The sequence below is a fragment of the Hesperophylax consimilis genome, chromosome 30, assembly GCF_061612785.1.
Source record: "Hesperophylax consimilis isolate HC1 chromosome 30, BYU_Hcon_1.0, whole genome shotgun sequence".
NCBI lineage: Eukaryota > Metazoa > Arthropoda > Insecta > Trichoptera > Limnephilidae > Hesperophylax > Hesperophylax consimilis.
The window spans coordinates 7,554,782-7,615,729 of record NC_142865.1 but is presented as its reverse complement, the minus strand read 5'-3'; the positions used below and the strand labels follow the sequence as shown (position 1 = coordinate 7,615,729).

The window sequence follows — 60,948 nt, the reverse complement described above, 5'->3', positions numbered from 1 at the left end:
CCTGTTTTTTGTTTCTTGTTGACGTTTCCAAGTACTTTTTTCTGAGTATATTCTTTTCAGCTATCTTTCTTTCACACTCTTCATCAAACCACGGGTTCCTGGGCTGTCTGGGCATGTTTCCGACACTTGATTCCACTGCTCTTACGATTGCTTCTTTTATATCATTCCAATCTTTTTCGAGTGATTCTTGGGAGTTCTGCTCAGTGATCTGATCTGGTAGTCTATTTACAAGGGCGTTGTGATACTGCTCTTTGCCTTCTGGTGTTTTTAGAGCTTCCGTATTGATTTTTGGAATAGTTGGTGATTTTTGTGTCCTGTTGTTTGCAATTCGGCTCCTATAGGTGGCCACCACCATGTAGTGGTCTGAATCACAGTTGGCACCCCTATACGTCCTTACGTTTGTGATGCTCGTTGCCCCCCTTCTTTCTATCAGGACATGATCAATTTGGTTATGGTGTCTACCATCTGGCGACGTCCAGGTCCGTTTGTGTATGTCTTTTCTTGGAAATTGAGTCGAGGCCACGATTAGGTTTCTTGATTCTGCGAAATCAATCACTCGGGTTCCATTATTGTTAGCGTGCTTGTGTAGACTGTTCATTCCTGCAATGTGTTGGAGCAGAGGATCCTGTCCTATCTTGGCGTTAAAGCCTCCAATTACCATCTTAATGTCGTTCGATGGTAATGTGTCGTAGACCTGTTCGAGTTTCTGATAGTATGTATCTTTCATTATGTCCTCTTTATCTTCCGTTTCAGCATGTACGTTGATCAATGTTACGTTGAAAAACTTCGTTTTTATGCGTAAGCTGCACATTCTTTCATTAATGGGTTTAAAGTCTAATATGCATTTTCCCATTTTCCGGTCCACAATGAAGGCCACTCCGAATTTATGATGTCTTTCATTTCCACTATGCAGTATCGTATGCGTTCTTGTGTCAAATGGCTCAGATCCTATCCATCTGGTTTCTTGCACCGCCATTATGTCAATTTTATATTTCGTCATCTCCCTAGTGATCTCTCTTAGGGCTCCACTTCTATACAGCGTCCTTGCGTTCCAGGTAGCTATTTTCAAGTCCTTATTTCGTTTGCTGGGTCTTTTCCTAAGTTCAGTTGTTGTCCGAGGCTCTGTGTTAGGATTCGTAATAGCGTTGCTTTTACAGGGAGAGGTTATTAGCCTCTCGCCCAACCCCCTACCAGGAGGGCCAGGGTTTTTCTGTAGGGGTTTCCATCCCTTAGCTGGGGGGTTCCGGTTTTATGGCGCCGGAGATTCGCCATTCATCCTCTCCTATCTGCTATGGCTGATGGTATTGCCATTGGCCACATTGCCCAGGGCTCGCGGGGCTTAAGAGACCACTCGTGGACGCTAGGAGTAGGACTATTGGTAGTGTTGCTAATGGAGTGCAACAGTGGCGTTACACGGTATTTGATGAGTGACACATTTTTCCCAGCAAAAAATGCGTCTCCGTGACCCTACCAAACTTTGAGCCCCCGCAAAATTAATATTAGTTTCATCTCACACCAGCAAAATAAACGAAAATTATTGAACCAACTCATCTACTGGGCTTACCTTTTTTACTCAAACCAAGACAATTTTTATAAAACTACGTCTGGTGTCTCGATAAGAAAACCTCAGTGATGGCAAAATAGTTTTAAAATTTGTTATTAAATTAATGACTTCCTTATTTATAGCGAAGCAAAGCCATTCTCGTGTTCTGATTGCAGCTTTTTATGTTTTATTTATGTCGTATTAGTAAAGGCATATTCCGACTCGAAACGGAAAACACATTATTGTGTTCTAACTGGATTATCTTTGTTAAAAAGACGTGTTTGCAAAGACATATTCGGCCTCATGGTGGAAAAACCATTCTCGTGTTCTGACTGCAATATTCATGTTTAAAAACGTTGTATTTGCACAGGCACATTCGAACTCACCTAGATGCTACGTATTATGATTCAATCTAGGCAAAATTTTGCTATGGGTTAGCCAACATCTTCAGAGAATGTTTTTTTTTCACTGTAGCAGAACACTTAGCATTGACCCACGGAATACTGGTATTCTGTGCCGCTGGTTGAGAATATAAGTGATAATTTTTTTTTATCAACTTATTTTAATTAATCTATATCGTTATCGTTAAATAATTACGTAATCAGTGTGATGATGACGTCATGAAACAACAGTTTGGTATGTATTAAAGGAAAAAAAACACACTGTGTAATACACCACAAAAAACGGTGTATTACAAATTCTGTTTTTTCATTTAATATATAATGTCACACCCCAAAGTTTTTTTTTTTTTTTTTAATAACCACATATATATTTTTTTACATTCTTACAAGAATATGTATATGCATATATATGTATAAGAGATTTTGATTATATTCGTAGTCCTCCTCACTCGGAGACCCTGTGTTGAGGGGGACTATGTTTTGGAAGTTTTTCAGCGACTTCTATTTTTCTACTTTATTCGACTTCATGTTTTGGGTAAGGATTTCTATAAACTTCTACGACGATGTTTTAAGTATGCTAGTAAGTTCTTTATCCAGTAGTTCCTTAAGCCAAGATTTAATGTCCTTAATGTAGTTTTTTTTTGTTTTAAATTGTTTGATACTAAGTGGGAGTTTGTTATATACCTTTATTGCTAAAAATTCAGAGCTCCATTGTCCAAAGGTAGAGTTACACTTTGGTATATTTAGTATCTCTGTTTGGCTCTGTTTTATGATTATGTAAGGTGTTTGCCTGTTCATCATTTTTGAGGTGATGTACCATAATGTTTTTGTCATTAGATTTTCTGTATATTTGGAACGTCAAATTGTTTGAACAATTGAAACAATTGAACAAAAATTTCTTTTGTTGACGTCCTTATGGGAACTTTTATTATGGTCTTTATGATGCAATTCTCAGTTACCTTCAGTTGTTCAACGTGTTTTGATGCTGCTGAGCCCCATCCTATTATTCCATATTACAATTTAGAGTGGGATAAAGCATAGTATACTCTTTTTAAATCCAGTATTTGCTTTCTTTAAAAAAAATTGCTATGTATTTAATCGTTAACATAATTTAACTTAAACCAAAAGGCAAAACAACTTCATGCCGTTTCGGCGTAGGGGTAGGATGTAAAAAAATGGTACTCGAAAATTACATTTCTGTAAATACAATAATTATTGGCATCATATCTTTTTATTAAATAAGCAGAGGTCCCCTTCTAATTAATTTTCCAACCCCTTTCTCCCTTGCCCCCCACTAAGGTGGAACCCATTCCTTTAGGTCGAACCCTCCCCATGGGAATGCTACAGCTACACTACTGTGTAACAGAGTACGTAACAATATGACAGCCACACAACTCTGTCCTTGCTTCATTTACATTCATACATACTCAGATACTCTTTTATTAGTCAGACACATGACGTGACCCGACTTATTTGATTCTCTTTTTCTCATATATCTTGTCGTCCTCAAGGATTTTTTTACATCAATCTTACACAGGAGGCCAAAAGGAAAATAATTTTCAATAAGACCTAAGTCATCTTTGGGTATGCTACGTGGTGGGTCCTTTTAAGGAGAGGAAGTTCTGAGAAGGAAAAAGGTGTGATGGGTAGGTAGGAATCTATGGATTAGTGTGTCCAGGAGTGACGTTTAAATATATCCCTCCCGCTGCAGCGCTAAATGATGGATTTGTGGTTATTTTCGTGTACAAATAAAAAATCTCTTCAACTCTGATACAGCGTTTATTGATAAATCAAAAATCGATTTTACAGTCGCAATTTACGATACTATGGAATGCGAGCGAATCTGGGTCAAGTTTCCGTAGCGCGATTGTACGTAGCCGGCGGTGACAGAGACTGAATACTGACTGCTCGCTGCGTCGGGCTTATTTATACTGTATGGCCAACGGCGACAGTTGGTAGGTGGAATTGTAACTAAATCGGAGCCATTCGCTCAGTCTGGGTCTTTCGGGAACTTTCGGTCGCGCTGCGTTAACGCATAGGCGATAGGCTCGAACCTTCTGGCGAGTTGTCGTTATGTGCCAGACCGACTTGCGATCGTATTGTCGCAGATAGGCAAGTAGATGCTTGTAGCAGGTAGGTTGCTTTGTTTACAATTTAACTGTAAGTATTAACTCTCAAGTAGCTACCTAAGTAGGTCGAGCTGTCTATTATTAATGAGACATTCTGGATGTTCTCTTGTCGCCACAGATTGTGCATCCTGAACACATCTTTTCCGATGAACCCGAGCACCCCTGCTAAATCACCAAACGCAGCAAACTTCTTGGGGTGATCTATGCGCAGAGCTGTTGGTTATACAATAAAATTCATTCTATTCATGTTCAAATCATCCAAGCGTTCCCGATGACCAGCTATTTTGGGCTACTCGCATTTTTGTAATTTTACATTGATAGGCGATTATATAAATCAAAAGTTGTTCAGGAATAACTTTTCTTCAACTAATTTTGAAGGTAATACATATAAATGTAATATATCACATTGATATAGCGCCCTTGAGGTTGTAACGTCAAAGAATTGTGCAAGTTTGGATTGCCACGGTAGTGCCTGATGATTGTTTTGTTGACGGTTTTTCGGGTGGCTGCCCTGCGAGCGGTTTGACGGGCGAGCAAAAATTACTCGGGTAGGTAGATTGGGGAACAATACGCGGGAGGACGATTCCGCGGTGCGCGTGGCGTTAGGCGAGAAAAAATGGAGATTCAAATTATTAGAAAAAGATCGCGCGGATACCTTGAACTTATCCTTTGGAGACTTTCCGTTTAAATTTACAAAACACATAACCAACGTTTCGACTCCTGTGTGAGATCGGCCTGTGCTTGTTCGAGTGTTGTGGCTTGAAGAGATGAAAATATACAATCAGTTATTTGGATTAAAAAATGGTTTTGTTTGTGAAGCGTAATTCCTTGGAGACTACACTGGATTACCAAGCATGCTGTCGAGGTGACACAAAGATGAATCATCATTGTTCCGTTAAACGTTCAATGGATGCTGTTTAATTGAGGATGGCCTCGCGCACTCCACCAGACGAATCTCTACCCGGCGCAACCTGCTCACCGCTGGCGGACTCTCAAAACACCTTCAGACGTGACAACATGATCAAGGTTCTTCAATGCTTTTACACATTATGTCTTCTTGCCTTAGCCCCATAATAGCCCTGGTGATTGACAAGGGTCCATGCTCATCAGACGCTCATCAGACGCTCATCAGACGCTCATCAGACGCTCATCAAGGTGATTTTGCACAAAAACGGCGCTATACAAGTCATCCAATTATTATTATTATTATTAAAAATAAGATAATACAGGGTTTTCCAATAAGAGGTTTTTTTTTGATATTCAATCGTAAAAGATCAATGGTTTCGTTGCTTGTGTGGCACGTAGCGCCGTCTTGTTGAAATAAAACGTTTTCCGAATCAATACCATCCAATTCCGGCCATGAAAAATCGTACATTATCTCTCGATAGCGCAATTCATTCACCGTAACTGTTGCTCCAGCCTCATTTTCGAAAAAGTAAGGTTCAATGACTCCGCCGGACCATAAACCGCACCAAACAGTCACACGTTCAGGATAGAGAGGCTTTTCAAAAAAAACTTTTGGGTTTTCCGAGCCCCAGATGCGACAATTTTGCTTGTTGACGAAGCCACCGAGGTGGAAATGGGCCTCATCACTCAAGATGATTTGCATTTGATTCACTCAAGTGAATTTTAATAATTTCAATGCGTTGTTGAAGCTTGTATCGTTCCATTTTTATTAATGGCGTAATTTTTAATTGTCAAATGTCAAAAAATGACAGCTTCAAAAGTAACATCTACAGAAATAGCGGGCTATTCAAAATAACACCTCTTATTGGAAAGCCATGTACTAATAAATTTAAACGACGAAACAGAAAAAATGACGGTATGTATTTTAGTCAAACTGTAATTGGTTTGAGACTTAGCTTTTTATTAAAAACTAAAATAATGTTAGTACCTACAGTAATATTAACATAAATTTTAAATTTTTATTAACATCAGTAGGATTTATAGGCCCTGTTAGAAGTTCTACCGAGCCGAACCCTCTGATATGAAAATATCTGGAGTCGGTGAATTATTTTCCCATTTGATCTCTGGTGAGTTGACGTGTTGTTCTTGTATTGTTTTGTATTTATTTTGCTTATATAATGCACTTACATAATGTTGATTGACTAGAATCTAGTTCTATTCTAGTTCTAATTCTAGTTCAGAACACCAGAATTTATTATACCATTCGGATATTCGCTGGCTATCCCGCGGAAAGATTCTAGCTAGAGTTCTTTCTCTTAAAACAGAAATAGAAATATTTTTGACAGATAAAAGACACGAATGTGCTGATCGCTTCAGTGACAACAAATGGATGGCTAAATTGGCATATTTGGGTGATATTTTCCACCACTTGAATCAGTTGAACACAGAAATGCAAGGTCAAAATCGCACTGTAGTAGACATTTATGAAAAAATTACTGTTTTTAAAAACAAAACAAAACAAAACTTTGGCAAAATAAAATTGCTCAATGTCAATTGGCAGCGTTTCCAACATTAAACTTGTTTTTGGAAGATCTTAATCTTAATGGCAACCGTATTTTCGTGGAGACCATGCCTATTTTTTTAGAACATTTGAGAAGACTTGAAAATGAAATGGAAAGATATATTCCACAAAATGTCCATATCGTGAAATACAGTTGGGTAAGAAATCCATTTGAAGTAGATGTAATGGGCGTTGAAAACGATTCAGCTGGATTACAAGAAGAATTGCTCGAAATGCAAGGTGATGCACTTTTAAAAGAGAGATTTGCCAGAACGAGTCTCACAAAATTTTGGGCACAATTATCTGGGAAGCCTGTTCTGAGCAAACCTTTCCCAACTACTTATTTATGTGAAGCAGGATTTTCATGCCTTGCTGTTATGAAGAATAAGTACAGGAATAGGTTGGATCCTCAGCATGACATGCGGTGTGCACTTTCTATAAACATAACTCCACGTATACATGATCTTTGTTCAAAAATACAACACCAGGGTAGTCACTGATTATTTTGCTGTAATTTTTTTAACTGTTTTAATGCTGGTCTGATTTTAATACAGAACATTTAAATAAATTTGTTTATTTCTAATTTTACCAATACATCGTATAAATTTTATAGTATAAAATTACATAACCTGTCAATGGAAAAAAAATAAAAAATTAGATTAGGGTCGCGTACTTCAAATATATTCGTACCTTGGGTCGCCAGCCAAAAAGGTTAAGAACCACTGGACTAGATGATCATTTGTGGAAAAGTGAGTGGAAGGGTTAAGTTTTTCCTTTGGGGAAGATTTAACCCGGACAACTAAATCGGAAGTTAAAAAAAAAACTCTTTCTTAAATATTTTCTTCAGCATTGCACTTTTTCCGGATATCCACGTAAATTTAGAACAAGGTCATACGTGAATTTGCACACATATTTATTTATTTATTTATTGGACAATTTGTATAGCGCCGCTTTTGTGAGATATCACCTCAGGGATCTCATGTCAGTTTCGCACTTCATTTGCCATACATTATTGATATCAATACTCGATTGTGGACTTCTAGCTTCGTTTCATTAGACATTTTTATAAGACCAATGAAAGAATTACAAATACTGATTTCGGTTATGGGTTTGTCTGTGGTGTAACTCTAGTTCAATTAACTCGGATTTTTTTTTTGAATTTATGGATCATTTTCAAAATTGAAACTGGTTGTCAAGATTTTAGAGGAGCAATAAAATACCTACTTATAGTACTTATAACGCAACAATCAACAGAATGAATCAAATTCTGCAATAACCATTGACATTTTCAATGTCATTTATAGACAGTTTACCATAAATCTTCGACCCTTGTCACGAAATAGCAAAAAAAACCCTCTTATTATTTTGTCCGGGGATCCAGTGAAAAGTTAATAAAAAAACGTTTTTACCCTCGCAAGTTATTTAAATTTGCAATCTTCTCAGCGGATAATATATTGGCGTATAAACGTTTTATGGAGAATATTTAAAAAAAATCGTTTTCGACTTCATTTTGTATTTTCTATTTCTGATCTCACTATGTTTTGTGTCCCGCTTTTCATTTGAGATTTAAATGTTATAATATCTTTGTGAGTTTTAAATGAGAGTGAGATTTTGTTGTAAAGTACAATAATATAGGAAGCTTTTTGCTTAAATGTTGTATTAGTAGTTGCTTGTCGTAAATGTTTTTGAGATCTATTGTTTCTAATATACATGGTAGTTGTTTTTCTTGTATTTCACTCTCTTGTCGAAAAACTGAACATATAGTCCATAATAGTAGGAAATAAAAACCAACAAAAATATAATAAACAAAAGAAAAAATGACTGTGTATTTCTTTTATTATTAGTATATTATATCATTAATTTGGCCATGATTCTGCAGAAGTGATGATTTGGTTAATGTCCTCATTCAGCTAAACCATTGATTTATCCTTTCTGCTCGTATCTGATTTTAGGTCTATATCCATTCTCATCTGCTTCATAGGTAACAATCTGAAAAAATATTTGTGATTAGTATAATAAATTAATATTCAAACCCCTTCTGTATTTATTAACGGCGCCAACTGAGACGGACTCTTAGAAAGAAGTAGTTCTATCTCCTTTATTATTGCGGTGACATATATGATTTAAACAGTGTTAGAAATAAAGATCATCACAATTTGTATTTTCATTTAAAAGTTTACAGTAGCATTCTCGAGAGTGGATCTCAGGTATGGGGGCCAGAGGACACTGTCTATGTACTAATGGTCGAGAAGATTCAAAAGAAGTTTTTACGATACCTCTACATGAGAGAGTTTGGTTATTACCCATGGCTGTTTCCAACAGAATTTATCTCGGGAATGCTGGGTGTATGCAGCCTTAGTTCCAGAAGGGATGTTGCATTACTCCTGATGGCGAATAAGCTTATAAACGGTTTAATATCAATACCAGACATTCTGGCTAAAATAAGATTCTATGTCCCGGATAATTTTGCGAGAGGCCGCCAACACAGGCTTTTGATTCTTCCTAGGTGCAAAACTTTCCGATGGTGATGCCCCTGGGAAGAATTACTAGATTAATTAACTGCCTTGCAGGAGATGTGGATATTTTCCACATGTCCTACAATGTATTTAAACCTGAAATATTATTCAAGACTTAACATTGTAAACCTAAATTTGAAACATTTTTTTGTCCCACTTGTAAATGTATTTGTTATTCACTTTTTTGTAATCTTTAATTACCGATATTGCAATGTACTGGTATATGCTGTTTTTGCAAATAAATAAATAGATTATATGAAACATCATTTTTCATTTAAATCACAATCTTCAAGGCTTGCAATTTATTTACTAAAAAATGTTACATAAAACAAAAGGAAGTGAAGTGGCATAACTTTGCCTTATTAAAACTGTTTTTCAGTTTCTTGTAACGTGGTAATTACAGTTTACACGATGAAAACCATCGGTAACCGAGTTAACTTCATATGTGTTTTAATGCTAAAGTCTTGTTTACATTCAATAACAGCGAATTCCTGGACGGTTGAACCATCAAGTCAATAGGACAATGAGCCACCCAATAAAGACGACAATAATTGCAGATTATGTTTATTAAATTCTATACAAAATCAAAATAACACTGACCATAATTGATTTGAAAACTGCCAAATAGCGAGCAGCGACAAATTGGCGTTTGACGTTTGGCGAGTAGTGACATCTAACATTTCAGTTAGAAGCTCTATCCATTCTATTGTACCCGCTGAACCAACTTCTGTCTCTATAAGGTTTTTTTTAAAATTATTTTGAAAATTCGGAATATTCTTTTTCTATTTTTGTAATTTGTGACGAATCATTATATTTTTCGAAATCAGTTGATGTCATGTTAAAAGAAAAATATAATTTTGTCAGTTATAACTGACCATTTCTCGGCGGTTATAGAAAATAACTTCAGTTAAACTATTTTTTTCTTCATTTTTCACTTTTTTTTTTCATCATATTTAGAAAGTTTTCCTCAAGCCACTTTTTGCCGAGAAATTATATTTTTTCATCATATATGAGGGAATTTTGGCGCTTTTATGCAATTTACTTGGAAGTAGCACGCGACCATACGCGACGTATGGCAGTTTAATACTAAAACTGCAAAATTGAATGCAATACTATTGTCTTGCTTTTTGGCTTGCCCCTTTCAGAATTCTACCGCGCTTCTATTTTTAATGTTACGTTATTGGGTAAAGGCCCCCTTAGTAAGCGTTCTAAGATGGTTTGAAAGGGAGATATGTAAATACAAATGTTAGAGGGAGCGCGCTAATACTAAAAAATACGATAACAATCAAGCGAAAATGGTTAAAATATTAAATAAAACACGACTCGTTTGAAATAGAGCAAAAATCTCTCTACAAATGCTTTAGTTGCATTAAAAGATACACTGTGATTTTTTTCATGCCTATAACATATTAAATAACAGAACAAAACGTGATTTTAATAATTTTAGGAGCTTATTTTGCGATGTTTTTCTATCGAGGGAATTTCATATAATTAACGTTTCATCATAACAAATGTATGGATATTATCTTAAAAAATAACATTTTTTGTGTAACTTAAAAACTTAAAGAGTTAGGTTTATAGGACCGTTTTGTTTGTCACTTTTAATGACTTTATAACACTTTGGAAAAGGGCGTTAAGTTGCTACTGTCCTACTGTACCATGCAACCTTCAAATAAGGTGACCGGATAACTCATCAAAATGACAATTCAACACACATATAAAAAGTGTTATAAAGTTATGAAAAGTGAAGAAAAAAAAATTAGGTTAAATAGGTTACATAAGTAACTGTATAACCTAATTTTTTTTCATCACTTTCGTAACTTTATAACACTTTATAGGTGTGTTGCATTGTTATTTTGAAGAGTTATCACGGAACCTTCAAATAAGTGCCAAAAATATATTTGAAAATGTAGAAATATCTTGAATATTAAAACGATAAGGTTGGTGCTTCATCTTGGCAGTGTAGGGGAATATGTTATTTTGAAGGATATTAACCTGTTTTCTGCCGTCGGGAAGAAGGACGAAGTACTCTCCCACTGTTTTCTTTCCTTGCATTGTCTCCCTATGTCCATAGTTGTTTCCTGATTTCTTGTCTTTCACTGTGTACGCGAAGTTGTAGTTGGGTTTCTAAAATTACAAAATTCATCCATATCACGTCCGTTCCATATAATAACACAGGAGGCCACGAGGAAAATAGTTTCCCACAGGGTCCACGTCGTCTTTGGGGATGTTTGGAGGGTATTTTCGAGGTAAGTTAGTGTGAATCTCAGCACCTAAATGAGATACAGAGTCGATTTAATACCACATTAAGTAAATGGTAAAAAAATCCCCGTGGAAGACATAAACCAAATACTTGTTTGTGGTAAAATGAGACTAACTGATTGATTTAATATCCACGGTATAAATATAGCATACACAACAATTACATGTCACAGAATACAAGCATAATCAAACACTAGTGTAGCGATCGACGAGATTCATCTAGAATGTCTCGCTAAAGGTAAACAACACGAGCTACCTGTCTACGGGCTAGCGGACGTCTGGAACTACCTACGACAATACGTTGCGAGTTGGTCTAGCACATTACGCGCATTCGCTAGAAGGTTCTAGCATATTGCCTAGGCATAATTCCAGTGCCATCAAAACTGATACTAATTATATAAACAAAAATAACAATTGACTGTGATCATAAAATGACGACAAAGTATAATATTTAGAAGATATGATATTATAGCCTTTTTGTAACTAGCTTCTGTGCAGTTAAACAGATTTGCTACATCTGCGTACCTATTTATTTATTTATTAAGACGTACACAGTACAATAAGATAAATTTAAGGATATTTTTCGTTATTATATAGTTGTAGTACCTATTACGTATGTATATAAAATATCATTATGTAATTTCACCTGAGATTGTTCTGAAAACTTAACTAATGATTTAAAGTTATAATTAATAAATTTAAATTTAAATTAATGTATGAGTAAGTAATAGTTATAAAAGGAAGAAAGTGTGTGAAGAGAAAAAAATAAATTGAAGTCAAGCAATTGACTGTTAATACATAGAAGTTTTGAAAAATGAAGTGAAAGTATTTTTGAAATATGTCACGCTAAGAAATCTAATAAGTTAGTTTTGTACGTTAGAAAGGAATCATGAAAGATGTCTAAGTCTAGTAATTTTTCGTAGTGGGTGTAAGTTGTAATTGCGCGAGTAATTGTTTGTTGCATTGGTATCGTTGGCTTCAATATGAAAAAGTGTAGTGTGGCCTACTTATTACCAACTTTATGTTGTCTAGGTACAAGCGAGTGTCTGAAATGCTCAGTCCTGGAATTTTTACATTTATACAGGATTTTAGAACGAGTAGCTCTTGTAGGTGTATGTAATTCAATAAGGTAATGCACGAATAGAGAGGTGTACGGAGAATGTACTACTTGGAAGTGGATGGTTAAAGAGGTAGAGGATGCCCTAGAAAGACATGGCACGATGAAGTGAAAGAAATACTTATTTCAATATAATGATATTTCCACCATTAAAATTTGCCCAGTTGTCAGCTTTACTGCCGGTTATGATTTGAGATTTTCACGGCCAAAATTATTATAGTGATTTGTTTTTGGGGTATTATGCCGTGTTGCGTTACCTCCTTCTTTAGCTAACGTTTCGGACAGCATTGCAGAGTCCATCATCAGGGCAGGTGTAGTACTTTGCTGACTGAATTAGGTTTAATATTATAATGTTAATGAATATTCGGTATTCAGAGAATATGTTTCCCCGAATAAATAACAAATATTTACTGAACCGCGCGTCGCACTCATATGCACAGATTATGAAAATACCACCTGGTTTCAACTCAATTACTACAAGAAACAACTATTTACGTCGGAGGAGATGGTAAATATGTATTCACTGAAAATGCAAAAATTATTTAAATAACCTAAACTAGGAACCTAACAACTTATTTAATGCATGCTCCCCTGACGTGAATAGTTTATTGTAGTAATCAAGGACGGGTTATTGACAGAATTTGAAAAATTCATCAAATTTCAAAGTTAATATTCAAGTTTTGTGAAAGGCCTCTTCAAGTTGAGTTAATATCCAAATATTGTGAAATAATCTAACAGAACTTGATTAGGACTTTCACGGAATTTGAATTTTGACTTGGAATTAGATAAATTGTTTAAACTCTATGAAACTACCTGTCCTACGTTGAAACGAATCGTAATTTCCATAATCTGTGCCCATTGTTGTAAATTAGTCAATGTCTGGGCCAATTAAAAATACGACGTTTCGAATACTAATTAACGTACATGTTTTCATACATACATTCTGTTCTTTTGAGTTCTCGTAGAAGGATGGAAGATATTCGTTTGATGGAGGTTCATACAGATACGGTTGAGATTCTGTCGTTGTAGTGGTGGGTGCTCCATAATAGTATGGTTGAGCGCTGGGGGCTCCATTAAATGTTTGTGGGTCACTGAGAGGAGGCAATATATCGATTGATATATCTGCAACACACACTGCTGCTACCAGGACCACGATTAAGACACAAGAGATCTGGAAATAAATTTAAAGCTGTAGTTGTATACCATATATAATACAGAGATTAAAAATGTAGAACAGGTGAAGATAACACGTACATGATAAATAGTAAAATAATATATAGAAATACATATAAGTTATAACAAATAGTAGAATAGTAGTAACTAGGTACATAACAAATTGTGTATATTAGTAGCGGCAGCTACTATAAGGTTCTAGAACATCGATTTTTGGAACGCGCATCACATTGGAACCTATGAGACGAGCGGCGCAATATGCGCCGAACTACTAGACTGGAAAATTTCTTGATTCTATTAGGCGTAAGTGTACCCTATATAAAGCGGCCATGTCGAGGAACCTAGCCAGTCTTAAACAGGTCAGTCTTATAAGAGAGTCAGGCCCATTCAAGTGCCCAACTACAATAGACAACAAGCGGCCGCTTCGCTGCCCCCCTGAACAACGCGCACCGTGTATCCCCCGCACTGCACACCGTGCATTCCCGCTCCCGCATCTATCCCCAGTACCTACTGCGTGTACCCAGCGTCGCAAGCGTGGTTCGAACCCATCATCAGCCAACCAGGTTCACCGTACCTTTTGCTTACTTCACACTGGAGTACCATAAAGACTCATGGTCTTAGACCAGTGATGAAAACTACCTGCAAGTCGGTCTCCACCTATGCGGTATCGAGACACCGAGTTCTTCGCCGTGATCATGGACCACGGATTCATATCCCATCGAGATGTGAGCTATATGCATAAAACATGACGACATCGACATTCAACGTCAGCAACAACTGTGACTACTCTGGCTACTCTATTTAGACTATGTAATTCGACTACCTCAATAAAGCCGCTACCGGGACTTCCAGGACAGAACATCAATAAGATTTAAAACAAAACTAAAGAGAACGATATAAAAATCGACTGCTGTAGAGCCTTGAAATCGAGAAAAATGCACTTATTAGCTAAAAACGTCCATTCAATCATAAAGGACGATCTCCGTGGTTGAATGGTTACGATCCTCAACAGCGAATCCGAAGGTCGCGGGTTCAAAACGAGGCGCGCGCAAGTAAAATTTATTTTATCATTGAAGACAATATTAGCTATTCTCAAACAAAAATTACGGTCGCATCTAAGAATTAAACCCAAAACTTCTGTCATAATTAAATGTATCATACTTCGACTAAGACCAACATTATCTTCATTTTTTAATTAGTTGCTATCTTTACGTATGATCTTGGTGTAATTTCTAGACGCGACCGTATATTTCTGTTTAAAAATTTCGTTTGAGTATCACTAATATTGTCTTCAATGATTAAAATTAATGAGTAAAACCTCAAATTGTATAATCCGCAGGAGTTCCACAAGGTTCCATATTGGGACCTACACTGTATATAATTTATGTAACTATAAAAAAAAACTTTTCTCTTTTGTTAAACATTTTGTCTTCGCAGATGATACAGCATTGATCATTCACACAAAGATCTAAAAATTGCAATTGAACTCATGCAAATTGACTTTAATCAACTTTGTAAACGGTTACATGATGCAGGACTATTAATGAATTCTAAAATAAACAAAGTAATGCATTTAAGATCACCTAATGTCAATTTAATACTAAAATTATTTCTCATAATTTTAATTGTATCCATAAAAATATCCCAACTAATTGTAAATGTGAAAGCTTAGAATTAGTTACGGAATATTACTATCTTGGTGTTAAAGTAAATTTTGTTTTCAAATGTGACAAACATATTAAAAAAACCTGTAAAAGACTCAGATCAATTGTTGGCAGAATGTACACATCAATTTTTTTCCTATCAATTGAAACACTTAAAATAATTTATATGTCAATGGCTGAATCTATTATAAGATATGGATTAACAACATGAGGAAATACTACTGCAACCAATCTGAAACAAGTCCAAGTTGTACAAAACGCTCTGGTAAAATTAATAGTCGTCCCTATTCCAAAAATTAAATAAGGATTAATTTTTGTTTTATTTTGAATTAATACAAAGAAGATTTGCGGCACGTTCCAGAGTGTTAGATACTTTCAGTATTGCCCTGGTGAAAGACCAACATTCAGAATCAAAATATTGCTAGAAATTAATTTAGCCGTGTTTGGTTTCCAGATTTGAATAGCTAAGTACCTCACCATCTTCCATTTCCCCATCTCCTTACCTTCCCCACCACCACCAGCCTCACAAAATACCACAACGGGAGATGCTATAGTCTCACTGTCTCCAGGCGTTTGGGAGCCGTTGGGACTCTTGTGCGATATTCTCATCATTTAAAAAAAAGAGCACTTATTAATTCTCTCATAATCGTACATTGATCGTTACGTGATATACAAATAAACCACTGAATACATAATACACACTAGAAATGCGTTTCATTATGCTACTATCCTAGGTTCGTGCACCATATCGACTTACTTGAGGAAACTTATTCTGTGAGTCTGGAAACTAGGCGGAAAGCAAGTCTAGCTGTTATGTCTTTCAAAATTTGGAACAATTTTATCGATAGCCCATTCCTCTTGGGATGCTATGATTTATATGTACCAGACCACTACAGCCGAAGTCGAAACCATGACCTATTCAGTCGAGGGGGGTGGTGCTGTTGAACGAACTAGCAAAGAATTTGGATGTAAGTGACTGTTCTCTAAATGACCTAAAACAATTATTGAAGGGTCACTTACCTAAATGCTGCTATGATGTAAAATTGTACTGTAACTGGAATGAATTTTCTGTTGTACAATAAAAAAAATATATATTCGGATGGCGATATACGTAGTCAGTAAAGTGTAAGAGAGACAGAGCCAAATGGACTCGAAGCTAGAACCAAAAGGAACTAAATCAGTGGCGACTTTGGTTTTCATTCAAATTTACATGGAAGGCATTTCCAGTGCGTATTGGGTGTCAATTTTGTGGTACGTATACATTTGCGAACGAGCCATGAATTACGGGAAAGGAACGAAACAGCTGCTAGCGGCGTTTTGCGCCATTTGCGGTTGCTTCGTTCCTTTCCCATAAGTGGAGGTTCAACTCAGCAGTTTGGCTCGCGTATTTATACGTATCATTGTCAGATTTTATGTGATTGCATTTACCACCTATATTGGAATGTCTGTCCATCGTTCTACATAGGCAAGACAACTAAAAATTTAAATAATAGAATCACGGAACATTAAGATGTTTAAAAGAGAATAATTTTTCAGAGTTTGCCAATCGTCTTATTTCCAACGATAATACTTTTTATAAGGACACATGGGTTAAAGTTCTTCACCTTTATTACGGTGTTATTATTATAAAGGCAAACAATTAGATAAGTAATTAGATAACTAAGAAGCACTGAAAATCAGAAAATCCCTAAATAATAACTCTGGTATAATGAAGAATCAAATTAATCTATCTTTTAGTCCTATTTAAGATATAATTCCATTTAAGAGGAAGCTACAAGACAAAAATGTGTATATTCTTGGTATTCCTTGTATTGTAGGTAATAGACAGGTTTTTATTTATTTTGTAAATAATTTTATAAGAAAGCAAAAAAGTTAATCAAGTGAAACTGTCACAGATAATCTTAGCTATAATACTGTATGTTTAAAGTTGTTTCCTTTACGCGTTCATACATTTCTATTGAAAAAAAATATTTTTTAGTAGTTTACATTTATATTTTTTATTGACTAATTTTTTTTAATTTTATTTGTATTCTACTCACGCGAAATGATAAGAAAACCTTCAATTTATCTAAAGCATATTTTTTGATATTCATTATGTACACCAATTCGTTATAAAGATTAATCAAAATAGTGATTTAGCATTAAGCTTCGCCTTAACCGCTCTGTTCTTCCCGGAAATCCCGTAAATACCACTTCCACTTTGTTCACCTCTCCCTCAAACACCTACGATTTTTTTTTATATAAATCGATCAATATTTTGTATGGTAGATTAGTTTTTTAATATTCTCCTGTTGAAGGAAGGTTTCTTCCGAAACCGGTAGAGTGTAAATGAAATTAAAGTAGTCAATAACAATATTTGTGTTTTTTTATTGTAAATTGTGACAGGACACAAAGTTAATGTTTTTTTTTCAAATACGGAATAAATTGTAATTTAATAAATTTTGAAGAATATATCCATCAATGTAATATATCAATAAAAAATAAGATAATACTAGTAAATCTAAAGGAAACAATAAAAAGAAAAAGACCAAACAGTTTTTTTATCCGAGACACTTTCTAGGTTACAAACCGATTCTTTAGAAGTTTATTATTATTCAAAAATACAGCTACCAAAAATTGGTTATTATTGTTAATTCTGTATTTCAATAATGAGATTGACACATTTGAAATATGAAATGACATTTAATAATTAGGTCACAATTTCGGAGTGGTAAACATATCAGATTCTGGGTTCGATTCCCAGTTGAGACCGTAAAATTTTTATTTTTATGTTTTATTTTAATAATTAATATTTAATTAAGGCGATGCACTACGTCGTGTAATATTTTAAATTGAGCCGCTATCAATAACAACCCTTACGTAGATGGCGATAAGGTTTAAATTCCCTCTTAACACCATCCGCCTGTTTTGATTTATGCAAAAAAAAAACATGGCCAAAAAGTGCCTTTTATTTTATTTTGTGGATGTTCAGGCATAAATATTTAATTTTTTTTCGATCATTTTATAAATAACTTAATTTTCCACATCATACAATAAAATCATAACAGAAAATGGGTTCGTAAGTAGGAGATTTTGAACTTTAAAGCAGTTTTCATAGGCCTTTACATAATTTTTTTCGGGTCTTATAAAAAGACTTATCTAAAAAATACTCGATAATTTCAAAGGCCAAGATGTATTCTACTCGCAGTATTTAATTAAAGCATCTGAAACATTTCTAGGCGACCAAATTTTCATACCAAAAACAGATAATTTTGCATTACATACATTGCATGGCATCGCCTTAAATAATAAATTGCGCAAATGTTTTATGATAATGTATTTTCTACATAGTAAACAGGGCCTCTGAAGGAGTTTGCTATCGATTTAAAAACAGTAAATTTAATATATTTTTTTGTTGCTAAATTTCGTTCTTGACATTATTGTTTATGGAAAACAACATACAATTTTTATTTCAAAGCGATGTTTACGTAATAATTTTTTTTCTATTATGAAAAAATACGCCAAAATCAAATACTAATAAGTGATTTAACAGCATTTATCGTTCCATATAAAGATTTTATGTAAATTTTCTCTTTTGTTGATTATTGTGTTACGAAATTTGCATAATATTTCTTACCTTCATTTTATCGGTATGTTGAGGTCAAACAGATCTGAAAAGAAACAATATCATTTTAATATTGAAATGTATTAAATTTTTTCGTAGGTGTAACAGATAAATTTTTATTACTGGTGACCTTCGTAATCGATAGGTTAAAAACATCTACATTTCTCTACTTTTTATAAATGTAATATGCACGTTTTATATACATACACCTTTTAGAAGAAATTTTCTAAATGATAGTGAAAACCATATAAAAATCCGTTGCGTAGTTTAGAAGAACTAAGCGCACAAACTAGACAGACGTGAATAGCGACTTCGTTTATCACTATTTACAGATTAGACATGTGTTATCGGTAACCGGATAAATCATCACAATGATAATTCATCACATCTTTAAAAAATTATATAAAGGCATGGAAAGTGATGAAACAAAAACTATTTTATTACTTTATTAACTGGGTTATGTAGGTTAGGTTAGGTTAAGTTAAAAAAAAACCATCGTTTCTAATGACTTTATATCACTTTTTAAAAGTGTGTTGAATTGTCACTGTGTTGAGTTTTTTTTTATTTTTTATTTGGTACATTATTTTTTACAATTTATTTTTTCCAGTAATATAGGCCTCACTGGGTGGCTTGCCCGTGCTGAGGCCTTCATTTTATAATATGAAAATATAATCTACATATTACATTTAAAGAGAAAATAATACATTTAAAAAGAAAATAATACATTTAAAATTAAAAATACGAAATACATAATAAAACATTTAAAATTAAAAAATAATACACTGAAAATAATCTTGTGTGTTTGTGGTGATGTGTGTTTATATTGGTTTTGTGTGTTACGTGTAGGTTTTATTTTTATTTTATGCTATGAAATTTTGGTAATATTGTCTTTTTTGTTCTTTAATCCATTTTGTAATTTTGGGTGTGAATTTATCAGTCTTTTTTAGTTATCATGGAACCGTGTTATCTAACATAAAATTTATCTGTAGGTAAGAACACAACGTTTGCGGCACGCTCAGTATCTCCCTGGTGAAAGATTACCATTGCGAAACGAAACGTTGGTAGAAATAGTTTTAGCCGTGTTTGGGGACTTGAACTGAATAGCCAGATACTTCCCAACCTTCCTCTTTCCTTCTCGTCTCCGTTCTTTCCACACTTCCTTCAGCCTCTCAACGTACACCGATACTGCTGATTCCGTACAGTTGAGACTTAAATTTATATTAGCGTTGGGATGTGTTGGGAAGAGTTAATGAGCCAGTTAACCTCGCAGGCCTCTGGCATATTGTCAGAATTTTGAAGTATTTGCGGTTTGCAATAAAATCCAAGTACCTAAATGGAATATTTTTTAACCTATTCCAAAACTAAAAACTGTTTTTTGAAATGTGATGAAATAAGCTGTCAGATGGTATTATTAGAAATAAATATATACTTTTTAAAATATTAATATTTTGAGTGCAAACATAAATAAAAATTAAAATCAATTACCCTACATTTTTTCTTACTAAAATTACTAATAACGAAATAAAATAAAAACACGTTACTCTTTCATTAATTTGTTGTCGTTTCATATTTAAAGTTTCATTCTATTTTTAAATTGCGGTAGGTACCTTTGATTTCATAATCATGCACATTTTTATCTTCGGTTGCTTACTTTCAGATTTGAATATAAAGTGTGGTGTTTTCTTTTTCTAACACTGTTTAGATCGTATTACTCACAATGACAATAACCTTATCAGTTATTCCCAAAAGCAAACAAATTAGCTTAAGGTGTTAAAAATATTTAATGGTTAATTGCACAGGATGCATTGTATATGGTTCATCAATCACCAGGTAAAGATTATAGATGCTATACAAGAAAGAGAAATAGCAAAAATATAAAGAGAAATAGCAAAAATATAAAGAGAAATAGTAAAAATATAAAGAGAAATGGCAAAAATTTAAAGAGAAATAGCAAAAATATACAGAGAAATAATAAAAATTTAAAGAGAAATAGCAAAAATATAAAGAGAAATAGAAAAAATATAAAGAGAAATAACAAAAATATAAAGAGAAATAATAAAAATATAAAGAGAAATAAAAAAATATAAAGAGAAATAACAAAAATTTAAAGAGAAATAAGAAAAATAAAACGCAAAGCCCGAGTAAAGTTGGCTATCAAGAAACTGAGTGTTTTGTATGGGATGGCAGATTCTGCAGTAGTAACCAGATGCTAACTCTATACAAGTCTCAAGTATGCCCAACAATTGAATTTGGGAGCCACCTCTGGGCTGGAGCCCCACACAATACTAATTGATTCTGTGCAAAGGAGGGCAGTCCGTCTGATTAACAATCCATTGTTAACAGACCGAATGCCATATCTAATGCACAGACGCAATGTGGGCATGCTGAGTCTGTTCTACAGGTATTATTATTAATTAAGCGTGCTTTAAGGAGCCAGCAGCATTGATCCCCGGTGAACTAAATCGACGTACACGAGCGGAACACCCGTTCATAGTTGATGTTGGCTTCTTCTAGTTTTTGTGTATGACAGCTCGTATGTAGAACGAGTTACCGAGATCTGTTTTACTCCTATCTTAACCCACATCACAATGCTGCCCAACCGGGTAGCGACAAAGCTCCCCTGCCTTTACATTGTACACTCACAATCACTCTTGTTAATTTTTTATTTGATAATAATGTACGTTTATAAACAGAGTCCTATTAAAAATAGAGAAAAAATAAAGTATCTTGCCTATAAAAAACTGCTTTAAAGTACAAACTCTCCTACTTACGAACCCATTTTCAGTAATGGTTTTATTGTATAATGTGGGAAATTAAGTTCTTTAGAAAATGATGGTAAATTGTTTAAATATTTGTACCTGAACTTCAAAAAATAAGTTAAAACCCACCTTTTGGCGATGTTTTTTTCTTCCACAAAACGTGTTTTTGTGTTAAGCGGGAAATTAAACCATATCACCACCTACATAAGGAGTGTTATTGTTAGCGACACGATTCCAAATGTTAAGTGACGTGGTTCACGGCCTTAAAGTCTGCTGTGGGCGAATCTATGTACGCGAAGTGGTAATTTTTTCATTAATATTTTTCAAATATTCAAATTCCTTTTAGACTCTATAAGCAATTTCTTGTCTGTGCCTAATCCTGTCTGTGATCGAATAATCGAAGGTCTAATTTAAAATGATTCTCTTCCATTTTTGTTTTAGTTGCAATTGCAAAGTTTGTACATGATGTAGGTACAAAGTATAATGTAAGTATAAATTCAATTTTTTTCACAGTCCTCCTCACTAGAGTTTCCAGTTCTGAGACGGCCTGTAGTTTTTAAACTTTTGTATTTAGTTTCAAGTTGTCTTTACATCGTCTTCATAATGTTTGTAAGTTGAATATCACTTTGTACTCTCAGCCATGTTTTTACTTTTGTTGTAAGTATATTCACATTCGTTATTTTTTTATTTTGTCCAATGTTTCGTTGTTTATGGCTTTGTGGTGCCTATTTTGCAAAATATTTAAATGTAAAATGAGACATTTGAAAGAGCCCGTTAACATCATATTGATTCTATAAAATCTTTTATTTCTTTCCTCAACGATAAATCCCGCAGATGACAAATTACTACATTATCAATAACACTACTATTCTCCAGACTTGTTAGTAGGATGACTAATGACTACATTTCCAATAACACTATATCAAAGATATTAGAAAAACAATATCTTTGCACTACATTCTCCAAGACTCGTTAATAGGATGACTAATTACTACATATCCAATAACACTACATTCTCCAAGACTTGTTAGTAGGATGACTAATTACTACATTTCCAATAACTCTACATTCTCCAAGACTCGTTAGTAGGATGACTAATTACTACAATTCCAATAACACTACATTCTCCAGGACTTGTTAGTAAGATGACAAATTACTACATTTCCAGTTAGTAGGATGACAACTTTAATTTTTTTTTAATATGCTAGAAGATTAGCAACATTTAAAAAAAAAAATTCGTCAGATAAAAACTTATTTTTGTGTAAATCACTCTAATGCCTTTTCGCCGCAAAGGATTAGATAAAATTAGTTAATACGATATTTATAAGATACTGAGACCATGTCCCTCTTAGACAATTACATTCAAATCAAGCATTTGCTTTGCATTTAAGTGTCATTTTCAAAATTGGAACTGACTGTGGGAAGAAAATCAAAGTCACTGACAGTTATTGTAGTATGTATGGTGCTAAAACTCGCTGTATTTGTATTGTGTAGGTATATGCAAACAATAATGTAACCTAACCAAACGCCTTGTCATTGATAGTTATTATAGTATGTATTGTGCTAAAACTTGCTGTATTTGCATTGTGTATATGCAAACAATAATGTAACCTAACCAAACGCCTTGTCATTGATAATTAGTTTAGTATGTATTGTGCTAAAACTTGTTGTATTTGTATTGTGTGTATGCTAATAAAAATTTTACCTAAAATAATGTATTGCTGTATAGGAACCCATATTAAACATTTATAAGTAAACCATTAATTATTAACCATTTTCAGTCATTTTCACAATTGGAACTGATTAGTCAATAATTAATAATATCCCATGATTTTTCACGGGTCTGCGCTAGTATTTGAGTATCTTTCACTTTACATCAAAAATACTAATTTTGGATTCTGCGTGTGTTTTGGGTAAGTTTGGTTTAATGAACTCTAATTCTGGGATTTACTTTGAATTTGAGTGTCATTTGCAAATCGGAAACAATTGTGTGAAGAATTTAGACTGGCGATAGAGTTCCCAACTTTAATTGAACAATTTAAATAGAAAACTATTATAATAATTGCCATTTTATAAATTGGGACTGATTTTTGTTGAATTCAGCTAATAATTAAATATTTGAAACAAAGCATTTTGTTATTTTAATGTTTTCTTATTAATTTCTCACAAAAAAAATATTTTTAATTATTATTTATTACTAACTGTACCCCACCTTATATTGCAGTGACTCAGTCTGTCTATGTACATAGAGAAACAATAGCACGTGTTGCTTTGACGTCCAACAGATGGCGCTGTTTTGAAATAAAAACATATTTTTACCTGTCACAAGTGACATTTATATGCAATATATAAAAACACACGCGTATTCGAACGCAACGTTGTGTCAAAATTTCAAAGCAATCGGTGAAGAACTGTCCGAGATTTAATATTTTGAACAAACAAACATTTTTATTAATATAGATAGATAGATATACAGATGTAGGTACCCTGATGTCGAAATGAATTAAGTCAAAACTACTTGTCATGTGTAAAGAAAATCAATTGTACTTATCAAACTAATAAAAAAACCATTAAGTTATCCAGTTTTCACCATAAAAAATCACTTTAAATTCACAGAAAAAGAATGCTTACCAAAGCCACTTGAACACTTATTAATTAATTAATCAACATTGACAATATCACACTTCTTTATTTTAACTGTACATCTGTACAAGATACGCTATGATGTGACACTCTTTGGTCCATGTTGCAGGATTATATACATAACATTACCTCACTCAAAGGCAATTTCGGTGTTAATCGAGTTACGAAATCGTAACATGTTTTTTTGTGAAATTATGGCGATATTACATTAAAGATTCTACAAAAGGCGATTTTTAAAGATAATTTTGCAAAGAACTGCAATTTAATACTTAGTAATCGATAAGTTATTGTAATTTAATGTATTTTATTCCGACGTTTTTATTGTATTTACGATTTTTTACGTTTGTTAAAATATTGCATTCACGTGTAGCTGCAAATATATTATACTAATAAAAAATGGTGTAGAAAATTACTATAAGAATCAATGGAAGATTCTCTCAGTATCGCCCTGGTGTAAGACCACGATTCAGAATTGAAACGTAGCTTGAAATTGCTTTAGCCGTGTTTGGTGACCAGATCTGAATGGCCAGGTACTCCCCCACCTTCATTTTCCCCATCTCCTTCCCCTCTCCATTACTTCAGCGTCACAACATACTCCAATTAGGGTGCCATAGTCTCACTGGTTCCAGACGATTGGAAGCAGTTGAGACTCTTGTGCGGTATTCAAAAAAAATTATATATTAAATTATATTTACATTATAAGGTAGTTAGAAGAAACGAAGTTATAAAATGAATATTTTGACTAAATTTTAAACGAAATAGAATGTTAATATTTGAAGAAGACGATAAATGAAGCTAAACAATAAAATGAAACAGATCAAGACACAGAAAATAAAAAAAAATGGTAACGATCGCAACTGGGAATCGAATCCAGGATCTCTGTACTATCGAAACAACATCTCTATCCACTCGGCCATTGTGCTTTTTTTAACGTCATTTTTGTCGATCTCATATTTCAAATTCAGAATTAACAACATTATCTTTACATATATTTTTCCTATATTTTTGTTTGCTATCGTTTTGAATGATTTCTGACTAAGTAATTTATTATTCACCGGGATGAAGTCTATAAGAATAAATGTAATTTCCAATTATTATTTTTATTATGACCTACTGAATTTGTTTAAAATTCTGGAATGAATATGAATATATGAAGCTCTAAATGCTGGCAAAAAAAGTAATGGCTGTTGTTTCGATAGCCCTTGGAATATACCAGAAATATTTCTGGCCGCGAGTTTCTTTATAAAATATCGAAAGGGGAACGAAATGGAGCTACGAGAGGATGCCACCAGAATAATTAAAGTCCTTCCTTTGGTCCTGGAATTCTCAATGTTCCCTCTTTCTGTCAGCACGTAAAAAAACTCCACGGCGTAATTGCACTTAACTCGGAATTGCAACCTAACAACCGTATCCAGTGGTTTACTCTTAAAAAAACTCAGTTCAATGAGTATTATTAATAAAGCTTCTGAATATTGGTTCAGAACTTATCTAGGAAATAGATGACATAGAGTACATAATGATTAATGATCACATTATTTCAAATAAATCAATTTAATATGGTGTTCCTCAGGGTAGTGTTCTAGGTCCAATTTTATTTTTGTTATATATTAACGACCTTTGTAAGCTGCTGTTTTCTAGTATTCAGTTGTATTTGCAGATGAAACTGTTTTGGTTTTGCTGGTGATACATGGGATGAAACTTATGCTAAATGCAAGGCGGGATTAAGGCCAGTCAAAATTTGGCTTGATCAAAACCTGTTAACCTTAAACATCACCAAAACAAAATAGATTACTTTTAGCATTGCCTTTGTAAATCAGCCATCTTTGGACCGTTCCTTAAAAATACAGTTTTGTGTGCAGGAGTGTAATTGTCGACCTTTGGAAAGAGTAGACAATATCAAATATCTTGGCTTAATAATCGATGGAAATCTAAAATGGAACAATCATGTTACAATCGTGCTACATACTACATCCTCAAGATTCTAAAAAATATATTGGACATAGTTATACATTAAAAGCGTGTAATATGCGCTTGTTCAATCAATGTTTTAAAATACTGATATATGTTGGGGTTCTTGTCACAAGACTACCCTACAGCCTTTAAATGTTACACAAAAATTATTATTAAAAATAATGTGTATAAGAAAAGTTTTTTGTATTCGTCACAGTTATTATATAGTAAAAACATATTTATGTCAATAAGGCAGTTGTACACAATACAGGCTCTCCGTAAATTAATACTGCCGAAAGATCACTACACTAGATTGTGTTCTGCTTTAATATAACAGCCGGTGAATACCAGAACATCTTTTGGACAAAAGAGTTTTTCTTATAAAGCTCCGTTGCTTTATAATATGCTTGGTGAAAATATAAAAACTATAGATTCGTTGAATCTATTCAAGAAAATGGTACTAAAATCCATACTGGCTGAGAGTGGTGGTTTTTGTCATGAATCACCTTAGGAGCTCCATATTCGATTTAATCCATCTATGCATGTGTTATGTGATTTACTAATTTCATTGAATTTATTTGTAAAGCTGCTCATCTCGATACAGGAATTCTCTAGTGAGATGAGCAGCGGAGGAAAAGAAGAAAAAAAAATCGATTTCACTGGAATTTATTTTTTAATAACTTTTGAAAGTTATACCATTCAATGTGATATGAATTATTAAAAAAGAAGATGAAACTAATAATTAAAAACAAAATATGAAACAGAACAGGACACAGAAAAAAAAAGTCACAACTGAGAATTGCGTCTCAAGCCACTCAGCCATTGGGACCCATTTTTACGTGATTTTTTAAATAGGATTAGATAATAAAATATGCATTCGGACATAAACACAGAGAAACGTTTCGAAATATTCAAGAAAACAAATTCAACGTCCAGTTGAAATCATTGCACAGCAGCAAATATTATATTTCTTTAATCTCGTATGTTTAGTGCACACTTGTATATTTAATGCATACTTTTATCATTAAATTTACCTACACTGCAGGAATGTAAGTTTTAAGTAAGTAATTTATAAAAACTATGCCCGTAAGGTTTTTGTAAAGATATTTTATCATATAATATACCTACAGGGTGTTAAGAAACGCACATGAATTACTGTAACCAGTGATTCCTAACATTATTCGGAGCAAAAAATGGAAATGAAATTTTGGGCTCCGGTGAATTTTTGTGATGTTTTTAATTTAATTTTCTTCTTTTTAAAGTCTTCCACATATCTAGACAGCTTAACCGCTAGACCTCTAACATCGACACTAGCTGTCCAATTACAAATGATTTTCTTTGTCAAATTTGTAATAAGCATTTACTTTGTGGCTCGTCAAAATTAAAAATCGCTTTAATAAAAGTTTTAATATTCTCCTGACGAAGGAAGGGTGCTTCCGAAACCGGTAGAGTGCAGTTAAAATTAAAGTGGTCTAAAACCAATTTATGTCTTTAATTGTAGATTTTCTATGTTTTTGTAGGAAAAAACCATTAAAAAAGTCACAGGAGACAAAACTTTCACTTAAAATTTTTACTCCAAATAACGTCAGAAATCACTGGTTAAAGTAAGTCAATTACGACCCTTAACACCCTGTATAAAAATTCAGCCTGCGTATGATATGTGCTCGCAAAACTCGAAAAGTCTCCATCGATATCGCAGAAAATTTAAAAGTATGTTCTTATAAGTGCTAGAAGTAGAGAGGATTGTGTAAATTAAGTAAATAATTGAAAAAACTTAAGGTGAGCAATTTATGAAACTTTTTATATTTGAAATAAAAAATGTAATATTTCCAAAATTATGTGTTTATTTCAAATAACAAAATTTGAAAGCGTATTTTATCACCTCTTAAAAACAGTTTTTTATTTTCGAATACGTTTTTTATTTATTTGTATTTTATTGACAAGTGAAAAGACCCGAGGGAATAGCATGTTAGACATTTTTTGGTCTACTAACAATACTAACATCCATTTTCAATTGTCCACAAATATGTGTTTACAAGAAGATTAAGAAAATTACTAAAATTTAATATTTTAAATGGTATTTGTTTAATAAATAGTGCTGTAGTAATAGTAATAGTGTTAACTCTTCAAAAATCAACAACAATGATAATTGTAACTGGCACAGTCTAACCCGCACAACAACATATTACAACTTTATTTATTTTTGAATGGTGAGCTTCTGAAAACAGTAGAGACCACAAAATATCTAGGACATGTCATCAACAATAAGTTAACGAAGAAAGAAGATATTGACAGGCAGAGGCGTGTACTAAAATGTATAAAATGTAACATGCTCAGTAGAAGATTTCGGCTCTGTAGTCCACGAGTGAAAAGGACGATCTTCTTAGCCTTTTGCACCACCCTGTACACATGCGAGCTCTGGGCTAATTTCAAAAAAATAACAATGGAAAGGCTTCGGGGGCAATATTAAAACGCTTACCGATTGATGTTCGAACTCCCCAGGCACTGCAGTGCCTCCTCAATGTTTACAGAAGGGCGAGTTCCAGGATTTACAGCTCTGTTAAGAATCAGGATTGAAGAACTGAGGGGAAGGATAAACCATTCCAGAAATATTCTTTTCATAGAATCCCGTCTGACTTCAGGATCGAGCATTGAAGACCATTGGAGAAAAATAATTACTCCTACAAGCATAGATCCGATGGATTCCCGTGCTTCTTTGCTTTAATTTAATTTTTATTCTTAATTTTAAATTTTATCCTGTTTTATTTATTTTCCTTTATGTAAATATTATCTGTACTTATACCCTCTATGGGATGTGTAGGATTGCACTAACCTCCCCACATCCTGGAATAAAGAATTTATTATGAATATTATTAATTCTGCAACAATCAACAATAATATTGAAATATGAATTAACAAACTATAATTAAAAATATATTTTTTAATCAATATTGCAGGTGGGTAAATAATTAAGATTCTGGAGTCATAAGAGGCCTGGAAGGTATGGATGATTTGACCTACCCGATGATGTTGAGTGGTTACGATCATTGGCTACGAATCCGAGGGTTGCGGATTAAAATCCCGGCGTTCGCAAGTAAATTTTATTTGATTTTGTTAAAAATGTACGAACCATTAGCAAAGTTCACCACCAGTTACTTTACAGGCTCCTGCCTAGCACCTAGCGGTCAGAGGTAAAACTAGGGCTAACAGATAAAACAGATGTTTTGCCTTATAAATTGACTTTCTTTGACAGTGTTTGTTTACAATTAGCTTGTCAATGTGTTTTACTTGGTTAGATTATAAAAAGCCTCGTCGACTGGATTCCTACTTCTTCTCTCCTATAAAATAGTAACAAGCAGTCATTATGGTCTACAGACCATTAGTAAAAGTGTTTTGTCCGGGTCGGGAATAATTTAACTCTTTGTAACATTAAATAAAGTGAAATGCAGTTTTGTGCAGTAAAAACAAAAAAAAACGTGCGTCTGTTATTGAAGACTTCATCAAGCCCAAACAAATCTTAACAGATTTATTAATGTTTTTTAAGATATACTCTTTTAATTTTTCGAAGAAAACTTCTTCTAACTGCTTTTCACTTTGTGATGGCATTATTTATTTTTTATTAAAACACAAATAACATTGTTTACATCACTTTATTTCGATACAAAATCTCAACATGTTTCATGAACCAAGTTCACTTCATCAGGAGCACAAGTATACTAAAGTTATAATTAAAATTAGGTCTAGAAAGAAGAGGTAGAAGGAGTGGGGAGGGGTAAGAGTGGGGGAGGGTTATTCAAAGTAGGAATTAAAATGTCATTAGACGGGAAAGACCGGGTAATTGGGAAAATATTTAAAATGGGGTTTATAAAAATTTTTTGTTTATTAATAATATCTGCTTTCATATTCACGTGTTTTCTTATTTCTAGGATTTCAAAATTATTGATTTGAGATACCTTGTAACCAGAATGTAGTATTTTAAAACCTGAATTAATATCGAAAGTATGGTCGTTATTTAATAAATGATCCGCAAATTCTGATTCACAGTTTCCCTTTAAAGCCCTAAGATGTTCTTTAATTCTGATCTCAAAGTTTCTATTAGTTTTTCCTATATAAAAGGAATTACAATCATTACAGTTGAGTTTATAAACACCTGATTTTTTAGTTTGACTATCAATATCTTTATTATTAAGAATATATTTTTTTAATTTGTTATTCGTATAAAACGCCGGTTGAATAGTGAAGGGGATGTTTTTATTTATAATTTTGGAAGTATCATTATCTACAAATAGAATTCTACGCCATTGTTTGTTTGTATCTTTATAAATAGGATAAATATAAAGTTTAAAGAATTTATGTTTAAAATTTTTATTTAGTATTTCATCTATAAATTTATTAGGATAGCCATTATTAGATGCTATTTGTTTTATGATATTTAATTCTGAGATATAATTAGGATCCGACAAAGGAATCGAAATTAATCTATTAAGCATAGAATGGAAAGCTGCGACTTTTTGAGAAAAGGGATGATTTGATGAATTATGAATGACAATATCAGTGTACGTATCTTTACGGAAAATATTAAAATCTATTTTATTACCTTTTATTGTTAAATTTAAATCTAAGAAATTTAAACTCTTATCTATACCTATTTCTAATGTAAATTGAATATTTTTGTGTATTTTATTTAAAAAAAAGAGTTTAAGAACATGTTCAATTGTCTTTCTGTTCCTAACCAAATGCAAAAAATGTCGTCCACATATCTCTTCCAACAATATAAATTTTTAAGTAACAAGGCACCGCTATTAAAAATCTTATTTTCTAAATTATTAATAAAAATGTCTGCAATCAAAGGACTCGTACTGTTCCCCATGGCCAAGCCATCCTTTTGTTTAAAAATTGTATTGTTAAATTGAAAATAATTTTGTTTAAAAATAACTTCGAAAAATAAAATGAGGTCATGGATAAGGTCTTTCTGTAAGTTAGATGAATTTAACAAATTATTGATGATGGTTTTACTTTCTTCTATTGGAATACTAGGGAATAAATTTACTACGTCAAAAGAAACCAACATAGCATGATTAGGAATTTCCAAATCCTTTAGATAATTAACTAATTCTAACGAATTTTTAACTGTGTATGTTGGTTGAAATATATTAGCATTATTAATTACAGTATTGATAGCTGACGCTAATTTAAAAGTTGGGGCATTACAATTAGAGACTACTGGCCTAATAGGTTTGTTCAGTTTATGTATTTTTAATAGGCTGTAAAGTTTAGGAATTTTTGGGTTAATTAAAATCAAATTTTTGTTATTTTTCAAGTTTACAAAGATATCACTTTTACAACGTTTAACCGCTTCTTTCACCATTTCTTGACACTTATTAATAGGGTTATTTAGAATTATTTCAAAATTGTCCCCTTGTAGAAAATCCATTGTCTTGTTAATATAGTCAACTTTATCCATGATTATAACACTGTTACCTTTATCTGCCTTCGTAACAACCAGATTTTTTTCCCTCACCATTTTAGAAATATTCTTAGCAATTTTTATGTCAGTATTAGAAATTATATTCTTTTCCCGATTAGGAACTGTTTTTTTGTTGTTAATGTTTTTTTATCCCTTCAGCACATTTATAATGGAACGATTTGGGTTGATTTATTAATGCATTGTCCATATCTACTGCCAACAACTCTAATTCTTCTCTATTTTTAATATTAGAATTATAATGCAAGTTATGATTTAGTCCTTTATTTAATAATTTTTAACTCTTCCTCCGCAAACTCATGATTAGACATGTTAATCACTCGATCATGGAATTTATACTGTTTATTTTCAGGTGTTTCAAAACGGAATGTTATTAAACTTCAACTTAAATTCTTACATATGGAATTGGCTAGTGCTTTACACCCATTGGAATGGGACCAGTTTGATGATCAAGTTAGATCTATAGCTAGTATCAAAGCATACAAAAAGAAAACTGTTCTTGACAAAAAAATTAAAAAATTGTGTGATAATAATAAAAAAGTTAATGCGGTAGTGTCACCAAATTCATCAAGTCGCAGCTTTCCATTCTATGCTTAATAGATTAATTTCGATTCCTTTGTCGGATCCTAATTATATCTCAGAATTAAATATCATAAAACAAATAGCATCTAATAATGGCTATCCTAATAAATTGATAGATGAAATACTAAATAAAAAAATTAAACATAAATTCTTTAAACTTTATATTTATCCTATTTATAAAGATACAAACAAACAATGGCGTAGAATTCTATTTGTAGATAATGATACTTCCAAAATTATAAATAAAAACATCCCCTTCACTATTCAACCGGCGTTTTATACGAATAACAAATTAAAAAAATATATTCTTAATAATAAAGATATTGATAGTCAAACTAAAAAATCAGGTGTTTATAAACTCAACTGTAATGACTGTAATTCCTTTTATATAGGAAAAACTAATAGAAACTTTGAGATCAGAATTAAAGAACATCTTAGGGCTTTAAAGGGAAACTGTGAATCAGAATTTGCGGATCATTTATTAAATAACGACCATACTTTCGATATTAATTCAGGTTTTAAAATACTACATTCTGGTTACAAGGTATCTCAAATCAATAATTGAAATCCTAGAAATAAGAAAACACGTGAATATGAAAGCAGATATTATTAATAAACAAAAAATTTTTATAAACCCCATTTTAAATATTTTCCCAATTACCCGGTCTTTCCCGTCTAATGACATTTTAATTCCTACTTTGAATAACCCTCCCCCACTCTTACCCCTCCCCACTCCTTCTACCTCTTCTTTCTAGACCTAATTTTAATTATAACTTTAGTATACTTGTGCTCCTGATGAAGTGAACTTGGTTCATGAAACATGTTGAGATTTTGTATCGAAATAAAGTGATGTAAACAATGTTATTTGTGTTTTAATAAAAAATATACTCTTTTGCTGTAGGTTCCAGAGCGAATAATACTTTCAGTATCATCCAGGTGTAGTAAGACCACCAATTAGAAGAGATACGTTTCTTGAAATGGCTTTAGCCGTGTTTGGTGACCAGATCTGAATAACGAGGTATTTCCACACCTTACCCTTCTCATTACCTTCAGCCTCACAATGTATCCCAATTGGGAATGCCATAGTCTCGCTGCTCCAGACGGTGGACACATAAAAAGATATTTAAATCTTCCGCATTCCCTTTAAATACATTAAGATGTGAAAGAATCAATTTAAAATTATTTAGACTAATGTTGCGACATAGAAATGGGTAAAAATATCCCAAATTCTTATGGTAACATTACGTTACATCATGGCATTCAATACTTAGGCTTTTTTTGTACAGAAAGGGATGGTTGAATATCCTCCGTTGTTTCATCTTGAGTATCCTCCATTAGCTGGACCCCTGCCGTATCCTGATTGGCTCTCCTCGTATCTGATCTTGGGTTTATATTCGTTCTCGTCGGCCTCGTAGGTCACAATATGGAAATAAACAGGACATGTTAGGACTTTGGTTACTCCTAGATAAGCAACATGTCTCGCAGCCAAGCTATGGAAATCATTTAGAAGGCGTCAACAAATAATACACATAACACAATTTGAATAATTTAAAATGTGAATAAATTTAAAAATTCGAAAAAACTGATGAAATTAAGGAAAATTTGAAGAGTTTGTACCTGTTTCCTGCCTTCGGGAAGAAGGACAAAGTACTCTCCATCAGTCATCTCCCCTTGTCTGGACTTACTTATGGCTCAAGTCATTTCCAGATGATTCGTCCTTCACCATATATTCGAAGTTTTAGTTGGCGGGTTCCTGAGATAACAGACAGAATGGACAAACTGATTTTGATGCTTTCTAGAATAGAAAAAAACCCCGATATGGACAACAGATATGGTGGTAGTATTAACGTATTGTTCATCTCCGTATCCGTTACCTCCTGAGTAACCCTGGTTAGCGGGAAGGCACTGGTTTGAGAGAGTTCCATCGATAGAGGAAAGTGCGGGGGTGCCGTTGTTGGAGGATTGACGACTCAAAAAAATAGTCGTAAATAAATAAATGTTCCATGGTACGCACCAAGTGGTTCGCGGCGGCGAATTGGTTGATTGGTTGAGTGGTTGATTGGCAGCGGATGCGCCTGGCCACCAACTGTTACTAGAAACTGGCTGTGGGAATTTATTTTACCCCCCAGCACTCTATTGACCCATCGCCTTGCACCGCAGTGGGAGAGATTGACTCATACGTCCGTCATTCCTGACCATATTGACCTCCAGATTCCTGCACACCCCTCGAACCGTTTCCTTCCTAAATCTTTCTCTCCTTACTTTCCATAAAAAATCCCTCCACACAACATCCCCAAAGGTTACATAGGCCCGGGGGGAAATAATTTTCCTATGTGGAGCTAATGTTAAAACATCATGAGTCGAATGACCTCCAGTGACGTTGCAGTAAAAAAAGACAAATTAATAGTCATTTACCTGGACTGACTGTGTCGTGCATTTGGAGCATCGTATTTGATGTGTACAATATTAGAAATCCGGATATTTTAAGTGTTAATGTTAATATCATAAAATTAATATATATCATCAGTGTCAATAAATATTTACCGCTTTCTGTCAGTTGTTATCTTTCACTATATATAATTTATGAAATGACTATAATGAAAAAAACTTTTCTCTTTTGTTAAACATTTTGTATTCGCAGATGATACGGCATTGGTCATATCACATAAAGATCTAAAAATTGCAATTGAACTCATGCAAATTGACTTTATTCAACTTTGTAAATGGTCACATGATGCAGGACTATTAATAAATGTTAAAAAAAACCAAAGTTATGGATATAAGATCACCTAATGCCAGATTTCAATTTAATCCTAATATTATTTCTCATAATTTTAATTGCATTAATAAAAAATATCCCGACTAATTGTAAATGAGAAAGCTTAGAATTAGAAGAATATGTCTATCTTGTTGTTACAGTAGATTGCTTTTTCAAATGGGACAAACATATTAAAAAAAACCTGTAAAAGACTCAGATCAATTGCTTTCAGAATGTACACATTATTTTTTTTCCTATCAATTGAAACACTTAAAATAATTTATATGTCAATGGCAGAATCTATTATAACTTATGGATTAACCATATGGGGAAATACTACTATAACCAATCTGAAACAAGTCCAAGTTGTACAAAACGCTATTGTAAAATGGTTTTGTTGGGACAAAAAATAATACTGAACACAGTGCAAATAGCGAAAAATGCCTTTACCGAAAAAGAATGTCCATCATAGCACAGCAGAGAATCGACTATGAATAAGTCATGGATGACTTTATAACCGAGGAAATTGACAAATTAACTGAAGTTTCACAGTATACTTGCTTTGAATCAATACAATGTAATGCCTTATTAAATAAAGTCCCGACTGCATTCGTTGTTCTACATCAAAACATTCGAAGTTTACAAAAAAACCTGGAAGAGTTTCTACTAACTTTAAGCCTTCTTGAAATATTACCGGACATCATTGTGTTAACAGAGGCGCATTTAAATATATATAATGCTGACGCCCGATACGATATACCTAACTATACATATCACTCGTCTACAACTCATTTTAACAAATGCAGTGGTATTGCGGTGTTTATACTGAATAAACACAACAATGTTACAGTTACCGAAATTACTATGCAATTAGCGAACTGCTTAAAACTGAGTTTAAAAGTGAACAAAATCATTCACCATGTTATTGCTATCTATCGCACACATGGATCTGATCAACGTAATTTTATAATAGAAATGGAACAATTATTACTTACTCTGAAGGATACTTGCAATATCGTCATTGGCGATATCAATATAAATATTGATGACAGTATATGTAGTAAAGTGAAAGAAGACTATATAAATGTAATGACATCACTAAATTACAAATCATATATAAATAATGCTACACGAAATGTGATCGGACAAACACCTTCCTGGATCAATCACATGTGACTCAAATAACATTGAAAAATCCATGTAAATATTATGGAAAACCAATATTACTGATCACTACACTTGTATATTTGTTTACAATATTGATAAAAGAAATATAAAATCTAATCAAATTGGTGAAAAAAATATGAAAAAAAATATTTGAATTTGGAAATTTTAGGACAAATCTTAAAACGGAAAACTGGTCATCAGTATTTGAATCGGAAAATCCAGATACATGTTCAGAAAATTTCGAAACAATTTTTCAAGATTACATAAAGTTATCTACAATAGTAACAGTTTATAAACCAAAATCTAAACATAGATTAATAAAGCCATGGATAACAAAAGGATTAGTCATATCAATCAGAAAAAAAGAAAAATATTATCAGGACTCCAAAAAATTCCCAAACGACCAAAAAAAAGTTAATTTTTACAAGAAAAATCAAAATAAACTTACGCTCCTAATTAGACTGACAAAAGAAAAGTACTTTCGTGACAAAATAAAAGACGTTGGTCAAGACAGCAAAAATTTTTGGAAGATCATCAGCACAATAACCAACAAAAACACAAATCGAAAAGTACCTAAGGAAATCTCATATCAGGGAATCACCATTGACACCGAAAAAAACCCAAAACTATGTGGTAATGTTTTTAATAATTATTTTGCAAATGTTGGAACAAACCTTGCTCGTAATATTATCCTTGACAATAGACAAACTAACCAACCAGAACAAAACATATTTTCTGGGGATGGTTTCCAAACCTTTGTTTCAGTCACTGACAAAGATGTTGAAAATATTATAATAAGTTTAAGAGCATCAGCAAGTCCTGGATACGACAATATAACGGTTACAACATTGAAAGCCGTACATAAGGAAATCAGTAAACCAATTGCTCATATAAATAACACCAGTTTAAAAAACGGTGTATTCCCAAATAATTATAAGAAAACTATCGTTACCCCAATTTTTAAATCGGGTGATGAAGAAAATATTTCTAACTATCGTCCAATAGCTCTTACATCAAACATAGCAAAAATTTATGAAAAAATTGTCAAGAAACAACTTAACGACTACATAAAAGACAAAAAGATAATGAGTCCTCATCAATTTGGCTTTAGGGACAATCTCAGCACACAAGATGCAATTGCTAAACTAACATCGAAAATCATGCAAAAGTTAGATAATGGAGAAAAGTGCCTCGGTATCTTCATTGACCTCCGCAAGGCATTCGATAGCATATCACATTCCAAACTAATAGAAAAACTAAAGCAAATTGGAATAGATGGAATAGCGCTATCATGGTTTCAAAGTTATTTAAATGAGATACTCCAATATGTTAAAATAAATAATACCTTAAGTGAACCCGAAACCACCTCTTTTGGCATTCCGCAAGGAACTGTCATCGGTCCAATCCTTTTTACTATTTATGTAAATAATATGTTCACACTCCCAATAGTTGGAGATATCATATCGTATGCAGACGACACTGTACTGATAACAAAGGGAAAAACATGGGAGGAAACAACGAGGATAGCAAATTCTAACATAAACACTCTAAAAATATGGTTTGACCAAAATTGCCTGTCACTAAACACTGAGAAAACATATTTTATCCCATTCTCATTGAAAGAAAAAAATATCGAAAATAATGTTCGAATTAAAATCCACTCTCCCGAGTGTGAAAATAAAAAAGAATGTAATCATGTGAAATGTTCACCCATAACGGGAAAAAATAGCATTAAGTATCTGGGTGTTATAGTTGACAGTCAATTAAAATGGAGCGAGCAAATCAAAAATACTATAACTAGAGTAAGAAAACTAATATATATATATATTTATTAGATTAAGAACAATCCTATCATCCAGTATGATTAAAATTATATATTTTTCTCTTGCCCAATCCATATTACAATATGGTATAATCGGTTGGGGAGGGACTTTCAAAACTAACCTTTCACCTGTAGAAAAGGTTCAGAGGTTAATTTTGAAAGTCATCCTAAGAAAACCATCGATATTTCCAACCACGCAGCTGTTTGACTCGTTTAGGGTTCTTAGCTTAAACAAAATTTTTAAAAAGAATGCACTGTTACAAATTCATAAAGACCATTTCAATTCAACAATTTCTACAAAAATAAGTAACCGATCTAGATCACGTGGTAACATAGAAATTCCTAAATGTAAAACTAGTGCTGGTCAACACCATTATACTTATCAAGGTATAAAATTGTTTAATGCCCTTCCGGATAAAATTAAAACTGAAAAAAATTACAAAACATTCAAATCACAAATCAAACAACTTTTAGATAAACCCAACGGTAATCACAAGTTTTAATTTCATTGGACACATTTTTCAAATAATTTTTTATATGAACTCATTTGTAATTTTTATTGATTAAATTTTCCTAAATTCACTTATGAATTTAGGAAAATTGATTAATGATTAATAAAAAAAATATAAAAAACAAGATTTAATTTATAAAAAAAAAGCTACATATACACGGTGTCCGGAAACTCGTAGTACAAGCGGGAAACTGGAGAATCTACACCACATGGGGAACCCAAAAAAACATAAAGTTTTTTGATTTGAGCATTTTCAAAAAAAAAAAAAAAACCAAAAAAAAAAATTTTTCGGCTATTTTAGGGTTAAAGTTTTTTCTGGTGTTTAGGGTTGAATAACAGATGTTTTAACCCTGCAGAGCAGAAATATTTTATGATTACACCGGGTTAAATGAAGGGTGATTTCAAAATAATGCTTCAAATCCGAGTTTCTTCATTTGTTTTACTTTCAAATAGTTTTAATTAGTTGGGTACTTTGATCTTCAGTAATAATTTATAAGAATTTGACTAAAAAAAAAAAAAATCATCTTCTAACTCGATTTACTCGATAACGAAAGCTCAAATAAAAAAAATATATACTACAAAATCGACTCCAAATGTGATGTAGATTCACCAGTTTCCCGCTTTGTTGTTGTTGCATTTTATTAAGTACCCATTTCATACAAGATTGCCAGCTCCGTCTTTGAACAATTTACAACTAGTACTGTACCTACATTCTATTAGTTCGTACCTAATAAGTACATTTTTATTTTTATATCTTATTTTTTGTAAGTTTAATAACTATTATATTATTTAAGTTATATTTTTAGTTTGTAATTAAATTTCTTATTTTTTTAATTATAATATGTTTATCAAATTTATCATCTAGTTTTATAACTATTTGTTAATTTTTAGCTACATCAACGAGTGAAATTTTACAAACTATAAACCACAATGACTCCCAACACTCCCCAACTCAAACACGAGAAATAATTTCTCAATTGAGTTGGGCAGTTTTCGTTAGAAATTTCAAAATTTTTCGCAATCAGCCTCGAAATATCTAAATTTGTAAATTATTGTAATGTGTTTGTATATTCAATAAAATAAAAATAAAAATAAAAAAAATTACTAGTCGTCCCTAATATTTTTAAGCAGAGACATAATACACGGTTGCTGTTTCAGAATGCCAAAATTTTACCTGTTAAGGCTATTCTATGGCGAAAAATCATAATTCAGTATATATTTACCCCGCAGCATAAAGAAAAATTAGAACATAAATACAGTACTAGATTCTCGCGCAATGACGGCTTAATAGTTCCGAAATTTAATGATAAATACGGATAGAGAACGTTTGAATACAACATACCAAAGATATTTAATTTATTACCTGACACTATAAAGCAATGTAAGTCTATGAATAAGGTTAAATATATGGTGAAAAATTGGCTATTGGAAAAAAATATTTACTTTAATATGTATGAAAAAAATTGTTGATTCTGTAGATAAAAGATGTAAATTATAACTTATAAAAATGTATATGTAACAAAACTTTAAGCACCTGTTGACAAGCCAATTCAATTGGCTTAGCAGGACTTGTTTGTTGATATGTATTAACTATTTATTCAATAAAAAACATTTCTTAACAAAAAATATATGGATGAATAATTTTGTCGACTTTATAAGCACACTATTGCTGACACAATTTTCTGCACTCTTGTGCTTATATTTATCACCGATTATTAATTCCTATCAACTTTGATTTGAGAAGAATTATAGAGAATTCAGGCACTTTTTTTAACTCCCCGCCATTCTTTAAAACAGTTAAACAGATGGATGTTTATGGTCCATCGAGCCGGATGCATTGATAGCGACAAATGCACTGGTACGTACAAGAAGAGAGGGTAGGAAGAAATTTGGGAATTGTGAACCATAAAACAATACTTCAAAGTAAAGCGGTCTTTTCTGCATACGTGTTTTGTAAATATATTGTGTTTTGCTTAGCAAAGGCGTAATCTCATGGTACGGAAGGATATACAAGAAAACATTTTTTAATTTGTATTTATTTAATAAATAACATGCACAAGTAATTATAATAAATTCACATAATTTAAAAGCCATAGAAATGTGACATCAACACGCCAAATGAACATTATATAATACATTAAATTTAAATTAAAAATAAATAATGATGTTTAAATATCAATAATATGGCAGGTGGGTAAAAGCAATGATTTAAATTAATATCAAAACAATGAAGAGCTATTTCATCAATGACGTGTTGAATTTAAGATTCTAGAATGTTTGTGTAATTTAATATCCTCCGTTGTTTCCTCCTGAGTATCCTCCGTTAGCTGGACCCCTGCCGTATCCTGATTGGCTCTCCTCGTATCTGATCTTGGGTCTATATCCATTCTCGTCGGCCTCGTAGGTCACAATCTGGAAATTAAAAGATAAGTTAGGACTTTGGTTACGCCTAGACAAGCAACGTACCTCACAGCAAAGTTATGAAAATTGCAATCATTGATTTTATAGGAATTTGGAGGATTTTAAGGGTTTGTACCTGTTTCCTGCCGTCGGGAAGAAGGACAAAGTACTCTCCTTCAGTCATCTCCCCTTGTCTAGACTCCTTGTGGCCGAAGTCGTTTCCAGATGGTTCGTCCTTCACCGTGTACTCGAAGTTGTAGTTGGCAGGCTCCTGAGATAACGGACAGAATTAACAAATTGACTCTGATGCCTTCTATTGTAGAACAAAAACCTGTTATGTGAAGCAGATAAGGTAGTAAAACTTACGTTCTGTTCGTCTCCGTATCCGTTACCTCCAGAGTACCCCTGGTTAGCGGGAAGGTACTGGTTGGAGGGGGCTCCGTAGTTAGAGGAAGGTGCGGGGGCTCCATAGTTGGAAGAAGGCCTAAAAAATCGTGATTAATTATAATAATTCTTGGATTTGACATTCCGCTACTTGGAATACTCTTCTCTCAGATCAAGTTCAAAAGTTTTCAACGCGTTCTGTACTGATTAAAGTAACTGATATGCATCGTATATGTCTTTCTCAATTAAGAATATGCGCATATAAACAGAAGAATTCTTAAGAATTGGTTCTACACATTGCAGATAGAAGCTTAGCTTAATAATAAATCATTGTCTATAAAACCTATGTAAGAAAATAAACTTAACGTTTGAAAGTTTTATAATAATAATACTTTTTCAGAACCATTGCTGATACGCTTCACAATTTCACAAAAAGGAAAGGTCCCAGATCCGACCCTTGTGAAACTCCAAGTTGAACTTGAGATTCTTCAGAATTTTTTTTTGCAGTCAATTATGAAAGGGTCTTGATTAAGCTGTTACAATGACTTGTTATAAATGAAAAATATACAAAGTATTTCATTTTCATGTAATTAAAATGACACCACAAAGTAATTTTGCAACTATTGAAGAAGTGTCAATAATATATTTATGATACTATTATCTTTAAGAATGGAAGATTGGCAACCCAATTATTTTGCTAATTATACCAAGTAATTGAGTTATCGACGTTTCTTATTATCTTGGTAATTGAGTGCTATGCGGAGACGTTTTGCAAAGCTCCCGCAAGCTCTAATGCGATATACCTATATAGTTTTATGCACATTGATAAACAATTACCTGGACTGTCTGAGTGCATTTGGAGAGCCGTATTTACTTGTAGGGGCACTGATTCCGCTTGATGGAGCACCATATTGGGAAGACAGGGCGTTTGGCGCTCCGTACTGGCTTGACGGGGCCCCATACTGGCTCGATGGGGCGCTGGGTGCTCCATACTGCGATGACGGGGCGCTGAGATCCTGTCCAGGAGGAAGGTATCTATCCACAGGAGGCTCAGCAAGGCACACTGCAGCCAAAGCGACAAAAAGGGCGCAAGAGATCTGGAAATATAAAACAACAGTTTGTATTACTTATAAAAATGTATAAAGGTGAGACATGAAAATGACAGAGGAAGTATTAAAGTAGAACAAACGTTGTAGAAATGAGATCCTTGAAGCGTATGTGGTAAAACGTGTTGTGAAAAACAAATGTGAATATCCGTAAGAACGCGAGGCTAAAGAAATCGTGAATAAAGTGAACAAGATTACGAAAGAGAAGCTTGTATGGTATTGACACGTGGAACCAAAGAACATCGGAAGGAGTGTCATCAGAATATATGACAAAAAATGAATGTTAGAACAAATCGTAGACGTCCGAGGACGACATGTCACGACCAAGTGAATCAAGTAGGTAATTGTGTTAGATTATATCAACAGTCTGAATAACAGAAGACTAAATTACGTGAACATCTTCAACAACTTTTTCTCTTAACTTATTTTTAAAGTTATACCCATCAATGTAATATATTATTGTAGAAGAAGATAGATAGAAAGAAGAAATCTAAACGAAACGTGAACTAGAACAAAACACAGAACAATAAAAAGATAATGGTAACTAGGATCGAACCCAGGATCTCTTGTCTTACAAGGACAGTATTAAACCACTCGACCATTGGGACCTTGGCGATCTGACATAATTTACTTTTTATTTTTTTATTATATATTATACACTTTACAAATATAAGGCAAAAAGTACCGATAAACTGCTTTAGCAGTTTGTATAACGGGTTCTTTACATTATAAATCTTATTATAGTGAGTTTACAGTTACATTTTTACAATTTTATGTATAAATCAAGAAATTAAATATTTTACAGAAATACCTAGTCTTTATAGTATTATAGTCTTTAGAATAATATATCATTGTAAGCTAATACAAATTAATGCTTTCAGTAAGTTTTTAATTTCAGCAGGTAACATATTAAAACAATTAGGAATCATATAGTTTAACGTTCTTTGTCCATATTTATTTATATGCCTAGGTACAATAAGTTCTTCATTAAAGTTTAAACGAGTATTATGATTGTGTTCTAGACTGTTTATATATAAGGGGTTATTTATGTGCTGAAATATAATTTTGTACCACAGAATTGCTCTCACTGAAAGAATTTTAAGACTCTGATGGAAGTATTGAATATTATGCCTTTCTTTGTATAAATTTTTTTCAGCTAATAATAAAACCAATGAATTTTGCACGGATTGGAAAATACCCAAGCTGTTATTCCATAGCTTATAACAGATTCATCTAAAGATAAATAAATTATTCGAAGTGGATTACATGATATTGTTAATTCTGAATTTGAAATATGAGATCGACAAATATGTCGTTTAATATAATATGACGTTTAATAAATAGATCGCAATGGTCGAGTAGTTTAAGACGCCTGTCCCGATCCTGGATTCGATACCCTGTTGTGACCGTGATTTTTTTTCTTCTTCTATATTAATTGTAATTTGTCCATTGTATTTATTTTCAAAAAATATTAATGAAAATCTATAATCACCTTCATTTTGTGTGCTAATTTATATCCAATCAACGAACTGACACTGTATGAACACTTAGATGACTATAGCGTTAGATCTTTACTGAAGAAGAAGCTATGAGACTGTGATACTCTCTGGTCCATGGCGGGGCTTTTATAGCTCTCTCTAAAGGCAGATGCTAGGTTGGTTGTGAAATGAGATCATTTTCGTTATCAGCTGATACGCCGGAGAGCATGCTCTTCAAAGAGATTGTTGGGGCACTTATTGAAGGCTGTTGAAGGAGCTATTATTTATTGGCTAAGTAATCGATAAGCTATTCTGGTTTTTCTATGTGAATACTGCACAAGCGTATCAAATGCTCCCAACCGTATGCCTGGAGCTAGTGTGACGATGGCATCCTCTAGGCCAAAGGTAGTGGGGATGGGAAGGATATGGTGAAGAGGAAGGTAAAGAAGTACTTGGCTATTCAGATCTGGTCACCAGATACGGCCAAAACCATTTTAATTCTGAATGGTGGTCTGTAAGATAGGTCGATACTGAGAGTATTTTCCTTTGGAACGTGCCCAAGTAAACTATATATTTTTTTAATTGAAATTTTTTGAAATAACACAAATTAATCATTTAAAATTGATTTGAACCCGTGACCTTCGGCTCGCTAGTGGAGAGCCTTACCCCTCGACCACGAAGGCCGTCATAATAGCGTCATAATCATACGCAAGGTTAAAATTTTTTATTGGATCAAAATAATATATGTAACATAATATAGCGTGCTTTATCACTAGATTCAACAAAACATCGCCAGTTTCAAGAGTGATTTCATAGCGTGCTTCATCACTAGATTCAACACAACATCGCCAGTTTCAAGAGTGATTTCATAGCTTGCTTCATCACTAGATTCAACACAACATCGCCAGTTTCATCAGTCATTATTACATCGCATGTTTCATCACAAGTTTCAACGCATGTTTCTTCACTGATTTCATCACAGGTTTCAACGCTGAATAAATAATAATAATATACATATTTTTAAATTAAAAATATTTGATATTACGCACCAAACAACACAAATTAAGGTTATGATTAGTTTTTTAGGAAAGGCACTGCCTATTTTGAAACTAATGTTGATTAATTATTGTTATGATTGTTAACTGGGCCATAATGTATTCACGCCTGTATTGCAGTTTTTCCTCGCTGTACATTTTACTTGTCAATATCATTTTGCATATATCCAATATACATGCATCATTATTTGGCCTAATATGTAACTTATAAAAAAATTAAAAGGGATTTATGAAATTGTCGTTGACGAATGTTCTTTCGTCGACACGAATTCGCACCCTGAAGAAAAATGTAGCAAACAAATTTAGCGTTGCACATTCCATAATAACTTTTTCAACCTATTTTAACCCCACAGGCCTCTGGCATCTTGACCGTTATATTTCTTGCAAATAAAATCCAAATAAATGGAAAATTTCTGAACGTATCCGAAAACTAAAAACTGTTTTTGAAAGGTTATTACCAAATATGATTTTAAAAAAAATATATTGGGGAAACAAATAGCTTCACAATTTTATACAAATAATCACATTTTACTTATTGCATTAACCAGTGAAGTATCCACATAAAATTAATATTACATACAGAAAAAAAATAAATAAAAAGAAAATCATAAAAACACCTTAATGAAAATAACTCAGATATCTTACACAGAGCAGGGGGAGAGGGTACGTAATTAACAATTTGATTTAATTTTCTTCAATATGCATTTAGTAAACTGAACTAAGGACAAATGGAAAATATAGAAAATATATAACTTTATGGAAAATAGCTGTTTGTTTCGCAAAACCGAACCAATTATCCCGAGGGATCAATGATTGGAACCCAAAATTATTTTTTAATATTTTAATATATTCCCACTAACTCTTGAATTTCTAAAACCAGTATGACTATGGCATCCTGAAAGTTGTAAAACTATTAGGACGGGTTGTTTCGGACAATTGGAATAATTTTTCAAATTTTTGATTAATTTACAATTTCTGTGAAAGATTTTTTCAAGTTTTATTATTATTTCAGTTCTGTCAAGCAACTAGCCTATAATGATATAATAACAGAACTTGAATAAGGCTTTTACAGAACCCGAAAATGAACGTTGAAATTTGATGAATTGTTCAAATTCTCCAAAACCCGCCTTTAATTAGTAAAGGATAAAGGAAACAAATTATTACAAACAATAATTATGCGCCTAAAATATTCAATTAAATATAATTTTCAATTATAATTTTCCCGTAGGCGGCATTTATTTTAACCCAGGAGATATTTCAATTTGTTTGGGTATTTCTGGAGAATAATTTTTTATCCTTTGTGCAATGCATAAAAAAAATCTTGTATTATTAGTTTATCATTCATTAAAAATAATGCACAGACATTGATGTAGGTATTTAACAGGATCCTTCAAAATTCCTAACATTCATCAACAAATTACATTCGATGTTATGTGTCATAGAAAACTTATTATTGGATTGTATTTTTTTTTATAATCTTACCCTCATTTTTTGCTTTCAGTAGTTTTAATTAAAACAAATCCATTTTTATATGTCATGTCAGTATGTCATGTCAGTAAGTCATGTCAGTATGTCATGTCAGTATGTCATTTCAGTATGTCATGTCAGTATGTCCCGTCAGTATGTCATGTCAATATGTCATGTCAGTATGTCATATTACTATATCATGTCAGTATGTCATGTCAGTATGTTATTTCAGTATGTCATATCAGTATGTCATGTCAGTATGTCATGTCAGTATGTCACGTCAGTATGTCATGTCAGTATGTTATGTCAGTACGTCATAATCATATGTTATCCACAGAGTAGCTGGGACGAGTCAGCACTTATTCTTGTTCAGGCCGTCGCCCAGTAGCAGGGTGCGGCCCTACACCATGGTTGGAGAATTTACCTCAAGCCACCGTAATATAAACATTAATCACCGGCATGTCTCTAAGTTCCTTCTTGTAGGAGTTAGGATCCTACTAACGTTACTTCTTGTAGGAGTTAGGACCCTACTAAAGTTACTTCTTGTAGGAGTTAGGACCCTACTAAAGTTACTGCTTGTGGGAGTTCCCTGCTAAAGTTACTTCTTGTAGGAGTTAGGACCCTACTAAAGTTACTTCTTGTGGGAGTTCCCTACTAATGTTACTTCTTATGGGAGTTAGGACCCTACTAAAGTTACTTCTTGTGGGAGTTAGGACCCTAATAAAGTTACTTCTTGTGGGAGTTAGGACCCTACTAAAGTTACTTCTTGTGGGAGTTAGGACCCTACTAAAGTTACTTCTTGTGGGAGTTAGGACCCTACTAAAGTTACTTCTTGTGGGAGTTAGGACCCTACTAAAGTTGCTTCTTGTGGGAGTTAGGACCCTACTAAAGTTACTTCTTGTGGGAGTTAGGACCCTACTAAAGTTACTTCTTGTAGGAGTTAGGACCCTACTAACGTTACTTCTTGGAGGAGCTAGGACCCTACTAAAGTTACTTCTTGTAGGAGTTAGGACCCTACTAAAGTTACTGCTTGTGGGAGTTCCCTGCTAAAGTTACTTCTTGTAGGAGTTAGGACCCTACTAAAGTTACTTCTTGTGGGAGTTCCCTACTAATGTTACTTCTTATGGGAGTTAGGACCCTACTAAAGTTACTTCTTGTGGGAGTTAAGACCCTACTAAAGTTACTGCTTGTGGGAGTTCCCTGCTAAAGTTACTTCTTGTAGGAGTTAGGACCCTACTAAAGTTACTTCTTGTGGGAGTTCCCTACTAATGTTACTTCTTATGGGAGTTAGGACCCTACTAAAGTTACTTCTTGTGGGAGTTAGGACCCTACTAAAGTTACTTCTTGTAGGAGTTAGGACCCTACTAAAGTTACTTCTTGTGGGAGTTTCCTACTAATGTTACTTCTTGCAGGAGTTAGGACCCTACTAAAGTTACTTCTTGTAGGAGTTAGGACCCTACTAAAGTTACTTCTTGTGGGAGTTCCCTACTTATGTTACTTCTTATAGGAGTTAGGACCCTACTAAAGTTACTTCTTGTGGGAGTTAGGACCCTACTAAAGTTACTTCTTGTAGGAGTTAGGACCCTACTTAAGTTACTTCTTGTGGGAGTTCCCTACTAATTTTACTTCTTGTAGGAGTTAGGACTCTACTTAAATCCTTACAATTGTTTATTTTGAACTCCATCAACAGACGTTCAGTACAAAATATTGACAATTTATATTATCAAATCCAAATATACAGACAGAAGCATTCAAAAAAACTTTGACAATTTTGCAGTATTTTTACAAGACCTTAACACTCATTTCGGTATTATCATTTTAAGCGAATGTTGGATAGACGAAACTTTCACTGACATTAACATATTAGGATATACGACTTTCCACACAACTACTAAACTGAACCAAAATGATGGGATCGTTATCTTTATTAAGGACTCGCTGAACTCTTCTCTATCAGAAATAAAATTAACAGAAGCAAACTGCGTCAAAATATCTCTAGGATCAGATTTATCTATTTGGGCTATTTATAGGCCCCCATGCTACAAAAATATATCACCTTTCCTAAACTCTTTACAACAACTCATGGAAAACAATAAAAATACTCAACAACTCATCTTAGCAGGAGACATAAATATAAACCTTCTTAACTGTAAACCCAAAACTAACGAATATCTAAGTCTACTAGCTCACTATGGCCTTCAGTCAACAATAAATTCTTCGACAAGAACCTCACTAGAGTCAAAATCCTGTATTGATCATATTTTTGTTAAAACAAAAAATAAAACCATCTCATCCACTATTCATTCCACCGTTACCGACCATTTCACCACCACACTTGGTATGCGATTGAAAAATGAAATAAAACGTAAAATATATACAAATATGTCACAGCATATCATAGATTTCAAAGCACTTAGCTCTGATATAAGTCACGAATCTTGGATTACAACTCTAAAAGAAACGGATCCAAATAAAGCGCTAAATGAATTTCTATTAACCCTGAATACGTTTACCACTAAACACACTATAATAAAAACACGTAAAAACACTACTCATAAAACACTTCAAATTAAACCATGGATTACAGCAGGTCTAGTAAAAAGTATACACAGACGGAATATAATGCATGCAAGAGTAAACAAAAACCCAATGGACAGTAAACTAAAACACAATTATTTATTATACAGAAACCTATGTAATAGAAATAATGCTTCAAATCCGAGTTTCTTCATTTGTTTTACTTTCAAATAGTTTTAATTAGTTGGGTACTTTGATCTTCAGTAATAATTTATAAGAATTTGACTAAAAAAAAAAAAAATCATCTTCTAACTCGATTTACTCGATAACGAAAGCTCAAATAAAAAAAATATATACTACAAAATCGACTCCAAATGTGATGTAGATTCACCAGTTTCCCGCTTTGTTGTTGTTGCATTTTATTAAGTACCCATTTCATACAAGATTGCCAGCTCCGTCTTTGAACAATTTACAACTAGTACTGTACCTACATTCTATTAGTTCGTACCTAATAAGTACATTTTTATTTTTATATCTTATTTTTTGTAAGTTTAATAACTATTATATTATTTAAGTTATATTTTTAGTTTGTAATTAAATTTCTTATTTTTTTAATTATAATATGTTTATCAAATTTATCATCTAGTTTTATAACTATTTGTTAATTTTTAGCTACATCAACGAGTGAAATTTTACAAACTATAAACCACAATGACTCCCAACACTCCCCAACTCAAACACGAGAAATAATTTCTCAATTGAGTTGGGCAGTTTTCGTTAAAAATTTCAAAATTTTTCGCAATCAGCCTCGAAATATCTAAATTTGTAAATTATTGTAATGTGTTTGTATATTCAATAAAATAAAAATAAAAATAAAAAAAATTACTAGTCGTCCCTAATATTTTTAAGCAGAGACATAATACACGGTTGCTGTTTCAGAATGCCAAAATTTTACCTGTTAAGGCTATTCTATGGCGAAAAATCATAATTCAGTATATATTTACCCCGCAGCATAAAGAAAAATTAGAACATAAATACAGTACTAGATTCTCGCGCAATGACGGCTTAATAGTTCCGAAATTTAATAATAAATACGGATAGAGAACGTTTGAATACAACATACCAAAGATATTTAATTTATTACCTGACACTATAAAGCAATGTAAGTCTATGAATAAGGTTAAATATATGGTGAAAAATTGGCTATTGGAAAAAAATATTTACTTTAATATGTATGAAAAAAATTGTTGATTCTGTAGATAAAAGATGTAAATTATAACTTATAAAAATGTATATGTAACAAAACTTTAAGCACCTGTTGACAAGCCAATTCAATTGGCTTAGCAGGACTTGTTTGTTGATATGTATTAACTATTTATTCAATAAAAAACATTTCTTAACAAAAAATATATGGATGAATAATTTTGTCGACTTTATAAGCACACTATTGCTGACACAATTTTCTGCACTCTTGTGCTTATATTTATCACCGATTATTAATTCCTATCAACTTTGATTTGAGAAGAATTATAGAGAATTCAGGCACTTTTTTTAACTCCCCGCCATTCTTTAAAACAGTTAAACAGATGGATGTTTATGGTCCATCGAGCCGGATGCATTGATAGCGACAAATGCACTGGTACGTACAAGAAGAGAGGGTAGGAAGAAATTTGGGAATTGTGAACCATAAAACAATACTTCAAAGTAAAGCGGTCTTTTCTGCATACGTGTTTTGTAAATATATTGTGTTTTGCTTAGCAAAGGCGTAATCTCATGGTACGGAAGGATATACAAGAAAACATTTTTTAATTTGTATTTATTTAATAAATAACATGCACAAGTAATTATAATAAATTCACATAATTTAAAAGCCATAGAAATGTGACATCAACACGCCAAATGAACATTATATAATACATTAAATTTAAATTAAAAATAAATAATGATGTTTAAATATCAATAATATGGCAGGTGGGTAAAAGCAATGATTTAAATTAATATCAAAACAATGAAGAGCTATTTCATCAATGACGTGTTGAATTTAAGATTCTAGAATGTTTGTGTAATTTAATATCCTCCGTTGTTTCCTCCTGAGTATCCTCCGTTAGCTGGACCCCTGCCGTATCCTGATTGGCTCTCCTCGTATCTGATCTTGGGTCTATATCCATTCTCGTCGGCCTCGTAGGTCACAATCTGGAAATTAAAAGATAAGTTAGGACTTTGGTTACGCCTAGACAAGCAACGTACCTCACAGCAAAGTTATGAAAATTGCAATCATTGATTTTATAGGAATTTGGAGGATTTTAAGGGTTTGTACCTGTTTCCTGCCGTCGGGAAGAAGGACAAAGTACTCTCCTTCAGTCATCTCCCCTTGTCTAGACTCCTTGTGGCCGAAGTCGTTTCCAGATGGTTCGTCCTTCACCGTGTACTCGAAGTTGTAGTTGGCAGGCTCCTGAGATAACGGACAGAATTAACAAATTGACTCTGATGCCTTCTATTGTAGAACAAAAACCTGTTATGTGAAGCAGATAAGGTAGTAAAACTTACGTTCTGTTCGTCTCCGTATCCGTTACCTCCAGAGTACCCCTGGTTAGCGGGAAGGTACTGGTTGGAGGGGGCTCCGTAGTTAGAGGAAGGTGCGGGGGCTCCATAGTTGGAAGAAGGCCTAAAAAATCGTGATTAATTATAATAATTCTTGGATTTGACATTCCGCTACTTGGAATACTCTTCTCTCAGATCAAGTTCAAAAGTTTTCAACGCGTTCTGTACTGATTAAAGTAACTGATATGCATCGTATATGTCTTTCTCAATTAAGAATATGCGCATATAAACAGAAGAATTCTTAAGAATTGGTTCTACACATTGCAGATAGAAGCTTAGCTTAATAATAAATCATTGTCTATAAAACCTATGTAAGAAAATAAACTTAACGTTTGAAAGTTTTATAATAATAATACTTTTTCAGAACCATTGCTGATACGCTTCACAATTTCACAAAAAGGAAAGGTCCCAGATCCGACCCTTGTGAAACTCCAAGTTGAACTTGAGATTCTTCAGAATTTTTTTTTGCAGTCAATTATGAAAGGGTCTTGATTAAGCTGTTACAATGACTTGTTATAAATGAAAAATATACAAAGTATTTCATTTTCATGTAATTAAAATGACACCACAAAGTAATTTTGCAACTATTGAAGAAGTGTCAATAATATATTTATGATACTATTATCTTTAAGAATGGAAGATTGGCAACCCAATTATTTTGCTAATTATACCAAGTAATTGAGTTATCGACGTTTCTTATTATCTTGGTAATTGAGTGCTATGCGGAGACGTTTTGCAAAGCTCCCGCAAGCTCTAATGCGATATACCTATATAGTTTTATGCACATTGATAAACAATTACCTGGACTGTCTGAGTGCATTTGGAGAGCCGTATTTACTTGTAGGGGCACTGATTCCGCTTGATGGAGCACCATATTGGGAAGACAGGGCGTTTGGCGCTCCGTACTGGCTTGACGGGGCCCCATACTGGCTCGATGGGGCGCTGGGTGCTCCATACTGCGATGACGGGGCGCTGAGATCCTGTCCAGGAGGAAGGTATCTATCCACAGGAGGCTCAGCAAGGCACACTGCAGCCAAAGCGACAAAAAGGGCGCAAGAGATCTGGAAATATAAAACAACAGTTTGTATTACTTATAAAAATGTATAAAGGTGAGACATGAAAATGACAGAGGAAGTATTAAAGTAGAACAAACGTTGTAGAAATGAGATCCTTGAAGCGTATGTGGTAAAACGTGTTGTGAAAAACAAATGTGAATATCCGTAAGAACGCGAGGCTAAAGAAATCGTGAATAAAGTGAACAAGATTACGAAAGAGAAGCTTGTATGGTATTGACACGTGGAACCAAAGAACATCGGAAGGAGTGTCATCAGAATATATGACAAAAAATGAATGTTAGAACAAATCGTAGACGTCCGAGGACGACATGTCACGACCAAGTGAATCAAGTAGGTAATTGTGTTAGATTATATCAACAGTCTGAATAACAGAAGACTAAATTACGTGAACATCTTCAACAACTTTTTCTCTTAACTTATTTTTAAAGTTATACCCATCAATGTAATATATTATTGTAGAAGAAGATAGATAGAAAGAAGAAATCTAAACGAAACGTGAACTAGAACAAAACACAGAACAATAAAAAGATAATGGTAACTAGGATCGAACCCAGGATCTCTTGTCTTACAAGGACAGTATTAAACCACTCGACCATTGGGACCTTGGCGATCTGACATAATTTACTTTTTATTTTTTTATTATATATTATACACTTTACAAATATAAGGCAAAAAGTACCGATAAACTGCTTTAGCAGTTTGTATAACGGGTTCTTTACATTATAAATCTTATTATAGTGAGTTTACAGTTACATTTTTACAATTTTATGTATAAATCAAGAAATTAAATATTTTACAGAAATACCTAGTCTTTATAGTATTATAGTCTTTAGAATAATATATCATTGTAAGCTAATACAAATTAATGCTTTCAGTAAGTTTTTAATTTCAGCAGGTAACATATTAAAACAATTAGGAATCATATAGTTTAACGTTCTTTGTCCATATTTATTTATATGCCTAGGTACAATAAGTTCTTCATTAAAGTTTAAACGAGTATTATGATTGTGTTCTAGACTGTTTATATATAAGGGGTTATTTATGTGCTGAAATATAATTTTGTACCACAGAATTGCTCTCACTGAAAGAATTTTAAGACTCTGATGGAAGTATTGAATATTATGCCTTTCTTTGTATAAATTTTTTTCAGCTAATAATAAAACCAATGAATTTTGCACGGATTGGAAAATACCCAAGCTGTTATTCCATAGCTTATAACAGATTCATCTAAAGATAAATAAATTATTCGAAGTGGATTACATGATATTGTTAATTCTGAATTTGAAATATGAGATCGACAAATATGTCGTTTAATATAATATGACGTTTAATAAATAGATCGCAATGGTCGAGTAGTTTAAGACGCCTGTCCCGATCCTGGATTCGATACCCTGTTGTGACCGTGATTTTTTTTCTTCTTCTATATTAATTGTAATTTGTCCATTGTATTTATTTTCAAAAAATATTAATGAAAATCTATAATCACCTTCATTTTGTGTGCTAATTTATATCCAATCAACGAACTGACACTGTATGAACACTTAGATGACTATAGCGTTAGATCTTTACTGAAGAAGAAGCTATGAGACTGTGATACTCTCTGGTCCATGGCGGGGCTTTTATAGCTCTCTCTAAAGGCAGATGCTAGGTTGGTTGTGAAATGAGATCATTTTCGTTATCAGCTGATACGCCGGAGAGCATGCTCTTCAAAGAGATTGTTGGGGCACTTATTGAAGGCTGTTGAAGGAGCTATTATTTATTGGCTAAGTAATCGATAAGCTATTCTGGTTTTTCTATGTGAATACTGCACAAGCGTATCAAATGCTCCCAACCGTATGCCTGGAGCTAGTGTGACGATGGCATCCTCTAGGCCAAAGGTAGTGGGGATGGGAAGGATATGGTGAAGAGGAAGGTAAAGAAGTACTTGGCTATTCAGATCTGGTCACCAGATACGGCCAAAACCATTTTAATTCTGAATGGTGGTCTGTAAGATAGGTCGATACTGAGAGTATTTTCCTTTGGAACGTGCCCAAGTAAACTATATATTTTTTTAATTGAAATTTTTTGAAATAACACAAATTAATCATTTAAAATTGATTTGAACCCGTGACCTTCGGCTCGCTAGTGGAGAGCCTTACCCCTCGACCACGAAGGCCGTCATAATAGCGTCATAATCATACGCAAGGTTAAAATTTTTTATTGGATCAAAATAATATATGTAACATAATATAGCGTGCTTTATCACTAGATTCAACAAAACATCGCCAGTTTCAAGAGTGATTTCATAGCGTGCTTCATCACTAGATTCAACACAACATCGCCAGTTTCAAGAGTGATTTCATAGCTTGCTTCATCACTAGATTCAACACAACATCGCCAGTTTCATCAGTCATTATTACATCGCATGTTTCATCACAAGTTTCAACGCATGTTTCTTCACTGATTTCATCACAGGTTTCAACGCTGAATAAATAATAATAATATACATATTTTTAAATTAAAAATATTTGATATTACGCACCAAACAACACAAATTAAGGTTATGATTAGTTTTTTAGGAAAGGCACTGCCTATTTTGAAACTAATGTTGATTAATTATTGTTATGATTGTTAACTGGGCCATAATGTATTCACGCCTGTATTGCAGTTTTTCCTCGCTGTACATTTTACTTGTCAATATCATTTTGCATATATCCAATATACATGCATCATTATTTGGCCTAATATGTAACTTATAAAAAAATTAAAAGGGATTTATGAAATTGTCGTTGACGAATGTTCTTTCGTCGACACGAATTCGCACCCTGAAGAAAAATGTAGCAAACAAATTTAGCGTTGCACATTCCATAATAACTTTTTCAACCTATTTTAACCCCACAGGCCTCTGGCATCTTGACCGTTATATTTCTTGCAAATAAAATCCAAATAAATGGAAAATTTCTGAACGTATCCGAAAACTAAAAACTGTTTTTGAAAGGTTATTACCAAATATGATTTTAAAAAAAATATATTGGGGAAACAAATAGCTTCACAATTTTATACAAATAATCACATTTTACTTATTGCATTAACCAGTGAAGTATCCACATAAAATTAATATTACATACAGAAAAAAAATAAATAAAAAGAAAATCATAAAAAAACCTTAATGAAAATAACTCAGATATCTTACACAGAGCAGGGGGAGAGGGTACGTAATTAACAATTTGATTTAATTTTCTTCAATATGCATTTAGTAAACTGAACTAAGGACAAATGGAAAATATAGAAAATATATAACTTTATGGAAAATAGCTGTTTGTTTCGCAAAACCGAACCAATTATCCCGAGGGATCAATGATTGGAACCCAAAATTATTTTTTAATATTTTAATATATTCCCACTAACTCTTGAATTTCTAAAACCAGTATGACTATGGCATCCTGAAAGCTGTAAAACTATTAGGACGGGTTGTTTCGGACAATTGGAATAATTTTTCAAATTTTTGATTAATTTACAATTTCTGTGAAAGATTTTTTCAAGTTTTATTATTATTTCAGTTCTGTCAAGCAACTAGCCTATAATGATATAATAACAGAACTTGAATAAGGCTTTTACAGAACCCGAAAATGAACGTTGAAATTTGATGAATTGTTCAAATTCTCCAAAACCCGCCTTTAATTAGTAAAGGATAAAGGAAACAAATTATTACAAACAATAATTATGCGCCTAAAATATTCAATTAAATATAATTTTCAATTATAATTTTCCCGTAGGCGGCATTTATTTTAACCCAGGAGATATTTCAATTTGTTTGGGTATTTCTGGAGAATAATTTTTTATCCTTTGTGCAATGCATAAAAAAAATCTTGTATTATTAGTTTATCATTCATTAAAAATAATGCACAGACATTGATGTAGGTATTTAACAGGATCCTTCAAAATTCCTAACATTCATCAACAAATTACATTCGATGTTATGTGTCATAGAAAACTTATTATTGGATTGTATTTTTTTTTATAATCTTACCCTCATTTTTTGCTTTCAGTAGTTTTAATTAAAACAAATCCATTTTTATATGTCATGTCAGTATGTCATGTCAGTAAGTCATGTCAGTATGTCATGTCAGTATGTCATTTCAGTATGTCATGTCAGTATGTCCCGTCAGTATGTCATGTCAATATGTCATGTCAGTATGTCATATTACTATATCATGTCAGTATGTCATGTCAGTATGTTATTTCAGTATGTCATATCAGTATGTCATGTCAGTATGTCATGTCAGTATGTCACGTCAGTATGTCATGTCAGTATGTTATGTCAGTACGTCATAATCATATGTTATCCACAGAGTAGCTGGGACGAGTCAGCACTTATTCTTGTTCAGGCCGTCGCCCAGTAGCAGGGTGCGGCCCTACACCATGGTTGGAGAATTTACCTCAAGCCACCGTAATATAAACATTAATCACCGGCATGTCTCTAAGTTCCTTCTTGTAGGAGTTAGGATCCTACTAACGTTACTTCTTGTAGGAGTTAGGACCCTACTAAAGTTACTTCTTGTAGGAGTTAGGACCCTACTAAAGTTACTGCTTGTGGGAGTTCCCTGCTAAAGTTACTTCTTGTAGGAGTTAGGACCCTACTAAAGTTACTTCTTGTGGGAGTTCCCTACTAATGTTACTTCTTATGGGAGTTAGGACCCTACTAAAGTTACTTCTTGTGGGAGTTAGGACCCTAATAAAGTTACTTCTTGTGGGAGTTAGGACCCTACTAAAGTTACTTCTTGTAGGAGTTAGGACCCTACTAACGTTACTTCTTGGAGGAGTTAGGACCCTACTAAAGTTACTGCTTGTGGGAGTTCCCTGCTAAAGTTACTTCTTGTAGGAGTTAGGACCCTACTAAAGTTACTTCTTGTGGGAGTTCCCTACTAATGTTACTTCTTATGGGAGTTAGGACCCTACTAAAGTTACTTCTTGTGGGAGTTAGGACCCTAATAAAGTTACTTCTTGTGGGAGTTAGGACCCTACTAAAGTTACTTCTTGTGGGAGTTAGGACCCTACTAAAGTTACTTCTTGTGGGAGTTAGGACCCTACTAAAGTTACTTCTTGTAGGAGTTAGGACCCTACTAACGTTACTTCTTGGAGGAGTTAGGACCCTACTAAAGTTACTTCTTGTAGGAGTTAGGACCCTACTAAAGTTACTGCTTGTGGGAGTTCCCTGCTAAAGTTACTTCTTGTAGGAGTTAGGACCCTACTAAAGTTACTTCTTGTGGGAGTTCCCTACTAATGTTACTTCTTATGGGAGTTAGGACCCTACTAAAGTTACTTCTTGTGGGAGTTAGGACCCTAATAAAGTTACTTCTTGTGGGAGTTAGGACCCTACTAAAGTTACTTCTTGTGGGAGTTAGGACCCTACTAAAGTTACTTTTTGTGGGAGTTAGGACCCTACTAAAGTTACTTCTTGTGGGAGTTAGGACCCTACTAAAGTTGCTTCTTGTGGGAGTTAGGACCCTACTAAAGTTACTTCTTGTGGGAGTTAGGACCCTACTAACGTTACTTCTTGGAGGAGCTAGGACCCTACTAAAGTTACTTCTTGTAGGAGTTAGGACCCTACTAAAGTTACTGCTTGTGGGAGTTCCCTGCTAAAGTTACTTCTTGTAGGAGTTAGGACCCTACTAAAGTTACTTCTTGTGGGAGTTCCCTACTAATGTTACTTCTTATGGGAGTTAGGACCCTACTAAAGTTACTTCTTGTGGGAGTTAAGACCCTACTAAAGTTACTGCTTGTGGGAGTTCCCTGCTAAAGTTACTTCTTGTAGGAGTTAGGACCCTACTAAAGTTACTTCTTGTGGGAGTTCCCTACTAATGTTACTTCTTATGGGAGTTAGGACCCTACTAAAGTTACTTCTTGTGGGAGTTAGGACCCTACTAAAGTTACTTCTTGTAGGAGTTAGGACCCTACTAAAGTTACTTCTTGTGGGAGTTTCCTACTAATGTTACTTCTTGCAGGAGTTAGGACCCTACTAAAGTTACTTCTTGTAGGAGTTAGGACCCTACTAAAGTTACTTCTTGTGGGAGTTCCCTACTTATGTTACTTCTTATAGGAGTTAGGACCCTACTAAAGTTACTTCTTGTGGGAGTTAGGACCCTACTAAAGTTACTTCTTGTAGGAGTTAGGACCCTACTTAAGTTACTTCTTGTGGGAGTTCCCTACTAATTTTACTTCTTGTAGGAGTTAGGACTCTACTTAAATCCTTACAATTGTTTATTTTGAACTCCATCAACAGACGTTCAGTACAAAATATTGACAATTTATATTATCAAATCCAAATATACAGACAGAAGCATTCAAAAAAACTTTGACAATTTTGCAGTATTTTTACAAGACCTTAACACTCATTTCGGTATTATCATTTTAAGCGAATGTTGGATAGACGAAACTTTCACTGACATTAACATATTAGGATATACGACTTTCCACACAACTACTAAACTGAACCAAAATGATGGGATCGTTATCTTTATTAAGGACTCGCTGAACTCTTCTCTATCAGAAATAAAATTAACAGAAGCAAACTGCGTCAAAATATCTCTAGGATCAGATTTATCTATTTTGGCTATTTATAGGCCCCCATGCTACAAAAATATATCACCTTTCCTAAACTCTTTACAACAACTCATGGAAAACAATAAAAATACTCAACAACTCATCTTAGCAGGAGACATAAATATAAACCTTCTTAACTGTAAACCCAAAACTAACGAATATCTAAGTCTACTAGCTCACTATGGCCTTCAGTCAACAATAAATTCTTCGACAAGAACCTCACTAGAGTCAAAATCCTGTATTGATCATATTTTTGTTAAAACAAAAAATAAAACCATCTCATCCACTATTCATTCCACCGTTACCGACCATTTCACCACCACACTTGGTATGCGATTGAAAAATGAAATAAAACGTAAAATATATACAAATATGTCACAGCATATCATAGATTTCAAAGCACTTAGCTCTGATATAAGTCACGAATCTTGGATTACAACTCTAAAAGAAACGGATCCAAATAAAGCGCTAAATGAATTTCTATTAACCCTGAATACGTTTACCACTAAACACACTATAATAAAAACACGTAAAAACACTACTCATAAAACACTTCAAATTAAACCATGGATTACAGCAGGTCTAGTAAAAAGTATACACAGACGGAATATAATGCATGCAAGAGTAAACAAAAACCCAATGGACAGTAAACTAAAACACAATTATTTATTATACAGAAACCTATGTAATAGACTAGTAAAGCAGGCGAAACATGAGTTCTACAGGAAAGAAATAGATAATGCCGGAGGAGACTCAAAAAAGATATGGAGAGTTATCAAAGATGCCGCTTATTCAAAACCTAAGAACAGTACTTCTATTAATAAATTGTTAGTCGATGGGGAAATCTGTTTAACACAAAACGAACCCAAAAAAATTGCAAATCACATTAATTATCATTTTTCCAACGTTGGCTTAGATTTAGCGGAAAAAATACTTACAAAGAACCACACGACAGAAGAGCTACTTGTCAAAGAAAGTTCCTCCTTGCGACCAAATCATTTCTTTAACATTTATAAAATAAATAAAAAAGAAATTAACGAACTCATTCTTTCTCTCAAAACTCATTGTGCACCTGGCCCGGACAACATATCTAACCAAATCCTGATTCATTTACGAGAATATATCGGTATACCTCTCCTACATATATTTAATCAAAGTTTCTTCCAATGTGTTGTACCTGACAAACTTAAAATTGCCAGTATTACCCCGATCCATAAATCTGGAGACAAAACGTTAATCTCCAACTACAGACCTATTTCACTACTTAACTCTCTATCAAAACTCCTAGAAAAAGCAATGAAAAAAAGACTGCTATCCTACCTCGATAAACACTACCTACTATCAAGTCATCAATTCGGTTTTCGGGCAAAAATGAGCACAGAACAGGCAATTTCTGAATTAACCAACTTCATTGTAAAACATGTAGATAAGGGATCTAAAGTAATTGGAGTTTTTCTAGATCTGGCTAAAGCCTTTGACACCATCTCTCATGATATGCTATAGGAAAAACTTAAAAATATTGGCATCAATGGAAAACCGCTCAAATGGTTCATCAGTTATACAAAAAATAGGAAACAAATAGTTGAACTTAATAAATGCTTGAGTGACACAGCAGAAATAAAGTACGGAGTGCCTCAGGGCAGTGTCTTAGGCCCTATTCTTTTTCTTATCTATATTAATGGTCTCACTGATATTAAAATTCCAACACTCTGCTATAATGTGATCAGCT

General features: G+C 33.3%; 2 protein-coding genes across 2 annotated transcripts; both read right to left on the bottom strand.

Moving 5' to 3' along the window:
• Positions 1–8,358: 8,358 nt before the first annotated feature.
• Positions 8,359–24,359, bottom strand: LOC149409592 (larval cuticle protein A3A-like). Its single transcript, XM_089649655.1, has 5 exons — positions 24,267–24,359; positions 18,889–18,922; positions 13,376–13,606; positions 11,052–11,183; positions 8,359–8,529 (listed from the first exon to the last, which is right to left on the bottom strand). The coding sequence occupies exons 2-5, from the start codon at positions 18,892–18,894 to the stop codon at positions 8,464–8,466; spliced, it is 435 nt and encodes a 144-aa protein (XP_089505781.1). The 5' UTR covers positions 18,895–18,922; positions 24,267–24,359; the 3' UTR covers positions 8,359–8,463.
• A 16,480-nt stretch (positions 24,360–40,839) lies between these two features.
• Positions 40,840–54,219, bottom strand: LOC149409591 (uncharacterized). Its single transcript, XM_089649457.1, has 9 exons — positions 54,124–54,219; positions 52,363–52,622; positions 51,508–51,625; positions 51,278–51,412; positions 51,031–51,153; positions 42,175–42,434; positions 41,320–41,437; positions 41,090–41,224; positions 40,840–40,965 (listed from the first exon to the last, which is right to left on the bottom strand). Exons 1-9 carry the CDS (start codon positions 54,127–54,129, stop codon positions 40,840–40,842), a joined length of 1,281 nt encoding a protein of 426 aa, XP_089505583.1. The 5' UTR covers positions 54,130–54,219.
• Positions 54,220–60,948: the final 6,729 nt, after the last annotated feature.

Bases quoted from the DNA above. Each gene is read 5' to 3' on its own strand.
- LOC149409592 (XM_089649655.1), bottom strand. The intron at 11,184-13,375 runs GTATGTATGAAA...TTGTAATTTTAG, and splicing joins AGAACTCAAAAGAACAGAAT to AAACCCAACTACAACTTCGC. The intron at 8,530-11,051 runs GTTAATATCCTT...ATATTTTTTCAG, and splicing joins TTCCCGACGGCAGAAAACAG to ATTGTTACCTATGAAGCAGA.
- LOC149409591 (XM_089649457.1), bottom strand. The intron at 51,413-51,507 runs GTAAGTTTTACT...CCGTTATCTCAG, and splicing joins GATACGGAGACGAACAGAAC to GAGCCTGCCAACTACAACTT. The intron at 42,435-51,030 runs TAAATTACACAA...TTATATTTCCAG, and splicing joins GAGGAAACAACGGAGGATAT to ATCTCTTGCGCCCTTTTTGT.